General features: G+C 32.5%; 1 protein-coding gene, 2 long non-coding RNA genes and 1 pseudogene across 7 annotated transcripts; 3 read left to right on the plus strand and 1 right to left on the minus strand.

The window, feature by feature from the left end:
- Positions 1-8,928: 8,928 nt before the first annotated feature.
- On the plus strand, positions 8,929-13,705 carry LOC134259699 (uncharacterized). 5 transcript variants are annotated; one of them, XR_009990399.1, is made up of 7 exons: positions 8,929-9,387; positions 10,348-10,491; positions 10,660-10,752; positions 10,869-11,042; positions 11,184-11,284; positions 11,850-11,996; positions 12,734-13,705. It is a non-coding gene; the product is annotated as an uncharacterized LOC134259699 (long non-coding RNA). The 5 variants fall into 5 exon arrangements; XR_009990400.1 differs by having other exon boundaries at positions 8,929-9,372; XR_009990402.1 differs by having other exon boundaries at positions 8,929-9,247.
- A 506-nt stretch (positions 13,706-14,211) lies between these two features.
- LOC134259698 (uncharacterized) lies at positions 14,212-22,520 on the minus strand. The gene is made up of 4 exons (XM_062742287.1): positions 22,502-22,520; positions 16,091-16,337; positions 15,637-15,776; positions 14,212-14,523 (listed from the first exon to the last, which is right to left on the minus strand). The coding sequence occupies exons 2-4, from the start codon at positions 16,231-16,233 to the stop codon at positions 14,474-14,476; spliced, it is 333 nt and encodes a 110-aa protein (XP_062598271.1). The 5' UTR covers positions 16,234-16,337; positions 22,502-22,520; the 3' UTR covers positions 14,212-14,473.
- A 22,907-nt stretch (positions 22,521-45,427) lies between these two features.
- Positions 45,428-48,099, plus strand: LOC134259695 (uncharacterized; annotated as a pseudogene).
- A 1,878-nt stretch (positions 48,100-49,977) lies between these two features.
- LOC134259693 (uncharacterized) lies at positions 49,978-52,204 on the plus strand. The gene is made up of 3 exons (XR_009990396.1): positions 49,978-50,376; positions 50,736-50,859; positions 51,646-52,204. It is a non-coding gene; the product is annotated as an uncharacterized LOC134259693 (long non-coding RNA).
- Positions 52,205-72,089: the final 19,885 nt, after the last annotated feature.

Raw genomic sequence — 72,089 nt, forward strand, 5'->3', positions numbered from 1 at the left:
GAATTTTCCTATGTATTTCTATGTAAAACTTTGGTCGGCCGTTTTGGTCCCGCCCAACCCCGGGGGGTCATGATTTGAACAAACTTGAAACTACACTACCTGAGCATGCTTCCAGATATATATGATGAATTATGGCTTTGTCATTCTTGAGAGGATTTTTAAAGAATGTTCCTATATATTTCTATGTAAAACATTGGTCGGCCAGTTTGGCCCCGCTCTACCCCCGGAGGTCATGATTTGAACAAACTTGAATCTATGGCTTTGTCATTCTTGGGAAGAAGATTTTTAAAGAATTTTCCTATATATTTCTATGTAAATCTTTGGTCGGCCATTTTTGCCCCGCCCTACCCCCGGGGGTCATAATTTGAACAAACTTGTATCTTAACTACCTGAACATCTTTCCATATAAATATGATGAATTATGGCTTTGTCAATTTTAATAAAAAGATTTTTAAAGAATTTTCGAATATATTTCTATGTAAATCTTAGGTCGTCCATTTTGGCCCCGCCCTAACCCCGGGGGGTCATGATTTGAACAAACTTGTATCTTAACTACCTGAACGTGCTTCCATATAAATATGATGAATTATGGCTTTGTCATTCTTAAGCAAAAGATTTTTAAAGAATTTTCCTATATATTTCTATGTAAAACTTAGGTCGGCCATTTTGGCCCCGCTCTACCCCCTGGGGTAATGATTTGAACAAGCTTGAATCTACACTACCAGAGGATGTTTTCCCATAAGTTTCATCTTTCCTGGCACAGTGGTTCTTGAGAAGAAGATTTTTAAAATATGCCATCAAATTTTCATTAATTCCCAATTATCTCCCCTTGAATGAAAGTGTGGCCCTTCATTTGAGGAAACTTGAATCCCCTTCACACAAGGATACTTTGTGGCAAGTTTGATTGAAATTGGCCCAGCGGTTCTTGAAAAGAAGTTGAAAATGTGAAAAGTTTACAGACATACAGATGGACAGACAGACAGATGGACGCCGTACAAAATGTTATGAGAAATGCTTACTTGAGCTTTCAGCTCAGGTGAGCTAAAAATGCTAAATTCTGGTGAATACCAAACAACTCCAACCCCACCCTTTACATACAAAAACAAAAACTAAAAAAAAAAATCCAAAACTTACTCTGGAATAAATAAAAATTCTAATATGATAATGGTGTATTTCGTTGCAATGGCAACTAAAATGAAAATCTTATCATCATTTTCAGGAACAACACTTGTCAATACCTTCTTTCGGAACATATATACGTTGGTAAATACAGGGTGTTTCACAATATATGTCACATATCTAAGACAGAGAGATAAATGACGACGAAAGCTATATATATACACATTTTATATATCATTTTAATCAGCATATATTCAATTTTTTTTAGCTTTTTGAGTCCGAAGCATCCGTCATTCTCCACTTCAGTAACCATGGCAACAAATCCAAAAATGTTATTCTCCAAATGTTTTCCCAACATTACCCAAGATAACTTAAGAGACTTATGTGTAGAAATTTCTGACCACTGTTTTGTAAGGTTCACATGATACTTCAGATTTTTCTTGTTCTATAGCTGGCATTTTAGAACCCCGAAAGTGCATACAGTGGACCCTCATTTATCCGGACGCTTTGGTTTCCAGTCAATTTGTCCGGATATGTGAAGCATTCGGATATCTGAATCACCAGTTACACAAGACAGAATTACATTTTAAAATTTCGTTCCGATGAAAAATCGTCCGGATACTGAAGCATCCGGATATCTGAAGGTCCACTGTATTTATTTTTTTTAATTAAAAGTTGCGTTCTTTCAGAACTACCAGTATATATTTATTGGTGTCCACTTCTTTCGCCCTTCCTTTCAGTCACTCTTGCAAACTTTTACTGACTCTGAATCTTAAATGGCTTTAGATGCTGAAATCTTGTTTGCAGACACACCTACTCCTACAAGTAAGAGCCTCGGTTAACGTCCCTACGCTCCTTATATACCTCGGACTCTTACATACGAATGCCATTTTCTAACGAGCTTGTTCCGCCTGAGATTTTGGGCGGAACGTATTATGCGTGAAATAAACTGTTAACAAGTAATTTTCAGGTACCTACGTGTTTGCAGGGGGTATGAAAGTCACAAGAAATAATAAAACCCATTTTAATCAGTGTGCATTATTGTTAATTAATGAAAAGTGTCATTATTCCAATTTGTCACCAGAAGAACTTTCGATTTGACTTCAAATCTTGACTTTCGATTTGCGGATTGCTTGTCAGAAAATGAAATTTTCGTTGCATTACACTAGTTTCGTTTCGTCAGATTTTCTGAATTCCATTGCCGAATTTTAAACAGACGACTTGTTTCAATTTCTGCCTCGATTTATAAATGATGGATTTATTGCTAATATGAGAGGTTAACAGTGTTTTATGCGTAAGTTTTATTGTAAATATTGAGTATTTTATTATTTTGTACCATTCGTTAATATACAAATCCTTATTTCTTAATTAAATAGTTTATTTCCACTTGGGGTTTCAGCGGCGAGAATTTTTACAATGGATGCTAGAGGTTACGCGGCGCCAAGTCAAAAGTATCTCGCCGTGAACCTCTAGCATGCTGGAGTACAGACACACCTAACTCAAATTTCAAAATACACTAACTCACTTCAATATTGTTCTCATCTCTCCTTGATTTTTTTAATTGGGGGGATGGTTTAACTGTTTTTCATCTTTACATTATAATTTTGTTCAAACTCTCTAATAATTCTAAATATATAAAAACTAGATAGCAATTTACAGCAATTTCTGGTCTGGATATTTTTCATAATCACACTCTGTGCAATATTTAGGATATCGTTCTTATTAAAAAAATTACAAGAATTTTTTGCCGCAAGTTTTACTTCATTTTGAGAACAACTGATATTAATCCATCACTGATTATATCATCAGTTACTTCATGGTATAATATAATTTCCCAAATACTTTTCATAATTTTAGATCAATATACTCACCTATGGTTTTTTGATATCATTCTCGATATTAAGATTATGCCCATTTAGATTGATTGATTGTATACTGTTAAACGTCCCTCTAAAGAATATATCACTGATATGGAGACGTCACCACTGCCGGTGAAGGGCTGCAAATTTAGGCCTATCCTCGGCACTTACGGCCTTCGAGCAGGGAGGGATCTTTATCGTGCCATACCTGCTGTGACACGGGGCCTCGGTTTCATCCGAAGGGCCGCCCCATTTAGTCACATTTTACGACAAGCAAGGGGGTACTGAGGACCTATTCTAACCAGGATCCCAACGGGGCTACCTACTAGTATTTAGATGTGTGACAAATATTGTGAAATACCCTGTACAAAATTAGTAAAAAAAATACTCAAAACAAAGCATTAGAATCTTGATATGGAATTGTCTAAGAATACCCAAAGTCTTCGCCATGAAAAAAAATGCATTTTCATCAGACACTTTTCATCTAGACTTAATGCTACACACACACTCATGTACATGAATGTTTATTTTAATATTTTTAATATATATTTCAAATACATACTTTACAAATTCTATTTCTACATACTTTTTAAACATTAAATTGTCGAAGAGGTACCTTTAAAAAAATCTGGAAATGAAAAGAATAAGTATCGGAAATGAAAAAAAAAAATCGGAATTAAAATACCAAAAATCTCATAAATGCTATGAAGATTTCAGTACATGTAAGTAATTGCACGTTCCTGTTAACGTGTTGTTAGGCATAAAATTAGGAAATTGGTATTAAATTGAAGAAAAAAAGGTAATTTTGAAAATGCGTGATTAGTGGGAAATGGTATAGGAGTGCTTTTACGCTTGAAATAGGAAAAGGTATATGCATTGCAGTAACTGCCACGTTATTGTTGATGAAACAATCTTGTAGAATCGTTGGGGTATCCTGCAAGATCATGTGTGAATGAGACTCAATCGATTGCAGTTTTAATCATTCGTGATCGTGCGTTAAGAAACGTTGAAATTTCGTTTTGTAAATTTCTATCGGAATATTATTTGTTTAACAAGCATTACCTTGTTTGTTTTTTTTTAAATCAAAATAAAATTAATGGAACATGATTTACATAATTAATAAAAGAAAATGAATTATCGATTGCAAAAATCAAAATAGTGAGTCGAACAATATTGAGCTCTTGTCAAACAGCGTGATTTTTTTTCTCATTGTTGTTGATTACGTTGATTGATCATTTTAGAGAAATATTCTAAAAACAATACAAAGAAATAGACATTTTTAGAAATAAGTGTTAAATAAACAATTTTCAATGCATAAATAAATATTTATTTGGCTAATGTACATTTACATGGTACGACGGCATGATTGTGGGGGTTGGATTATCAGTGTTTATCTCTTGAGCTTTCTTATTATAATTTTTATAATTTCTGAAAAAAATGATTTCTACAATACTAGGGGTTATTAAAAAGTCCGTGGACTGAAGCTTAAGTTAGTACTACTGGGGAGGGGTATGCAGTCTGTGCTTTAAAATTTTTATGGGACATAAAACAACAACAACAAAAAAATAAAGAAATGTTAAAAAATTTAGCTTGATACATTCAATATTTGCCAAATTACGAAATTATGAAATAATAACGACATTAGATGATCACCCGGCGTTGTCACCATTTAGTTTTATGATGTCCGACAAGGTAAATGTTTTTCAACGTCTGATTCTTTTACCCCATACACTTTTGATGAAATTGTCTGGAGCTGAGTAAGGACTTAATCCCGCCTTGTTTATATGACTTTACAATGTTTTGAACAGTGGTTTGTAATGAATTTAATATTTCAAATGGATTTAAACAATGTGTGAGATCCTCACTTGATTGTGCAAGCATATTTTGCGTTTGGGAATTTAATATCTACAACACATGATTAAGGTCTTTTTTTGACGTGATTGATTTTTCACACCTTTACTACATGTACAAATCAACATTACCTATGCATTCCTTTTCTCTCTGAATCTATTTTGACATTAGAAGATAAGTCCTCTGGATGCATGTTATTTCTCTGTAGACAGTTTAGACATTTCTTAGGTCTATACCGGTATTTTCAGGAGCTAAACTTTATAAAATGTTGGAAAGTGAACAACTCCCCCTTTTGACGTCATTTTCAGGACCTTTTTTTTGGACACCCCATACGAAATTTACGATAAAATTTCATAGAACATCCACAATGAAGTAAAAAATTTATATTTTATGGAACAATTGTGTCCCAACACATACCTGAATTAACGGGATATTTGGGTGTCAAATGTTCATAACAAAAGAGTTTTTCTTAGTTACACTTAGGCCGCTAAAACGTTGTGTTGGAGATTGCGCAGCCTGGCCATACCATAGCTAACAAAAACATTACTAATTTATCTTTTTAAAAAATGAAAACTCTAATTTATTATTTATTCAGATGATGCTAACTAGATATTTTTAATTCATTGATGTACCTAAAGTGGTTTAAATTTTATGGCAGTAGTCCAAGAATTTTTTGATAAACCCCTCGGAAATGTTGATTTTTGAGATTTACAAATGGAAACTTGGATTTGACTTATAGTTCATTTTCAAATCTGGCTCATTTAAAAAAAAATGTCTTATCCCTCCTTTATCGCAGCATTTTATGAAATCCAATTTAACCAAAGTTTATGGTGCATCTTCATTAACATCTTCGTATTAAACAAAAAGAAGGTATTTTTAACTCAAAGACATACGTAAATATTTATTTGTAATTTAGATTAATCAATAACTCTTTCATGTTTTAGTTCAAGAAATATCAATATCACCGAGTATTTATTTTTGTCGGTCATATTATATCAATCATTATTTGAAGTCTAAAATAAGCACAATAAATCATTATTCGAAATCAAAAATAATCATTAAGACTAAGTTGGTTTTTAAAACATACATTCCTAAATATTTTGTACTATTATGCGTGAAGAATCGTGCTTTTGCGTTAGCAATCGTGTGAGATCGTGTAACGTGTAGAATCGTGTGCGCAAAGAATCGTTCGTGTATTAGGTTTTATCGTGCGTTAATCGTTCGGAATCGTTCGTGTAACGTGATCGTTCTTGTAGGTTGTCAACAATAACTTTGCAGTCTTTAATTGCATGACTGTGGGGAAGTGGGTTTCAAAAAGCTCATAATTTTAGGTCCTCGTATTTTTTTGCACTAAGGGCAAAATTTTGTTGAATGACTCTCATATTCATGGAAATTGTGCTTGATAAATATAATTAATGTTGGTTTTTTTGTGCGATTGGTTTACATACACCACGCATTCTCAAATTATAGTCTCAAATCGCTTTAAATAATGTACCGTGTTATAAGTAATTAATAATATTTATAATAAATTTTATTTTCTGCCAGTCATATGGACCATCGTTGGTTGTTGATTAAAATACAACAATTGTTTGTTGTAACTTAAATGACTGTCTTAGGCGAAAATCGCATTTAATAGCAGAAATCGATATTTACGTTACTGTCGCCAATCATAGCTTATTTTTTATTTTAAACCAAAAAGAAGTTTTAAAAGAAGTATTAAAAGAAGTTTTAAATCACTTACATATCTTTATCTTTGTAAGATTGTCTTACATTTGAGTTATATTTTCTGAATATCACACCCTTCACACATATGTGTGTAACAAATTTTAAAAATTTTAATATATTTATCAAATCTTGATGTCACCGCAAAATTAATACTTTTCTATTTGGAAACTCAAATGGACTTGAAGGATTGCTGAACTGACTCAATAAGATTAAGTTGTACCTTTTTAACATCATGAACGCCTGTTTCATTGCATGGAATGGTATTTATAAAAAAAAACCCCTTTTCTCACGAGTCCAATGATTAAAAAATTCATCGATATTTACGTGTTAGTATTTATTCACAAATTAAGTAAGATAACTACACTGTTTCCTATGGGTCATATTGCCTTACACTTAAAAGCACTAGAATATGTCTTTAATTAACATTGGAATAATTAAACAGCATTAAAAGTTACGATAAATCTCAGAAAGATATTTACGTTACCGATGTTTACGTTACCAATATTTACGTTACCATGTTTTAAAGTCATTTAGAATTAAATTATAAAGCTGTTTGAACAGATTTGCGAGTGAATCTTAATGAATTAAAACTAAAAACATGAAGAAATAACACTTTTTCTTAAAATGACTTTTTTTCTGTAACAAGTGTGCAGAAATGCAAATGGAAGTGCACATGCAAATGTGAACATATTTTACACAATATCTTGTGCATCCGTGTGATTTGAAAATTGAATTGACATAATATTATTCACAAGTAGAATTGTGGTTTAATGATCGAATGCTTTCATTTTGAGCAATTGGTTAATATTGCATAGTTTTAAGTGTAATGCACGTTATCATTCGGAACGTAAATCTAGCTGAAACAAAACTATCTTAAAGTTTGTATTTTGTTGTTTGTTTGAACTGATAGTGTTTCGTCAACTGAAAAAATCGTTATATACACCTAAATTGTATACCAAGCTAAACATTTTGGAGAAGAAAATATCATTTTTCGTAGGAATAATAATTCTAAAAATAGACACTGCGCTGCATGTATGGGGGGATTGTCTTCCACATCGCGTTAAAGAAAAAAGAGGGCTGTGGGTGTTGGGTGCCAAGACACTGGTCGAAATTGAATCCATTTCCATTTTTGTTGCTTTGCAAGAAATACATGACTGTATGAAATTGTGCACCTAATTTTTCCCATTTAAATTGTTGCTTAGACATAGAACTTAGAACGTATGCGTCTATGCTTTAATGGTACTGAAAATTCAATTTACGTTATATTAAGGTAGAATGTGCGTATATTGCTCTATAGAACACATACAATATGCAACTGTAATTATTAACAAACTTTTTTAAGGCTGGTGGGGGTAAATTTGTTTTATTTTTGGGATTTGACGATAAAGTTTTCACAAGCAATTAAGCATTTGAAATAATCAACAGATTAAATGGTGGAAGGGGTGGTGTGTCATAAATTAAATGAATCATCTATAGATAAGCCATAACTTGAATTTTCAATGCAACCCTTTGTCAAGAACACAGATAAGAAAATTCATAAAATTCATTAATTTGAAATATTATATTCATTTTTTCCCGAATATACTTTTATTTTTGTATGGTATTTATGTGCGATATTTACGTGATATTTAACAAACACTTCGTAATCAAGTAATAACGAAATATTTTGATATTTAAATAATGTGCGTTTCTCTGAACAGATTAATAAAAAATCAAATAATGAAGCATTTTAGGGAATATTGTCATTATTTAGCTTGTCGTAAGATTTGATAAAAACTTTTTAAAATAAACAGAAAATAATTCCATTTAAATAAAAATTATGCCTGTTTTGTTTTTACATTTAATTGAATCAAAGATTTTACACCCTTTTACAAATGTGCTTAAACGGTTTCATAAATGTTTATAGTTAACAAAATTGATGTGTATTATCTTAATTTTGTATGGCATGTCAAACGTTGCAATATTCGATAATCTTGTGATGTATATTCAAAATCTTGTGATGTATGTTCGAAATCTTGTGATGTATATTCAAAATCTTGTGATGTATGTTCGAAATCTTGTGATGTATATTCAAAATCTTGTGATGTATATTCAAAATCTTGTGATGTATGTTCAAAATCTTGTGATGTATATTCAATATCTTGTGATGTATATTCTTAAACTTGTGATGTATATTCTATAATCTTGTGATGTATGTTCGAAATCTTGTGATGTATATTCGAAATCTTGTGATGTATGTTTGATAATCTTGTGATGTATATTCGAAATCTTGTGATGTATGTTCGATATCTTGTGATGTATATTCGAAATCTTGTGATGTATATTCTATAATCTTGTGATGTATATTCAATATCTTGTGATGTATGTTCAAAATCTTGTGATGTATATTCAATATCTTGTGATGTATATTCGAAATCTTGTGTTGTATATTCTATAATCTTGTGATGTATGTTCGAAATCTTGTGATGTATATTCGAAATCTTGTGATGTATGTTTGATAATCTTATGATGTATATTCGAAATCTTGTGATGTATGTTCGATAATCTTGTGATGTATATTCGAAATCTTGTGATGTGTGTTCTACAATTCAGTGATGCGTGCAATAAAATTGCATGACGCAACAGAAAAGTAAGGACAATTTTCATTGGTTAGAAATAACGAAAGTAGCTGAAGCGTCGGGAAAACCATGCAGGTGAGAAAAAACACATCAGTTTGTTTATTGCAACACTAATTACGAGATGCACGAGTGTTGTTCCTGGTGACATGATGGAGATATTTCGGCCTGCTAGGGAAAAAACTCAGTATTAAAACGTAGATGTATTGACAAAATTTGTAGGTACTTGTAACGATATGTCACGATGCTGCATTGTCACTGTCAGATACAGTATTTATACACATGCATGCTAAAAAGTAAAATCTCGTAGTAATCAATATAGCAGAAGAATAATGAAGAGTACATACTACAAAAACTGTGCAATTTGTAGCAAGATTAATTTTTGTTTAACAGCTGTTTTTATGACATTTTATTTCGTATTATTACTACCAAATACTGCTACCGTTTGTTAATGTTTAATCCGAGATTCCTCTGACTCTAACCCCCGCTTTTATATTGTGACTTGTGCGCACAAGTCACAATATAAAAGCGGGGGTTAGAGTCAGAGGAATCTCGGATTAGTTAATGTTATGCACATGGTTATCTTGTACTTGCAAGTAAATGTAACATTAAAAAAAAAATAATGAAAAAATAAGTCATTTAGGCTATTTGATAATAACATGCTAAATGAACATGTTTTGCTTTTTAATTCTCCTTCACTCAGTCTTTGTATAATATACATTTATTGACTGAGTTCGAGGGCAACGACTGAGTTAGAACCTATTATGCGTTTTGTCAGACCCAAGAACCAAACAGTCTGCCTGAGGCCGTTAGGCCGAAGGCAGACAGTTTGGTTCGAGGGTCCGACAAAACGCATTTTGCCCGAGAACTCTGTCAATAAATGTTTTGTTATACCTTTCATTTTATTATATATTTTTTGACATACATGTATTTTGTACTATATTAATGTAACATTAGATCTGTCACTTTTTAAAACCAAAGAATGAAAATGAGATTAAGCTCCGCCCATTCTGTGACGTAAGTGGTCCAACATTTCTCCGAGCGGTCCAACATCTCACTCAGCGGTCCAACATCGATTTTTTATGCCCGCTCAGCAAAACATTAAAAATGTTAGACTTTTTTCTGTATAGATTTGTATAGGCACAATTTTTTAAAGGTATAACAATGTATATTTTTAGATGAGCTGATCGCCAACCAGGAGATCAGAATGATCGCATCTGCTCCTGCCACTTTAAGGATGGTAAGAAGGAGGGGGACCCTGCATATTTTGCATGGAATGAAGGAAAGGCCATGGATTTCTCCGATCCTGAATGTACAAAAAGGTGAAATTATTTTTCAAAATATGACCGACATCATATTTTGGATGGTGGGTGGGTGGAGTTTAATTGAGAATATTTTACTAAAAATCTTTAAAAGGGTACATGTAATTGTATAAACAGAGTAGCTTACAACTGAATAAAAAATAATTCAAGTTTAATTATTTTACAAAGGAGGAAAAAACTCAAAAGTGAGGAGTCCCTGTCATCTTCACAGATGGACCAGTTGCAGATTCCACAAGCACCAAATGTCAATATCAAGAAAAAGTAAAGCTCATTTAAAACATCAATGATGACAAATGACCAACACTGAAACATTTTCAATAATTTTTAATAATATATAAAGTTCTTTTAACTGTACATGATTTACAATATATTTTCAGTTGATATCAGAGCACAACTACTCAGCATCCTGCACATTTAACTGTACTCAAGAAATGCAGCGCCTCTCAACAGAAATACAACTGGAAAAGGAATTGCTTGCCCTAAAAATAGAGTCTAGTAAAAGGAAGCCAATATCAATCCACGATATTAAATACATGTACAACGAAGAGAAGGTACATTTAAAGGAATTCCAATTGTGATTTCCTATTTCCTAAAAATTTCAGTTACTGCAATAAAAACTTGTTGCCATTGAGGGATGAACATCTTAGATTGACTGTTATGTTAACATATTTTGTTATTATTTGGGAGTTTAGGTCTCTGATCAGCAGGGGCATTTTCTCTATATATTAAGAAGAAAATGGAGACTCCCTACCCACCCGATGTATTTTGTCGGACAGTTTTCTGTACATTGCAGGTAAAAATTTTATTTATTAACTTTCCAGCCTCTTATTGTAAAGTACATTTTGGGTTCAGTTTTAGCTTTTCTTTAATTTTTAAAAAAAAATATTTAAATTCTCCTTTTCTTAGAATGAAATTCAAAAAGTAGCTTCTGATTGTAATAAGACTACAGACATTGAACTTTGATTTGTTATCAAAAGGATTGATTTAAACTTGTCTAAATTAATTGTAAACAAAAATAAAAGGGGGCACCTGCTATTTCTTTAAGTGTTTTTCACTGGGGGGTGGGGAAACTTTTTTGTACATACTTAAGCAATAGGAGGGATTAGATAAGAATCAATTAGTATATCAGAGTCTTAAAAAATATACTTTGCATAAGCATAAAAAAATTCTATATCAGTCTTTTTAAAACCTTTGAATATTGCTTAATTAACTATGATTTATCCAATTTTGGAGCTTTTTACCTAATTCTGGGTAGAATCCACCCTTATGAAATTATTGACTCAATTTTGACTTAATATCACTTTATTAACATCAAAGCACAAAAACAATTCATTGTACAAATATTTTATTTATTACAGTCACCAATATATCCAAATATCATCACGGGCCCAGACGTCATTCACTCCTTTGAATTGTGCTGGTAGCAGTAAGGTGTCATCATTTGAGATGGTCACAGTATCCAATACACTGAAGTCACAGGACTCTAATTTCATACATGTTCACAGGTAGGTGTATAGTCTTTGAAATTACCACAATTGACTAATTCTGGGACAGGTAAGTATGTACATGTAAGTATAGGAATGAGAGCACCAAATCCCCGGATGCACACATGGCTTTGTTTGTTATGGAACATTAAACCGAATACTGAATGGGTAGGCGTTACGCCATTGGCTGAAATCAGGTATTTAATTGTTTTCATTTTAAAGTAAAATTAATGACCTTTGAAATAAATGATGGGATGAAGGAATATTACAGAAACTATAGAAATGCCAGGGAAGATTTTAGGAGTGGGGGTTAATTTTTTATGCCGCGTGTTATTTACTGCGAATCTCTATAAGTTGAAAATAACTGCAATTTTGACTTATAAACGCCATGGGACCATATATTTTTTTCAGTATTTTTTGTTAGGGCTTAGAACAAAGTTTGAAATGATGCTAAAGATTTATCTGAAATTGTCATAGTAAAGTACTGAGAGGGCCTAAGGTTTGTATGGAGTTCTGTGGGAAAATAATTAGTGGTCTTTTCCGTATACAAGATGCTGTCTGATGGCGTAGTGTAGAATGTAGCGTAGAATGTTTTCCAAGTCGGCTTAAATGCAAAGGTTTGTTTTAAAATTTATCATAATGACTTGCAAAAATTTAATGCAGTTAAATTTATTGTATTCTTGAAAGATTGACTGTAACACAATTTTTTTTACACAATTACAAATAATCAAATTAATTTTTTTCCAACTTTTTTTCAGGGTCTCTGCCAAAATCTTTTGAGGATTTTTCCTCTGCTAGAGCATCCATGGATGCAAATGAAACAACCCAGGACATCCCAACACATATGGATAATCAGGCCATGGCCTACAGTATGTACAAAAGTTGCCATACTTTTAAAGCAGTAACTTGCGTGCCTCCAAATGGTGCACTTACATTTTGCTCCATGCTGTACCCAGGTTCTACTTCTGATGTAGCTATTGTACGTCACAGCCAAGTTTTACGAAAGTTCAAAGCTGGAGACCTTATTTTGGTGGTCAAAGGTTTCACCATTCATGACCAGTTGCCCCAGGGTGTCTGCTTAATTATAAAAGCTCTTTTATCGACACGAGGCCAGTTTACCATACAAGAAGCAGCACTGTGTTACAAGATTGCTAAAGCACTTATTCATGTGGAAAGAGCCAACGAGAGGATAAAGAATTACGAGATTCTCCGTCACATACCATCTACTTACAGACCAATCTCAACAAAAATATTTCAACTCTGTTCTTGTCTTGTAAACTTGCAAGCTCCACTTTTGAAAGAAATTACTTAAAGATACATGTACTTATTATAAATTTGCATTGGCGTGTGACAGTATACACTAAACAGTGAAGATATTCATACCAAAGTGCAAGGGATAAGCAAATTTTGATTTGTTATTAATGTCAATGGTTATATTTGTTAACTTTGTAGTATGTTGTAATACATGTACTTCAGAAAATGAAAATCCCTTTTGTTTAGCATGGATTTATTACAAGAATGGTTGGCAATTCGATTCTTCATTTGACAATATAATTTGGAAGAGGGTTTACTTATAATTTTAAATTTCTAGTTTAAAGTATATTTACCTTTAAAGCACAACTCAACAAATTCATGTTTTCAACAATTTATCTATTAAGAAAGACAAAAATGTTACATTTTCACTTTGAGAATAACATCTTCAATTCATTAATAAAATGATTCTAAATTTTGATATTCTTTTTTTATGTGGTACATAGATTTTATTAATCATCATTGCTATTTAAAATAGTCTTATAAGCCAGAAGTTTTATGATGGATTGTGACATATCATATCATACATTTATGAGACTTAGGAACATTCAACACATTTAACATGATAACCCATTTTCCATTGTTAGAAAATTCTAGAGGTACAAAACTAAGTGTCAAGAAGTTCAAACCAGAACTCAGTTTTCCATCAGTGCTGGAATGAAAATGTTAATGTAGAAATCTATCAGCTTTGGAACATTTGCTGTCCATTCAATGTCTTTTACTATTCTAATCACAATGCAGTCTACTCTTGTCCACACAATTAAGTCGCAGAATGTTTTGTTACATATGTGTAGCTGGCCTTGAATTTGATGATAGTATGGGTGACTGGTTTTCAGGCACAGGGATATTGTTTAAGATCTAAAAAAAAAATCAAAAAACACTTAAGTTGTGTTATACCAGTACATATCCCCTCCTTTTTCAATATCTTCATACCATATTGAACAGCTGCACTTGTAAATTAATACATGTTTTGAAATCATTTACTCACCAAGATTTTTAATTTCAAAGTACTGGACAATACAGATTTTTAATGTTATTTACCTATGAAAAATCCTTCAAATTTTGTGCCCCATCTGCTACTGTTGAAGACGATGCTGTATATGGACACTTCACCTCTACAATATTAGGAATGGCGTCTTTGGCTTCTGGAGTTTGATAAAATACACTGCATGTTGGTGGTCGAACAACTAAGCCATCAGGTGAAGCTCCCAACACTCCGGATTCATGCAACCATATCCTTTTCAGAAAAAATTATAATACTACTAAATGCAAACAAACCATAATACAATTGATTTTGTAATGCAAACAAAGTCTAAGTAGAGCTTTTATAATCCTTCCACTTCAAAAAGCAAATTTTCTGGAATATGTTGGTAACTGAATATTTATGCCCCGCCATGAATATGGCCGGGGCATATAGTGTTTGTCATGTCCGTCTTCCGTCCTTCTGTCCTTCCGTCCCACTTTGTGTTTAGCTCTGTTCAAAGCTAAGTTTCAAAGAAACTATCCAAGATATTTTCATCAAACTTCATATGCTGATAGATATTGATGAGAGCTATGCAACTGCATTAACATTTTTTGACCTTGACCTGACTTTTCTTAAATAGTGTTTAGCTCAGTTTTAAACATACCATTCAAGATGGTGTTATCAAACTTTACATGTTGATACAAACTTGCATAGATGATGCATCTAGAGATGAACACTACTGGACATGCTTCGGATGCTGGATCTGACCTACATTTTCCAGATGAGTGACCAAATTAAAGTTTTTGGAGCAGGTCCATTCTTAAGGAACTATAAGCCCTACTTAGACCAAACTTGCTTGGATGATGCATCTAAGGATGGACACTACCGGACTTGCTTCGATGCTGGATCTGACTTACATTTTCATTCCCAAGTAACTATAAGCCCTACCTAAACCAAACTTGCATGGATGATGCAGCTAGGGATGGACACTACCAGACTTGCTTCGGATGCTGGATCTGACCTATATTTTCATTCCCAAGTAACTATAAACCCTACCTGAACCAAACTTGCGTGGATGATGCATCTAGGGATGGACACTACCAGACTTGCTTTGGATGCTGGACCTACATTTTTATTCCCAACTAACTATAAGCCCTGCCTGAACCAAACTGATCAAATTTTATACATGTACAAATTTCATGTTGCTTTACTAATATATCCTCGGCGGGGCATTCATGTCCTATGGACATATTTCTAGTTTTTTTTTTACAATTAGACTTCAGTAATTGATTTCTGTTTGTCACCAGGATAAGTCCTGTTATTTGTTTTGACACAATGAATGTTAACATGTCAGAGATTGAAGGAATATTATTTTGTGCTGTATACCTGACTGCTCTACAGCTGCATCTAAGTCCTTTTCATACTTTCTCAAAGCATCATCTTCATGAGTGATACCCCATGCAACAGCCTTGATGGACTCCAGATTGTAAGCCGACATCAGCTGTTTCTTCAGTGACAATGTCAATCTGGAGAAAAAAATATGATTTTTGGTTATTAATCTTATATTTCCTGCATCTTTATGTACAAATATCTAGTCATTACAGTCGAACCTCATTATCTCAAACTCAATGAGACCAAGAAAAATGTTGGAAATATCCATGGATTCAAGAATAACACATAAATAGTTATCAAGAATAAAATGTCCCAGTCTTTTATAAATGGTTTGGACTTCAAAATTACTGTGACATATCCATGAAATATGAGATAATGGGTTTGAGATAACAAAGTTTGACTGTAATTTTAAAAGTCTTTTTCGCAAAAATTTAATCAGACGTCTTACCGCCTTTGCTTAGAACTGAGAACTGCACCAAAGTTGGAAGCTGATATGCTATATTTCCTTACAATCGACCACATTGGGTTGTTTCGTTGCCAATGCAGCTCTTTTAATGGATTCAGGGATAATGCATGCTGTAACCATACCATAGGGGTATCAGAATGAACATACTCTGGTGATGTTAACAGGTCTTCAATGAGAGGTACAGGTGGACCAGGTTCACATGGCTCTGGTTCAAGAATCCAATTCAATGCTGAAAAATTTCATTACTTGTGTCATTCTCAAAAATATCATCCATAATATCCATATCACATATACCAAGTATTTATATAAGAGTCCATACATTTCATTTTAGTGAACACTGTCATGGGTTTTTGTAATGTATGCATTACATATCAAATTTACAACTCACTTGCATATATTTGTTCAGAATTGTTCCTGTATATAATTTTGCACAAACATGTAAAAATTGGTGCAAATGTACAATTAATATTTACTTAATTATTAACAAGGTTTCATAATGACAGAGTATTTAAATAATAGAAGAATGATCTGATAATTCGCAAGAATATGAAACAAAATTTTTTTTTAATGCAATTGAATAATTTATTTTTCCTTTCAAAAATGTATGCTCATGTACAAAAATGCTATCATATTTATAATATTGTCTTTCCAATTATTCAAAGGTTGTTATTAATATTTATGTCTCCCCTTTCGAAGGGGAGACATATTGTTTTTGTCGATTTTCTTATTCTTCTTCTTATTATTCTTCTTCTTCATCCAAATTTTGTCCAGGCCGTAACTTGAATACCCTTTGACCTGAAGACTTCATACTTGGAACTTAGATAGATGACCTTAAGGCGGAGTGTCCGCCACCAAAATTTTTGACCTTGATCTATATATAAGGTCAAGGTCAAACTTTTACATTAAAATAGAGTTTTGGCAATAGCTTGAGTACCCTTTAATATTAGGACTTCAAACTTAAAATATAGAAAGAAGACATTAAATACAAGATGTAGTGCACCTAAACTTTGACCTTGACCCCTTTCTATGTTCAAGGTCAAATAGAGAAAAAACATGATTTTAACATAACTTTAAATACCTTTGACATTTAGACTTCAAACTTGGAATATGCAGAAGATACATAGGAGAAAGGTGTATGTGATCAAAATTTTTGACCTTGATCCAATGTTTATAGGGTCAAGGTCAAACTTTCACAACAAAATAGAGTTTAGGCCATAGCTTGAATGCCATTTGATATTAAGACTTCAAACTTAAAACATAGAAGGGAGACATTAAATACATGATGCAGTGCACAAGAACTTTGACCTTGACCCTTTTTTTGTTCAAGGTCAAATATAGAAAAACATGATTTGACCACTACTTGAGATATCTTTGAGATTTAGAATTCAAACTGGGAACATGCAGAGGACACATTGGAGAAAGTTTATGTGATCATATTATATGACCTTGATCCAATATTATTAGGTCAAGGTCAAATTTTCACATCTAAATAGATTTTAGGTCATAGCTTGAGTACCCTATGATATTAGGACTTCAAACATGTAACATAGAAAGAAGACATTAAAAACAAGATCTAGTGCACAAGGACTTTGACCTTGACCCAAGGTCAAATAGAGAAAAAAAAAACATGTTTTGAACATAACTTGAGAATCTTTTGACATTTAGACTTCAAACTTGTAACATGCAGAGGACACTAAGATGGAGAGATTATGTGATGAAAATTTTTGACCTTGATCCAATTATTATTAGGTCAAGGTCAAACATTCATATGAAATATATTTGAATTGATAACTTGATACCTTTCTTGACATTAGGATTGTTATTTGGAACAAGTAAAGACAACTTTAAGCTTAAATACACTACATCAATTTTTTTTACCTTGACCATTTTCTTCATTTAAGAAGCAAAAGAAAAAAGCAAGACCAGACAATAACTTTAGATCCTATAAAAGACTTGAAAGATGCACTGCATTATTCTTTTTCACCTTCATAGTAAAACTGCATTTGTTAATGTTGTTAAAGAAGGGGAGACATGTGTTTTTTGTTAAAAAAACAATACCCACTAGTTATTACATAATATGTTCAAAAATTGGGCAATATACATAGCCAACTATATTATACTCCTCATCTTTGTACATTTGTTCACAATTAAAATTAACCATCGTTCAGTAACAAAATAACAGTTTCATAATACTCGTAATATAAAAATCAAATCAAACTTAAATAACAACAATAGTGACACCAAAATCATAACTTCCTTCTTATATTTTACCAATAAACCTTCCAAGGTGCAAAAAACACTGGTCACTTTCATCAAAGGGTCGGTTTAAAGCACTTCAAATATGAAGCAAATTTTTTAACAACTGATTTATTTATATTTAATGATTGATCATTTTTAAAAAAAAAAAAAAAAAAAAAACCAAGAGGCCCATGGGCCACATCGCTCACCTGAGCACTGTGGCTAGGAAAAAGTAAAAATTGGTTTTTTATTGAAAAGTTTAAATCCAAAAGTAGTCCCTTGACCAATCATGGCTTTGCTTTTCTTGAGAAGGTTATTTTTAAAGAATTTTCCTATATATTTCTATATAAAATTTGATCATCCTTTGTGGCCCCGTCCTACCCCCGGGGAACATGACTTGAACAAACTTGAATCTACACTACCTAAGGATGCTTCCATATAAATATGATCAATCAGGGTTTTGCTGTTCTTGAGAAGAAGATTTTTAAAGATTTTTCCTTTATATTTCTATGTAAAACTTTGATCTTCCATTGTGGCCCCGCCCTACCCCGGGGGTTATGATTTGAACAAACTTGAATTGACACTACCTGAGGATGCTTCCATATAAATAGGATCAATTATGGCTTTGTCATTCTTGAGAAGAAGATTTTTAAAGAATTTTCCTATATATTTTTATGTTAAACTTTGGTCAGCCATTGTGGCTCCGCCCTACCCCCGGGGGTCATGATTTGCACAAATTTAAATCTACACTACCTGAGAATGTTTCTCCATAAGTTTCATTTTTCCTAGCACAGTGGTTCTTGAAAACAAGATTTTTAAAACATACCATCAAATTTTCATTAATTCCCAATTATCTCCCCTTGAATGAGGGTGTGGCCCTTTATTTGAACAAACTTGAATCCCCTTCACCCAAGGATGCTTTGTGGCAAGTTTGGTTGAAATTGGTCAATGGGTTCTAGAGAAGAAGTCGAAAATATGAAAAGTTTACAGACAGACAGATGGACAGACAGACAGACAGACAGACAAACAGCTAGATAGACAAAATGTGATCAGAAAAGAGCTAGAAATGAAACATTCCTCACCACAAAAGCCAGAAGAATATAGGGACCACCACCAGTAACATGTTTCTGGGAAGAACCAAACCATGCAGAGATAAATATCAATAGTCCTGAATCTTCGATGCAGGACCAAGTACGAGAATTGCTACAAACACTACTCCGGAGACTTACCTATTATTCTATGATGTAACGTACTTTGTCCACTGCAGCTGGTTCCCTCATAAGCTGGTAGCGAGGACAGTTCAGGATGTCCTGTCAACTTTATTCCTCAACTTCCTGTCTTGGACTGAAAAGCAATAAGTGGAAATCTTTAGTGTTGCCTAGTGACTTTGAATTAAAAAGAAAGTTTTTAGATTGTGAAGGGGGGGGGGGGGGGGTACTGATGTTGTGCATTTTAATTAAATGTACGAAATCTGTATTTCACAGTTTAATGCATTCATGTATTTTGTGAATTGTCTTAGGATTCATGTAATAATTGTTGCTATGTATTATTAAGCACTAAATCTATTCAACTGCATGTGTAAATGGGGAAAATGTGGATAATGTAAATGATGTATAATTGCAATGTGTAAAATGTGACATTTTCTTATATGAGGGAGTCTGTTCATGTAATTTTTTTTTCATTAATTATTTTATTTATCTTGATAAAATTATTTCAATTAACAATATTGTTTTTCTTACCAGTCTGATGAACTCAACAAAGGTTACAGAGGTGAATGGTAGAAATATGGGTATTACAGGTGTCAAAACTCTTCGTTGATGACAGACTGCATGCCGCACTGTAAAATCACCATTTTGGATCTTTAAAAGGGGAGGCTACTCCTGAAATCAAAGAAATTGTCATAAAAATGAGTAACCTGATTTTCTTTAGGTCTCACACAAGGAAATAATTTCACTATATGTTACTATATAGCTTTAATTAAATAAATTAATTAACTAGACTCTCAGCAGATAATTCATGAATGAGAAAAAAGATTAATGCTTAGACAAAATTTGAGATCAGAAAAAATATACCCCTTATGCAGCTTTTAAGAAAGAAAATTGAGACTAAACATACCTATACCCCGAAATACACATGGGCAAACAGCCAACACACCATCAAGGAAGTTACATCGATCATGCGTACCTAAAAAAAAAAGAGTTCCCTTTGATTCAGTGGCACAATTCTGCTGATATGATATTCCTAGTGCATGAGTCCAACATTAAAACTGTAGACCTACGTAAAGTTCATGAAAAAAGAAAAGAAATATTATTGTCTCTATATACATCATACATAGAACTACATTTGTTCATTTTGATTGGCTATCTCCTTGCATAAGACCTTTAAGGGGTAATTTTATGATATTTACCATGTGCACTGATTGCCATAAAACTAAAGAAAAAATACCAGCCTTACAAAGTCACTTAACCATGACCTTTGACATACCTTTAAGAATACCCTGGACAATTTGGTTTAACTTAAGACTTCTGAATTTTTAAATGCAGGTTTTGATAAATTAACCATTTAATATACTTATGAGCTCATAAAACTGTCCTTTAAAACTGTATGATAAAGAGTGTAAAAACTTTGAAACATGTTTGGAAAGTATTATCACACATGTGATATGGGATAAATTATCACCACAGAAAGATCAAAGAAAATCACTGCAGATATGCGACAATAATTCTTATCATTGTTTATTGTATGTCAAGTCTAGAATATGATATATCATTACAAATATTATGATTTTTAGCCGGGCACATTGCTCGTAGAGCAATGCTCAGCTATAGCGACGGTGAGCAACAGAAAATGCTGCTTCTTCACCGCCAAATTGAGTTTACGAGTAAAAGTATGGTACGTGACCAGCCGCTGTTGAGAAAACAAAATCACCTTAAGAAATAGTAAATTGAATATTTTTATCATAATATTAAATTGTTTAATATTTTTTCCTGGCTCCTTTGACTAATATTTTACAAAGTAATTCAACGGGTGCGAAAGGTTTTCACCAGGTATCCCTGTCTGCATCATATTCTATAAACAATATAATTAAAATTAGATTGTAGATCGGCTCGCATATTCAACACATTAACATCTAACAAGTCATCCCAAATGACCCATTGAGGGTCACGTAAGAGGTTAAATTCGGAACGCCTCAAGATTTATTTGCTTCAACAATATATGATGATTTTGCCAGCTGCGATTTGATTAATTGATAGAATTTGACCTCTGACGTGACCCTCAACGGGATGTTGTTAGATGTTAGTGTAGCGAGTATGCAAGCGGATCTAACATCTAATTTGAATTAGATTGATTCTATAAATAAAGGTTGTACTATCAGGCTAAAACAAATGCAGGGAACATCATTAATGACTTGATGCAAATCTCACCGCTGAGGACACATCAGTGCAGAGACGTTTGACCTTAATCTTGCTGCATCAGTGTTTATTTACTTCTGTTTGTATATAAAACCGGATTACCCCAAAACGATACGTGATAAATATTTTTCGCTATTAATTTCTAGCTATATTTTATTTTATTTTTAAAACTATTTAATATTATACATGCCATTGAGATATTTTTGTGTGTATTACATATTCTCTAAACGTCTGAACGTGATTTTAAACTGTCACCACAGTCCTTGTTCATTATCCTGTAAATGAGCCCGGCTCAATACATTTACTATGAAAATAATTGGACAAATTTGTGAATGCAATGATGCATAGCAATTAATCTTTTCCTGACATTCACCTTCTCCTAAAAATTTGTCGTGTTATTTATTTATTTATTGCAAAGTCGTCCCTGGACTAGTGCTACGGTCAATGCAGCTGCATTGGGCCATGCAATTTCGAACCCTGCGTGGTGAGAGTTTGTCCCGAGACACAGTTAGATTATTCTAACTAGCACCAATATAGAATAAATCATACCGATTAATCAACATCACTACAATATGAGGACGTAAAAATAGGATAAAACATCCTTTAGTCCAGCAATAACTGAATAAGCCACTAAATTGTTTTTGATGTACCTTCAAACAAATCAAATTAATGTTCTTGATTCCCACTTTTCACGTTATGACTGACTTAGTGCTTCTTGATACCAAAACAATTTTTCTATTACCTATAATTTTGACTTTAGGTTGAATTCGCCAATTTCATGCTTGCGAAGTTGTGTCAATGTGTGCATTACGACGCTCCGGCTACTTTCGTTATTTCTAACCAATGAAAATTGTCCTTACTTTTCTGTTGCGTCATGCAATTTTATTGCACGTGTAATGGTTAGGGGCGTGGATATCGGCCTGGATAGCTCAGTAGGTAGAGCACCTGACTAGTGATATAGGGGTCCCGGGTTCGATTCCCGGTCCTGCCACGCATCACTGAATTGTAGAACACACATCACAAGATTTCGAATATACATCACAAGATTATCGAACATACATCACAAGATTTCGAATATACATCACAAGATTTCGAACATACATCACAAGATTATAGAATATACATCACAAGATTTCGAATATACATCACAAGATATTGAATATACATCACAAGATTTCGAATATACATCACAAGATTATTGAACATACATCACAAGATTTCGAATATACATCACAAGATTTCGAACATACATCACAAGATTATAGAATATACATCACAAGATTTCGAATATACATCACAAGATATTGAATATACATCACAAGATTTTGAACATACATCACAAGATTTTGAATATACATCACAAGATTTCGAATATACATCACAAGATTTCGAACATACATCACAAGATTATAGAATATACATCACAAGATTTCGAATATACATCACAAGATTATAGAATATACATCACAAGATTTTGAACATACATCACAAGATTTCGAATATACATCACAAGATTTCGAACATACATCACAAGATTATAGAATATACATCACAAGATTTCGAATATACATCACAAGATATTGAATATACATCACAAGATTTTGAACATACATCACAAGATATTGAATATACATCACAAGATTTCGAATATACATCACAAGATTTCGAACATACATCACAAGATTATAGAATATACATCACAAGATTTCGAATATACATCACAAGATATTGAATATACATCACAAGATTTCGAACATACATCACAAGATTATAGAATATACATCACAAGTTTTAGAATATACATCACAAGATATTGAATATACATCACAAGATTTTGAACATACATCACAAGATTTTGAATATACATCACAAGATTTCGAACATACATCACAAGATTTTGAATATACATCACAAGATTTCGAACATACATCACAAGATTTTGAATATACATCACAAGATTTCGAACATACATCACAAGATTTTGAATATACATCACAAGATTTTGAATATACATCACAAGATTTCGAACATACATCACAAGATTTTGAATATACATCACAAGATTTCGAACATACATCACAAGATATTGAATATACATCACAAGATTATAGAATATACATCACAAGATTTCGAACATACATCACAAGATTATAGAATATACATCACAAGTTTTAGAATATACATCACAAGATATTGAATATACATCACAAGATTTTGAACATACATCACAAGATTTTGAATATACATCACAAGATTTCGAACATACATCACAAGATTTTGAATATACATCACAAGATTTCGAACATACATCACAAGATTTTGAATATACATCACAAGATTTCGAACATACATCACAAGATTTTGAATATACATCACAAGATTTTGAATATACATCACAAGATTTCGAACATACATCACAAGATTTTGAATATACATCACAAGATTTCGAACATACATCACAAGATTTTGAATATACATCACAAGATTATCAAATATTGCAACGTTTGACATGCCATATATAATTTTTTGTCCTTTCTGTCGGTCTGTTTTTCCTGTTTGTCTGCAAACTTAAACCTTCGCCAAAACTTTTGAACCATGAATGAAAGAGACTTTATATTTGGTATGTATACTTCACTTATTAAGCTCTTTCCAATGACACCAAGTTCAATGACCGTGTGACCTTGACTGTGAGCTATATGCTAAATCTAGCTTTTTTGTCGGCAAACTTTAACCTTCGCCATAACTTTTGAACGAAGAAAGACAGAGACTTAATATTTGACATGCATATTCCACAAATCAAGCCCTTTCACATGACACCAAGGTCAATGACCTTGTAAACTTGTGTCCTATATGCTAAAAATATCGTTTTTGAACCTTCACCATAACTTTTGGACCATGAGAGATAGAGACCTCATATTTGGTATGCATACTTTACTAAAAATACAGTTCTTTCAAATGACACCAATATCAATGACCTATTATGATATACATGTATCACTGTTTAATTATAAAGAAACTGGTATTACCATTTATTTGACATTCTCATTTCATATTTATGACAATATGACAACAATTACATTACACATAATTATGTGATATTTATTCATGAAGGTGTTCTTAATAGTTGAATGGTCAATTTATAGCAACTCTAAATGTAAATTATACATTGTATTATCGATAAGGAGCTATTATTTCATAACGAATTGCAAATAAAACGGTATAACATGTATTAATATCTCATACGATAACCTTAAAACCTAAGTAACAGAATTGACCGGGAAATACCAGGAAATACTAAAAAAAGACTCTAACCTAAGATAAACTGGGAAATACAAAATAATTTTTTTTAATTCACTTAATCTTATAAAAAGCTTACAAGTAAAATAAAAATATATAAATGCAAAAGATAAATAAAACTGAGTTTGTCTAAAACTTCATTTTCTAATATTCATAATATATCACTACTCCAGGCCCCTTTCTCGTAAACATTACGCAGCAGAACATGTTACCCCTATTGTATTTCAAGAACAATGCCCCTTCCCCGTAAACATTACGCAGCAGAACATGTTACCTTTATTGTATTTCAAGAACAAAAATAAAGTTTTTGATTAACGTTTCATTTCAATGATATAAAATTATTATATCTATTAAGGACAGTTGATACAAACAATAAATGGATGCCTGGATTGGTATATATTTAATGACTTTTTTTCATTGCAATGAGGCAAATAATAAATTTCTAGAATATAAAGAAATTGTAAACCTTCTGTGATGTTCAAAATTCTACCCTTATGAAACCATCCTTATTATTCTATACAAATATTTTTCACTTCAAATTACATTTTTGTGAAACTTTGAATAACAAAATTAAAAACTACGCGGTGAAAGTTATTTATTTTGTTCATTTAAACATGACCCAAGTTGTTATTTTCAAAATTTTTGACAAAAGTTTGTATCATCTGTCCTTAATTATAAATCCAAACATAATGAATTGTTTTAATCCATCTATATTATTATGTTATAACAAGAAGTCATTTTAAAAAAATGGACGGTTTTGAGTTCTTTTTTGAACTATAATTACCTTGATAGGTCTGAAAAGCTTCTCCTTTGGTTTTGATATTTATACTATATTCTACACTTAATCCCTAGATCCTTCTCAAGGTACGTTAAAATAGTCTAAATGGGATCTTTAAGTTTATTTTTTGTTCTTTATATAGAATATCTGACCCGGGCATAAAGAAATAATAGTGGAATCTCAGTAAACTGTGCTGGGTTTATTATTATTTTTAATTCTAGGATTAACCAGATTTTTTAATCAAAAACAATTATACCAGGTGTTAATCTTATCCTTTAATGTTTTACAGGTCTATACCCAACCAAATATGATAAAATTTATAGTTATGTCTTGCTCTCTCCTATTTCCCAGAAAATATCGGTATATTCGAAAAAATCACTGTTATTTAAAGGGTTTAAATAGTTTGTCAACTGTTTCAAGTCATTTTTTGCGTTTTCTTTCGAATTATTTTGAAATCAATATCTGTCTATAATCTGAATTCCTTTTTTCCTGTATTCTAAAAGTCAATCATGGTTTTAACAAGCAAACATAAAGACAGTATACTATAACCTATAACCAGAAAGTTCCCTCCTTTCAAAAGTGAAGAATTGGTTTCATAAGTTGTTTTCATGAACTCCGTTGTGGTTTCTATTGTGTCGCTCTCTGTCCCGGAGATCTTTGTGAGTATAGTGGTCAAATCGGGACAGGTCAAGTTTGCAGCGGATAGACTGACCAATGACGTTCCCTTCAAGTTCTCAGGAGTGAAGCAACGTGGAACTCCAGATACGGTGACACGTCCAGATTTTTGGAAATCGATCAGGCCTATTAACTCGCAATCGCAGTGAAAAGGATTATCATATATTTTCCTGGATAAAATAAAAAAAAAAAACAACATGCATTTGAATTCCTGAATATTATTCAACTTTTAAAAGAAAAATGGTGAACAATACTTTACATATATACTCAACAAAAAAAGGAACGCAGAATTTTAACTCATCAAAGAAAGAACGAGTGCACTAATGGGCCCCGGTAAAATGTGAAAAAATAAACAATCGAATTAAGCAAAATTTTTCATCCCAAATCATTAATTGATATCTAAACCGTACGATGAAACAAATTTTACTGCTGAAATCCACGAATATACAAAAAACATACCATAGAATGTGACATGGGTCAGCCGACATTTGTGATTTTCTATATTAACGGTCAATCATTTCAAATCTTTTGTTTACTATGAGCCTAGCCTTGTACAAACTTGTGCGAATGACAAAAGACACATAATACATTTATAAAACTTGTGTGAAAGTAGGAAATTTGCACACGATTAGGATGGTACTTGAAATATTAAAAATGTACAAAAAGTACAATGTTTTTCCTAGAGCAAGTGAGATCTATTTACCTGTATGACCCATGCTGAACCCACGTGTGGAATAAATTATTCAAAATACTTATAGTCACGTGAGTTCTACCCAGGTAAACATTCCTCACTGCAAAACATCGGCAGGTTTTGTATCATTTAGTCAAAGTCACGCCGCTTAGAAATATTTGTAACTATGTATTTGTTTTCACGAACACGGGAGGGTAAGGAGAGTGTAGTGCCATTCATAAAAGTGTCAAACATTTTTAACATTCATGCTAGACAATGAAACAGGTATTGAAAGCCACGTAATACTCCTTATTAGTTTCAAATTCAATGAAACTATTATTGTATTTCTTTTTTATGCAAGGGTACCAATTTCTTAGTTTGTTCATTATAGCTACAGGATCTCACAACTTCATTCAGTTTTTTTAAAACAGATTTGGCACAAAAAGTAAAATTCCGCAAACGCGCCCGACTATGATCCACCATCAGATTGTTCAAGAGTCGATTTAGATATTTATTCCCCTTGATTTACATAAACGAAAGTCGAAGAAAGTTCGGTACGACTTTTCCAGATTTAGAGTATCCATAAGCATTTAGAAATATTCAATTGTTTCAAATCCATGCTGATTTAGGTGATGCTTAACGTGCGTTTAATTAGAAATATCCAATATTTTCTAACTTTTACTAAAAAAGAACGATTTGGTAATATATTCTAAAGTAAAATGGCACATAAAAAGGGCCCATTAAGCATTGCTTTAGTGCACTTGTCCTTGTGAAAAAGTATAAAGAACAACAATCTTTTTCATTATTATACCCGTGACCTATTTAAAGTACACCATGGACTTTTAAACCCCAATTGTTTAATTATTTCCCTTGATTGATAATGTTTATGACCCCCGATTTACAAGAAATCATGCAAAACACTACATCAATCAGCTTTGCAGCAGTTAAAAGCACGTTTCCATCAGCTAGGAACACATATCACAGACCTAGAACTGGCCGTTTGCGGGTTACCACACCCAGAGAGGACCGTCAGATCCTCCCTCAGCACCTGCGCAATAGACTTAGAACTGCTGTACAAACTGCTTAATCAGCATAAAATGCACAAAATGCACAAATTGTTCGTAAAAAACTAAGTGAGAGAAGCTGGTATTTGTGCATGACGTCCCTACATTAGAAATACACTAGCGCTGAGAGGTGGCAAAGGACATATGGATTGGTAAAGACGTATGTCTCTAGAACTTGGAGGCAACGTCAATGACATCAACTTCACTTATCAATTTAGAAACATAGGACATATTTAATTTTTATCACAACACTTTAAAATCACTTTTGAAAATTAATGTTTAAACTGATTATCATGTTTAATCTGAATATGCGTTTCTGTTTTCGTTGAGTATAGAAAGGATATCTTGATTGTGTGATTTGATATTTGTTTCACATAGTTAAAATGGAATATATAGGAGAATCTTGCAGAGGAAATATACATGCACACTATTTCAACACGTGTGAGAAAGCAAATATTGAATGCCACAATTAATCACACAATTTATATTACTTGTAGTTCCATGGTGAGTTATAAGGTATTCAGTCTATTGTAAACAAGCATTGTTGAAAGTGGCTATAAGACTTCTCTGCTTGCCACAAAAAACTGTAAAGAGTTTCTTATAAAACGGGGGAAGGTGGAAGGTGATTCTTCTTCGCACTACACTGACCTAAACGAATCTGTTTTCTTGCTTATAACATTTTTGGTTAATTTTCATTATTTTTTTAAACAACAGTCTTGTTCATCATCAGTATTTTTAGACAAGAATTTTCACAAATCATGTTGTTGATAAATTAAAATCTTGTGAGGGATTGTTTAAAAACCGTGAGTGCTTTTGATTAACCACCTACCGTTGATACATCATAGGCTTTTCTCATTGGTGGTATCAGTCACACGTTTGAGATAAATCATATATAAATGAGGGTTATCAAGAAATACTCGAGTAACTCAACTATAGTTCGATTATAACGATGATTATATCATTCGTAGTTCTTATGAGTGATAAATTAAAAAAAAATATTTAAATTAAATATGTGATTAATATAATTTTCGTTCAATCTTCAACACTCCCTATATCCTCTTAAATATTTTTATAACCAGGTTGTTCAAATTCGAGTTACTTTATTCTATTCTTAGATACTTACAGGTCTCGTAGATTTGTCAACCCGCTTATTGTGGTGTTTTTAATGGAGGATATCCTGTTGTTTTCAAGACGACTAAAAGAAAGTTTGAACGATTGAATATTTAGTTCCTTACGTATACATTTAATGTCAGGATTTAAGAAAGAAATTAAGTGTCATTTCAGTTCTAATTCCATTATGAAATCGTTATTATTTTCTTTTCCGTTCTTCACAACTGTGAATTTATTACAAATGATATTGCAAAAAAAAAAATTGAATGAGAAACTTACAGTGTCTTTAATTTTATCAAATCACTGAATTCCTTGTCCTCTATTGTGGTTATACTGTTATCGTGTAGATACCTGAAAGAAAGAAATTTGAAGATTGAAAGTCAAATACAAGTATTTTCTCCCTGAAAATTAATTACAACTTTACCTCAATCTTGAAAAAATATGATCATGAAAAGCAGTGAGCCGGTGAATACAACCGGTCGACAGGGGATGCTGTCTCCTCCATGGCATCTGATCTCATCTCTGATGTTATATATAGGTCCATATTTACTTTCCTCTTGAAGTGTATTGTTTTATTGGACTTTTGAGCCCGAGTATTGTATGTTATCTCCTTATATCTTATTGTATTGTACTTACACTTCACATATTTCAAATAAATCGAGTGAGTTTTATGTATCACACTGTTCGTTATTATGTTCCCCAAACGAAGTTGGGGAACATATTGTTTTTACTCTGTTTCTTATTATTATTATTATTATTTTTCTTCTTCCTGGGAAAATTTTGTCCACGAGTGATCTTGTAAACTACACATCCGACTTAGGTGAAACCTTTTTAGGGTTAGTAGGCATGTTATGTAGAGTTGCCAAACAAAGGTCATTTTGCGCGCACGTGCTTGCAAGAGCGCGCACGTGCATTAGGTGAAATTACCTATATAATGGATATTCCCGTAACTTTTCTATTTTTTGATGAAATTTTTTGAAACTCATAATGTAAGGATACATTAGCAGTATAGACAAGATAGCATGGTCAAAATAGCAAGATTTCACGCGCATGCACGTGAGCTTTGCTCTGATTGGCTGAAACTAAAGTATCAATAACTTTCTTGTTTCTTGTCATAATCCTTTGAAATTTTGAACATAGTCCTACATTATAATGATCAACCGCATGATATATAAGAATTTTCATGAAAGCATGCGCATGTGCGTGTGCTGCAAGCTGATTGGCTGAAACTTTAAATGGCTATATCTCCTTTGTTTTTTGACGAAATTCTTTGAAATTTAAAATATAGTCATGCATTGGGATATCCTACAAAATGATATAGAAAAAAAAATCATGAAATCACGCGCATGCACGTGTGCTGCAATTTGATTGGCTGAAACTTTAAATTGCTATTTCTCCTTTGTTTTTTGACAAAATTCTTTGAAATATGAAATATAGTCATGCATTAGGATATCCTACAAAATGATATAAAAAAAATCATGAAATTACGCGCATGCACGTGTGCTGCAATCTGATTGGCTGAAACTTTAAATGGCTATAACTCCCTTGTTTTTCAACCAAACAGGATGGGATTTAGAACATAGATAGATGTAAGGGACTCCTACAAGAAGGTATGATCATCATGCACGTGCACGCACGTGCGTGCATTTGAAACGAGTATATTTAAAAATACTCTTGAAAGACAAGATGATATGGTCATAACGCACATGCATTCACATGCGCTTGGGTGCAATGCTAAAAATTGAATATAACTGGTATCCTTCTGGAAAAACGTTGTTAAAGTCAAAAATGCACAGAGTTTGTCTTATTTAATGAAGCTTACAGGGAATATGGCACCCAAAGGGAGTTGGGGAGCGTTTGGGGAACATCTGTAACGGTTCCCGTTACAATTAGCACTAGTTCACATTGTGATTCGAATTCAAAACGCACAGTGTAATAGATGTACTATGGTGGATCGAGACTCCAAAAAATATGTATGGTTAAGTATTCTTAGATAAAAATTAACAAAGTCTCTACGTTCATCAAACCATTAAATAGGCTGTACTTTATTGTATTTATTCTGTTGTTCTGCAGAAAACTGGAAGAAAATTATCGGAATGAAAAATAAAAGTGAAGAATACCCTATTCCATTTATATAAATATTTATACTTTAAATACCACAAATCTTCAATAAAGAATGAAGGCAAAGGATATTATAGTATGAAGGACTGATATTCCAAAAATATATATTTTGAATAATGAGCTTAAAGTGCACTTATCTTGTCAAATCATTAAATAGATGAATGCCTGAAATGTTTATGGTTGGGGAACTGATATCCACCAACCCCTAACCCCCCCCCCCCCCCCCAAAACAAAACAATTTACAGTCTCTCTAATTTTGTCAAATAATTGAATGAATCACAACACGGGATATTATAGTTTGAAGGATTTATATTCTTATATCTTAAAATAACAAACTTGCATTTCCCGTATTTTTTCAAACCACTGAATGCATGGTCTTTTATTGTGGTTATACTGTTGGAGAAAAAAAGACCTGAAAGATGTTATGAAGAATGAACGTCAAATGCAAGTATTTTTAATTTTACCTCGTTCTTAAAAGACATTTTAATAATGAAAAAGCATTAATAACATTAAATACTTTTTCTAGACTCACAATGCAATGGCAGATAGATTACAAAGTATTCTGTACACATTCGTCAATCTGAATTACGCATCCCAGACTTTCCATTGAATCCGTATATTGTTCATTGTATATACATGTACATGTACTCTCCAGATATTTTCAATACATTAATTAAGTTGGTTGCACGTATCATAAAGGTCAATGTTACGGGTCGTCGGCGCAGCCACGAATTCAGGTATTAAAAATATGTAACACCAACGTTCTTACCTTCGATGAACCCGTAATAAGAGCGAAAATAATTTAATTTATGTATACAATTTTTTAATTTTACTTTAACTTCACGTTGTGCAAATTTGTTAGAATTCTGATCAGAAATACAGAGATCAGTAAAATAATGAGGCGTGGTAAAGAAATTTAATAACGACGACAAAAGGGATTTGGACATCAAGGCGTAAGCAGTAAGACACCTAAAATTTTGTGTAGCACCCTGTAGAATTCTTTATTAGACTTACCAACATCCTAAAACAATAAAAACGAGTACAAAAAACATGTCTAAGGGATTGTTATTTCATTTGTTTAATTTTTTTCTGACCAATAATTCAACCAGTGTAAAATTAAACCCTCAAGACCACCACCAATTTTTATCTTAACGAAATTAATAACATTTGCCCAAGCTGCATATACTGTAAATCACTTTTTATTTGATAGAACTTTATTTTCGCGTAATTACGCCAGATTTTCAATTTAATTTTAATTTAATTCTCGCATATAATAGTATTCTTAAGATTATATAGGAGCAATAACCATAAATCGCGAAAATTTTGTTTTGCTTATCAAGAGTCAATGACTATCTCGCGAAAATAAGGTGTCGCGAAAATTTAGTGATCTACAGTATTGGCACTGCATGATGCTAAGTCATTAGGTATATAGGGCACTAGAAAATTTTATACTGGTAGAGCAACAGTACACATTTCTAAAAGAATCGTTTAAGGTAAGAGACAGGTTGATTTTTGTAATGTTATATTGGGTAACAAAGAAAGAAAAGTAAACGCTTCCTGATCATATCGTTTCACATGTGAAAACATATCCGACTGAAGTGACGTTAAAATGACGTAGGGACGCTGCCCCAGGTCAATAGATATATACATGATTAAAATTCCAACACAACTTATCTAATCCTATAGATTAGAAAATTTGCATAATTGTTTTATTCTTTATAAAGTGTTGACAAATTTTCCTTTATTTATTTTTGCCCTTTATGGAGTTAAAGTAAAAGTCTCCATAATTTTCAAACAACCCTCGTAAGATTACAAATTGTTTTTCGTAAATGGAAATTTATTAAAATGCCAAATAACATTGAAGAAAAAATTACAGATACCTTTGTTTAAATGTATCCTTTATAAGGTTAACCATATACATTACGAAAAATACAAATGATGACTTTAAGATTTGGCGAGAATGATAGAACAAGCACATCACAAACTTGTTGATAACATTACAAGTTATGGACAAATGCCCCTCCCAGTGGAGATGAATGGGAAACATCAAAACCTCACAAGTAGCCACTAACAGAGTAACATTGGTACAAACTATTAGGAATTAACTACATATTTCCTGTAAATTGTAAAATACAGCTGTATTTATGCACCGATAGTTCTTGCGATCAAGTCTACGAACAGTCTTTCGGAATTTTCAAGTGTTCTTACCATACCCTGTTATATGCAGAGATATTTTTGTATTTATATTACCACGTTAATCCTATATACCAAATTAACTCGAAACAAGAACAACACAAAAGAGTCAAAAACATCTCCAATTGAATCCCCCCCCCCCAAAAAAAAATCGTTACTGGTAAGTCATAAACAAAACTTCACAACAAAGTGAAGACATCAACTCATCCATCGTCAACCTCTCCTATCTATTTCGCAATGTACCATTATCACCCACATATAAAGCCCATGTCCCAAGCCGACTAGATCGATATGCATGCACATGCTTCACGTGCGAACCATTTCCAAAACGAGACAAGCTATACAATAAAAATTTATAAAAAAAAAAAAAAAAAAGACCACCGAAAGTCTTGTCCAAGGTCAACATCTCGCATACTCCACAGCTAGTATAATGCCCTTGCCAACAAAAACAATTTTTCAAGAAGTCATGCGTTGTTTTGATTGATTTGTTTTTTGAGATTGGTTTCTGTTCTTTATATTCATATTTCACTGATAAATTACAGTGGGCTAAGTACAGATATATTTCTATCTAGTCCTAAAAACATAACACAGTACCAATTCTTCAACGATGTTGCCTCAGACGGTCAAAGGGGCTTACCATGGAAAATCAGCGGGATATAGACGTGAAAAAATGGGAACTATTTAAAACTGAATTTATCTTGATATAGCTGTTTTATTATAATAAAACATAAACTTATTGAAATAACATTGTACAGTCCACTTTGTACTGAATGTAAGGTTGGTCCCCATCGATGGACAGTGAAGTGACAAATGCATAGTACGTATACTGAATCGAGGTCATGAACAAGTTGCAATATCGCAAGGGCATGCCCTAGTTATAATTAAAGAAATGTTATTAATCGTTTCTGCATTTTTAGTACTTTCTGGAAATGCTACTGATTTCAATAGAATTCGCTTTTTATCAGTTAAAATTTCCTGAAATTTGGCTTATGTCGAAATATGCTTGATCAAGCATTTTATGTCCTAATTGAATAACCCTCTGGATTTAAAAGAAAGCAGCAGCACTTTTCAAGTTAAGGAAAATATTCCTTATTGACATTCAAAAAATGGCTAAGATCTTTTAAGTGATGTGCTTGCGAATGTGCGATTTAATGAGACGCCCGAATGTTAAAAATGTCAAACCTGTACATTAAAACACGGTAAAATTAATTAAATACATTCTCTCGATAATTATTGAGTAATTGCACTGAACAAATGTTTATATTGGTATGAATAGCCCATCTAAAATCTGTAACTAATATTCTGTTTGATAATGAAATATTTTATCTGCCTTTCATAGATCATTTGTCATTTTTATAATCAAAATGATGTCATGTCGACAAGTGATATTGCGATCAATGAATTGTTTATGACCTGCTATGTGGGATTTAACTAACATTTTTTTATGCATTGATAAGTTTTAACTGTGTTAATTATGCTAATGCAGAGTTAAGTTGATTATTATTTCATTTTCTGGTTTAATGAGAAATAACTATTTGTGTGATGTCATTATAAACATTTCGCGTATAAATTGGGCCCCGTCACCGTTTTGTAGTCTTTACAACGATGCAGAACTCTTAGAGGAAGGATATGGAGATAACGAGCAGTATTTAATATAAAAGTAAAAAAAAATACAAAATAGGAGCAGAGCAAACACGGACCTCCGAAACATTAGAGGTGGGATCAGATGCCATGGAGGACTTATCCCCTGCTGACCGGTCAAACTCGACGTGTGTTCCTTGTCATGTTCAAGAAATAACAGAAAAATCAATTGAATGTATAAAAAATGGACTAACAATTAGTATGAAAAGCAGCAGTCAGCATTTTGCACAATGATAAATTGTATTTGATGACAAGGTCATTGTATCGGGGATAAAACTTACGAAATGATGGCTTTAAACGAGTTTGTTGATATTCTTGTGATAACTCGAGCTCAGTGCTTCTACTAGAGAGTTCCAAATGTAAACACGGCGTGTAATTTTGGGTGAGAAAAAACCAAACCTTGAGTAAATTAGTTATATTTTTGTCATTATTTGGATTATATTTAAGTTAAAAGGCATACATGACCTCAAAAAGGTTTGTTATAATTAATTTAGAAGTTATTTTCAGTGCAAATCCTTTTGTTTTTTATCTTCAAAATTGTTTAGCAGAGATTTCGCAATTTCTTGCCACGTAATGAGTATATTGGTGGTATTCTAACTGTGCATACTTATTTGAAACATTAACTTATATGAAAATCTTAAGTAATTTTTATTTTTAGCGCCAGTGACAACTTGCAAAATTTTGAAGCGTAAAAATTAATCAATAGCTTTTTGACCCGCATTCGCAAGAATAAATCGACGTAAAAATTTCCGAATTTACGGTATAGCTTGGTTGTTAGATTACCATTAACGTCTTTTCCAAGTAAAATATCCAAGTATGAAACAGATGTGTCGGACTCTGTGGCATCTTTTATCTCGAACTCATTAGGATATACAGTATCGACGTAGGAATTGAAATTACCATTGTTAAATGACAATACGTCTTCGATAAATCTAAAAGTCAATTTGAAGGCCACAGCATATGTTTTCTTCTTTTCACGCATAAGATTTTGCACAAATTCTGCTTCATATGAATATAAAAATAGGTCTGCTAATAACGGAGCGCAATTGGTACCCATGGAAATTCCAATAGATTGTTGGAATACCTGGTCTCCAAAAACCACATACACATTGTCAATCAGAAACTCAAACATCTCTTTGATGTCAACTTCAGAGTACTTTTGTGTGCAATCAGATGTGTTTTAACAAAATAATTTTGCAAATGACCAATGACCTGGTAAGAAAATTTACGAGTTATTTTTTATTTAAAAAAACAGCTGTATATGATATCAAAAGCCTGGACTTTAATTTATCGTGGGGAATGGTTATGTATAAAGTTTAAAAGTCATAATTTTTAAGCTGTTGATTTTTATAAAATCTTGTGATTTCAAATTGTCCAAAAGTTCTTTAGAATATTTGAGTATCCACATCTGATTCACAAAATTTCTTGAATATCTTGTTGCACAATACTCCTGAAGTTTTTCTTTCACTACTATCAATATTTTAGTCAGGAGTAACGAAAGATGCTTGGTTGAACATTTACTGGAACCCGCAATGTATCTTTGTTTGTAAGGAATTTTTATGAAGTTTCGGAATCCAAAATATATAGGGTTGTTCAAATTCATTTTGGATCTATGGAATATCAAAAATATTTATACTGACATATGATTTTGAAGAATTTCTTCCGTAGAAAGGGAAATATAAGTATAAGTAGGATTACCACCTGTAGAATTAAGTCAAAGTTCTTCCAAAGTACAATTTACATAATGAGACTTACAAACGAAGACAATGTTGTTACCTGCTTTGTCGGCAGCGACCAGTACGTACTGATCAAGTAATCCATCTTTTTTTCACTGCTGAATTATTGAACACAAAAGGATAAATGGTTTTCATATTGCCCCTCAGTCTTTTAATACGCGACTTTATCATGGATCTGATTCATTTAATCTATTCTGACAAGGTGTCAACGTCTTCTTTTTCATATCTCGCCTATCGTCTGGCGTAATTTTCAACAGAATCCATAATATTTATGAAATTCCGACGCCAGTTGAAGTATCGCGGTTCCTTATATTTAGGACCTTTTAAAATAAGTGATCTAAGGTCATCATTATTAACTTTTTTAACGTCACCTGTAATGACGTGTCCAGTAGGACTATAGTTATAGGGCGAAGAAAAAGAACATGAACTCGAAGGAAAAATATGTTTCAGATACAAGGTATCCAGGCCATGTAAAGTTTTCTTGTCATTGAAAAGTTTGGAAGCAATGGCAGAAGTATATTAGTAGGAAATACGTGTAGTCTGTAGCTTGACACATGGTGGAATACATGACTGGACCTTTTTGTGATTAAGAATATTACTTGTATTAACAGTGTCAATTCCTTAATTGGCATATTGAAGTTTATTGAAAAGACAGATTGTTTAGCTGCATTTATATCTATAAAACGTGTGGGTTTAAAAGCCTATTTTCCGGTGTCAAGGAATCAAAAATTGGACTTTCCTTGGCAGATTCAAAGGGACAGAATATGATATGGTTCGAATATGATGTAGACCTAACTGTTGATTTACATAAGGTAGTAATGAATCATCATCGCGTATTGCGGGTTTATTGTACGATCGATGCCCATGACTACTCTTACGTGTCTGTGTATGGTTAAAAAATCCCATCAAATTTACATTATTATACTGTGGACTGGAAAGATTTCCAACACTATCGACATTGTCATTATATCCATAGGGAAAGGCTGCTCCTTTTTCTAATCCGAAATTCTTCTCGTTGTCTACGGTAAAGTGTACTCTGCAGCGACGGACTATTTGTGTGGTGATAAATCTTTTCGAAAATTCTAACTTTCATTGACAAAACTGAATGATCAGGTACATTAAAGTGTTTAGATATAAGCCGCTGACTACCATGATTTATTTGAAATCGATGACCTGATATTCGTTTGTTAAGCGACCCCCTGGTTTCACCAACATAAACAAGTCCACTTAGATTACATTCAATTCCATATACAAAATTGGAAGATTTGCAGTTCAGATTTCCCCACGTTTTGGTATCAAAGCTCTATCCTGTAAGATTATTGGTAAAAGATTCTTTGGTTTCCACACAGATTACATTCTATTTCATAGACAACATTAGAAATAAAACTTACAGTGTCTCTAAGTTAGTCAAACCAGTAAGTGTATTGTGTGTTGTAGTAATTTCATTATTGTTTAGATATCTGAAAGAAAAAAAAATTGAAGAGTGAATGTCAGGAGCAACTTATTTTTCAAGCAAATAATCATACTACCCTTTCCTTCGGTCATTCGTGCTTGGAAGATTTCTTTTTCTGTTAAGTTTATATATCCATAAGTAAAAGTGGCTCGCATGATTTTCATGCGTTTCCCTTTTTGCATGATATTCATGCATTTTTTTTTAAGTTCATGCGAGCCAGTTTTGCCTGTGTACATAATAGAATTAATAGATTATTTGGAATAAACGGAAATATGCTCGATTTAAATTCAAATCTTTAAACATTTTTAACTAGATTGATGTTTAAAGATATGGCTACATAATATTTTCAGATGCTAGTAGTCTCGGGAATTATAATATAACAAGTTATTTTTAAAATACGTACTTTTTGACATATCATAAACTTAACATCATCAGTATTTATGCAAAACATATATTGCTGGTATTTTCATAGCAGATTCTCGACCAAAGTCAATAATCGTATTAATCAAGTTCTTCAACAAATTACACTCAAATGAGAATTTTAAGTTGGCATATCCTTTCTGTTGCATCACTAAAAAACTGTACAAAACTAAAAGGAAACATCACATGTAATTCAAATGCAGCTGAAAATAAATACGCATAACATTTTTTATGTCAGTTGTGCTAGTCTTATAAGATAATTAATAAATTAATTTATCAATACATCACTTAAGACTGAATATAATATCGTCATAGTATCGACATAATGTAATAGGATGTAAGTATTGTTCCTCAATCTTCTTATTGAAAACATAAACGATTTAACAATCACATTATTGAATAATATCTTACCATTTTTAAAGCTATCATGGATATCTAATCGGGAGTTTAAAGTAATCATTTTGTAAGCTTTATGGTCAATACAATGACCTTCTAAGAAAGTACAATATAACATTAGATCAAATGCTGACTGAGGTTTTTAATACTATTTGTAAGATCATTATATACACACTGAATTCTTGACGGATTTTTATGTTACATGTATTTCACGATCGTAACAATGAGCACACATAGGCTGGTCGTCAGGGGATGCTCACTTTTCCGTGCCACCTGATCCCACCTCTAATGTTTTAGAGATCCGTGCTTGATCTGATTCAAATGTGTATTGTTTAATGATCTCCTGAGCTTGAATACAGTTCATTATCTCCATACATTTCATGCCGTTTATGGAAGAAATACCCTCTTCCAGTACAACTACAACCTTGAATATTGAAGTATCAGCCATGAAAATTATGTAAATAAAATGACAGTTGGAATTTGAGGTAGGACGAAGACACGGTATAAGTAACTATTTTTTTCATGAAAATCGAGAGAAATGAAATGCTGCTTAAAAGTATTCTAAAAAGAGCAAAAATACGCCCCCCCCCCCCCCTAAAATTTTCAAAGTATGAAGTGACTATATTTATAATGCCACATTTTGGTACAAAACTAACCAAATAACTGTTATTCTGCCTGGTTTTATTCTTAGAATACACAAAAATCCAGATATTTTATTCCGGGGGCTGACGTTAATGGGCCCCCACCATTCAAAGTATGACATGACTAGAATTAAACACGTCGTACTTTGGTACATAACCAATACCACTATTAGCAGGTAATAAGTAATTAAATCGTTTATTATATAGTGGCATGTGTTACAATACAATGGGAATTGAGAAACATTCAATACATTTATTATTCAAACATCCGGACCTATATGCTATATACTTTTAACAAAAATAATTGAAAAATATACACTATAATATGTGCCTGGTTTTACTCTAAAATACACGAAAACCCAGGAGCTTTCGGGGGCTTCGCCCCTTGGGCCCCCACCTATATGCTATATACTTTTAACAAAAATAATTGAAAAAATATGCACTAGTAAATATGTGCCTGGTTTTACTCTAAAATACACGAAAATCCAGGAGCTTCCGGGGGCTTCGCCCCCTGGGCCCCCACCTATATGCTTTATTCTTTTAACAAAAATAATTGAAAAAATATGCACTATTATTGTGCCTGGTTTTACGTCTTTAAAATACACGAAAACCCAGGACCCGGGGGCTTTTCACGTTCTGGGCCCCCACCAGGGCTTCGCCCTGGACCCACTGGGGGCCTTAAGGCGGCCCCCAGACCCCTTCCCTGAACAAAGTTATCCACGCCCCCCCCCCTAACCACAAATCCTGCATTCGCCCCTGGAAATGTTGCTTAAAGTATTCTAAAAAGAGCAGCAGTGAAAAAGTTTATTTTTCCAGAGTTAACGCTATTTGGACTTTTGTTTATTTCCTAGATAAAAGATACCCGAATTCTGACACTTCCGATTCATACTTAGATATTTTATTAGAAAAAAAAACGTTAATAGTAATCTAACAACCAAGCCCAATGATAAACGTGATGACTTTAACTTTTCTATCGTCAACTTTCCTTACTTATGCAGCAATATACCTTCATCACCTGCATACGGAGTGTATATATCTCAGTTGATTCGATACCCAAAGCATGCTCTACGTATGAACAATTTCTAAAACGAGGTAAATTATTGACAAGCAAGTTGATGAAACAAGAATATCAACAATCTCGTTTAAAGTCATGATTTCGCAAGTTTTATGGTCGATACAGTGGTATTGTCAGCATATTCATTTTATCATTGAGTCAAATGCTGACTGATGTTTTTCATGCTAATTGTCGGTCCATATACACTGAATTGACAACAGATTTTTCTGTTATTTCCCGATCATGACAAGAAGCACACGGCGGGTGTGACCAGTTAGCAGGGGATGTTCACTTCTCCATGGCACCTGATCCCATCTCTGATGTTTTGGAAGTCTGTGTTTGCTCTGCTTCTATTTTGCATTTTTTTATGGCTTTTGATATTGAATACTGTTCGTTATCTCCATATCCTTCCTTGAATTAGTTTTTTTTTTTTAATTTTACTTGTAAAAATATTAAGAAAAAGGATTCTGACATTTACGAATATATTAGTTTTGATATGATGCAGTCTCAATTTAGCAGGACTTTAAAAGGAAATTTTCTTAATCACCAGATTTGTTATTATTAATTTTTTATTTCCTTAGTTATAACATATGTTATATTTGTTATAAATATTTTTTCATATTGTTATGAAAAGAAATGAATTTTGTTATTTTAACATTTTTAGTTTTTCAGGCTATTATATGTACATGGATTTGCATTGATTAACTAACATTTCCTGCAATATTGAATTAAAAAGTTATATATAGTGCAGAACTTCACTTTTAATAGTTTTACCTGCGTCATTTTGCTAAAAAAAACATTTACCGCAGTTACCTGATTTCAAATTTTAAGAAGGAAAATAAAGTACAGTAATCACCCGCAATAGGCCATTGATACAATACAAAACGGTTAATAGCAAACACTGCCCATTTAAGCATCAGGGTTTGATCAGGTTCAACGGAGGTGTGAGTATTTCATGACGACCGCCCAGTCACGTCGTGTGATCCTGTCTTTGTCAAAGAAACGGAGAAATCCAATTCGATGTGTAAATAATTGGCCAACAATTGGAAAGCAAAACGAAAAATGATATCCGTCAGCATGTAACTAAACGACAGTTGCATTTGATTACAAATTAATTGTATAAACGAAAGAACTTGAGAAATTGTAACTTTAAAAAGATTGTTAATATTCTTATTTCATCAACGTTCCACAGTGCAATTCGAATTTGAGACTTACGGATAAACTCCTTTCACATCAAAAATATTTTTAAAAGGAGATTCTTTTTCATGATTTAATGATAAAATATATTTATAACAATGTTTCATTAATAATGATTTTTTGTAATGCAGAATAAACTTTTAATATACAGATAAAGTATATTTTCTTTTTCTTGCTACTTTTCCTAAGTATTAAGAATAAAAGTAAAATTTGTGAGTTAGCAAGGAGTGTCAATCAAATCCATCTAAAAATTTGAAGTTTCAATAACTTTAAAATGAAATTAAATTTTTGATATATTTTTGTGTGAAATGCCATTAAAATATATAAGTCGTGATATTATACAGAAAATACTAACTTGAAATTTGTGTCCATGAACGTTTCAGCAATCGTTCAAAGGTTTGACCACAAATTTTATTTTTAGGAAGTCTAGAAAAAATATCAATTGAAGGAGTTAGATTTGACATCGACGTTTTCTGCATTGTTGAAATGATGTAAATTGACAAAACAGCTGCAGGAAGTAATAATTTTGGCTACTCAAAACTTTTTCTTCATTGGTTAGATTTTGAATTGAATACCAATCGTGAAATCATCCATACGAAGCAAAGTAATCTTGCATATTTTAGTGGACACTCATTTAATTAAGGGGACAGTAGGACTTTTTTTCTGTTTTTATGCTCAATTTCCCATGTTTTAATGTGCACCTGATCAATACAAGAAAAATGTCTATCACCACTTGTCAAAAAATGACGAAAATATGCTTATGCGATGAAATATTTAGAGGTAACAGTATTCAAGATCAAAGTCCATTAAAGATACACAATAAGAGCAGAGCAAACACAGATATCCAAAACATCAGAGGTTGGATCAGGTGCCATTGAGAAATGAGCATCTCCTGCTGACCGGTTACCTCTGCCGTGTGCTCCTTGTCATGATTGGGAAATAAAAGAAGAATACATCGACGATTCAATGTGTAAATAATGGCCTAACAATAGGTATGAAAAGTTAAAGAATGTTTCAATAATATGCTTAAGTTTGTGATACGAAATTTGCCTGAATTTGTATATGTATCTCTCTACATTTTTAAGTCTGATTTTTCCCCAAATGATGCAGCTAATAAATTTCTTAAACCTTCTCAAAATTCTACCTAACTGCAACCTTCGTTATTCATTTACATACATATATTGACTGAGTTCAAGGGCAACATACGTTTTGTCAGACCCAAGAACCAATCTGTAAATTCTGTAAAAATCACATTTTTGTGGTTTTAGTGACAAATATGAACTTGCTCTAAAAAGGGATCTCAAAGTACTCATAAATGCCACGATGTTCTTCAAAAAAAGAAAAGGAACACCCTCAAACAGATAAAATGCCAATTGTGATGTTGTAAATAACCTCTTTTCCTAGTTTTTAGTTGATAATGAGTCTTAAAGATTTTTATTATCATAGGTACTTATAAAGGAAATATAAGAGATAGAGCTCTTGGAGGTGTGTGTGATCGGAGAAATGTTTATTCTAAAACATAATGTAGCGATAGTGTTTATTCAATGAAAGACAGACAACTCGAGAAAGCAGACTGAACGTTGAGGAACCGTGTTAATATTTTGGATTTTGAACAAAGATGTAATTTAACAATTAATAAAATTTTGAAGAAAAAAAACGAATCCTTAAATATAAAGGAAAACGATCTTAGTTATTGAATCAATTTTCGCCAAGTCAAAGGTCAGGAGCTATGAATATCTTATGTGCATATAAGTCTCGTGCGTCTGTTTTTGTTTCACAATGAAGTGGAAATATAATGAATCATTGTCAAGATGTTGGAAATGCCAGGAACAGCAACGATAGTTGGAAAATAATCCCAAGTTTCCAACTATCGTTAATGTCCTGGCATACCCAAAAACTTGACGGGGGGTCACTCTATCAAACAAATACATATACGGATGAGTTTGATGTGGAATTTGGATCTTATGGTTGACGATGCCATAATGTTATGATGTAATAATAATAAAATTAAACTAGATTTCTGATAAATATTCCCTGTCAATGGTGAGTGAAGTGATTTAAATTTAGATGAGGTGAGGGTCCTTCAGAGGAGACCTAAAAAAAAATCGAGTCCCCTTGTTAGGGTAGGCGTTGGCCATCACTGTTCAATAGCCCTGAGTTCCTAGTAAAGCTCACAATCTGAAGCCCCATCGAAGGTATATCTTGACGTATCCATATGAGTGAAAAATTATCGAATTGGAATTTTAAAAATATATTTGTTTCCTAAAATTAGGTTTGTAATCATATAAATTCCACAAAATAAATGTGAGTCATTCAAGAAGTAACAACTAAGGTATCAAGTAAATGCAAAATATATAACATCACTTTAGTATTACCCCCCCCCCCCCCATCCCCCTACTGATTAATTTTAAAACATGATAGATTCAAGAAACAGTTATAAAGAATCATGCATTAAAATTACACTGTACTCACTCAATATAAAACGAGTAAATGGAACAAATCCAAAAGCATCCATTTTGAGTAGAGGGAACAAAAAATAAAATAAATGATAATAAATTCGACATCAATAATATAATGATACGTGGATTGATCCAAAAGTAATGTCACAGTGTCCATATCTTTTGTATTTGGTGTCATATTATCAAATACATTATACAAAAATATGCATACATATGAATCTAATCAACATCGAAATTTTTGTTTATCAATGTAATATTAAATTAATATGATAAATGTTTACAACATCAAGCATATGGGGTGTTGCCGCGTCACATTCAAACGTCATGTTTCAAAGAATATTTTTCAGGATGAGAAAGACAGACACATTAAAAACATGTAAAGCGTGTCTTATCGCCCAAAAATTTTAAAAGACAAAAGTGATTTACATGTTTTTCTTATGACCAGTCAAGATCAAATGATGCTCTTGTTATTTTTTTTTAAGTTGTGTTCAACTCTAAATCAAAATGGGGGAAAATGCCGTACGGAGCTGTAATGCATTTTGAATATTTATTTCAAAATGGGGAAATTACCAGACAATTAACACTGATTGATAAGACTCACAATGATAAAAAAAAGTAAAGAATATTCTTGTTTATAAATAATTTCAGCGATTTTAGGGAGTGTGGTAGGTCATTGTATATTATTAGCAGAAAACAGGAAGACCGAAAGAAGAGACGTCGGAAGGAAACGTTCAACGTTCAATGGCGTCTGATTTTGTCAAAAGACATCGTGTATCTGTAAATGTATACGGACAATGTCTTATTATCCTGTTCAAGGTTTGACAAAAGACTTTATCATGAAAAGAGTGAATCTACAATGGTTACCAAGAATTCATTTTGTTTCAGATTCCTAGAAAGGTTTCAGTATGACAAGTTTTATGGCTGTTTTCTATATTTCATCGGATGTAATGTTTCAACGAAACTTTCCAATTATTTAGTCTGAAGAAAAGCACATCTAAAAACAACTCAGAAAGATCGATGGGCGAAATTTAACTATCATGGGTGAACCACATGATATGAATGCGACAAAGGACATTCTGGAAGAAGCAGGACCTGACGGACCACCTTTAATATCTCAAGAAAAGGTATTTAACGAGTTTATCAGGGTTGCCATTCCGGTCACCTTTTCCCGAGGATTTCCACTAAAATGGATAACATTTCATATACAGTTATTTGACCAGTTCCGAATAAGAAACCGATTCGGCGGTGTCATAAATATACTAGGCATTATTTCAAAATCCAAGTGTTTTGTCAAGGTAGTTCGATGACTTGTGGAATAAAGTATTTTTTCATAAAAGTTCAGCCTTCCCTCAAAAAAAATTATTTCGCAAGTTACCATAGGTGTCCATTTTACTACTTACGAATAAGACGACGAGTTCCGGATACCCTAGAGATTCTTATTCAATTCAACCCTAAATTTAAAAATATACGTCCCAGACGTTATCCATTGACATGCCTAAGAGAAGTTAAATAAGTTGCTTACCAAAAAGTTATTTGTATTTTTAAAGGTTGAAGAGAAACTAGAGGTACTGTGGGCACTGAGCTCATTTTAACAAAGTCCATGTTTTGCTCTGGGAGACCCAAAATATATGTCAGATCAAAAAGTTGAATAAAAAGGTCACAATGTCACAATGTAATAAAGAATCTGTAAAAGCATCATTTAATCTTATTCAGTGGTATAGGAGGAATTGTAGATAACAGATGGATATAACTTTCAATATTACAAAGAATGTAAGTAGCTATGTTTTCCTCAAGGAACCCAAATTATGTGCCAGATCCAAAAATAAAATAGCTGCACTTTGACACCCTTGAACAAAGATTATGTGAAAGACTCATTTAATCTGTGAAGCCTCATTAAACTTCATTCAGTGGTACAAGAGAGGTTCCGGATAAGAAACGGATACCCCAGGATGTATCAGACGGACGGACGTACAGACGAATGGATGGATGGCCAAACATCACATTACTATATACCCCTTCCTCCTGTTTTTCAAGCGGGGGAATAATAAATCACGTTTACAATGAAAAAAAAAACCGAAGAGTTAATTTATAATAGTGTTTAAAATGAGTATTCGGAACTGGTAAAATAAGAGCACGAAAATCTTTCGATATCTTCCAGTGTTCTAAATATTTATTTTTGACATTTTTTTAGTATATTGACCCGTTAAAAGATCGGAATATTGCACGGAGTTCAGGGAAGATGTGTCGCTATTTCGATGGCCATCTTCTCTCTTATGTTTTATAGTTATCATATTTGGACCTTGGAACCAATTTGTTTTCCGACCTTAGACCCAAATTTGTTGAAAACTTTGAGTACTCTAAATAAAGTGGATTATGTACTAGTCGTCATTATTCCATATTTTACCATTATTACACTTCTGTGTCTTATACTATTTAAAGTGATAACATACAATTTGCATAACAGACAGTATAATAGATCAGTTCTAGAAAGGCCTTCTAATGTTTAATTTCAATTGAACATGAATTCGAAACGATGCCTCTGGTCATTGTGGTTGCTGTAGCAACAATTGTCCTAGGACTTCTTAATAATATTTGTCGAATTTTCGAATTTAAATCGTTAGTGGTCATAGTGGCAACATTTTTATTTCATACATCTTTTATCTGTACGTTCTTCCTCTATGTGATGACGTCAGAGAAATTTCGAGACGAACTTGTTGACCTTGGTCGTCTGATTATATTCCATGTCTGCCGACCATGTCGATGTAATAGGCATGATACAGTGCCTAACTCCAATACAGGCAACCAACATACAGACGATATCCATGAGTTCCACTTCATTATTGAAAGTTCTGCGTGACAGACTTTATACTATACAAAGAACTGTTTTGCTATCTAATCAAATTTTAAATCTTCAATATTTAGTATGGTGGCTCTTTAGACAGTTGATTATTTGACTTAAATAAAGTAATGTGAACTGTATACCGCACTTTATTTTCGTAAGTGATACTGTTAGCCTACTCTTATTCGCGTGTGAGAAATATCGGCGAGTGGAATCTCTTTAAAATTTTCTGTAGGATTCTTATTTCCCTGTCTAAAGATGATGGTATTCTGAGGTTTGAAACCTGACCCGGAACTGTCACTACGATGTCCTCCTCGTGTTAAGTCCTCTCAGCTTCACAGTTCTTAATGCAGAGATTTTTATTCCTCTCACTTTCGGATGAACAGTCACTTTCTTGAAAATTGTTTGCATGATAGGCAATGAGACTTTCAACCTCGCACTCATATTCCTTTCATGTGCATTGTGCAACGCATTTCTTAGAATTTTCATTGACTTTTGGTTGATATTTGTCGACATTCATGCTGGTACTTATTGGTGTATTGGTCGTTGGAGGGTTTACGCTGGTGCTGGTGGTATATTGGTTGGTCGTTGGTGGATGAGAATTGACTACTGTAAACCAACTTTTATTCGCGACGACTTTATTTCGCGATTTACCGGGCGTAAAGTAGTTCGCGACGATTAATTTTCGCGACCAAGCCTTTTGGAACTCTTTTTAATAGAAAAAGAGACGGTAAGGTTCCATTCGCGGCGAGAAATATTCGCGATGACGAGACTCTCGCGAACCTCGCGAAAATTTCTCGCACGCGAATAAAAGTTGGTTTACAGTATTTTCTCAGATGACAATTTGGTAAAATTTACAACAAATACATTAGGAGACAGTGGTTTCGCATTTTGTCACTTTTCACTGGTTACATCACTTTTTACGGAGGTTACATTTCTCACAGGAATATTATGCTTAAGATCTACCATGTTATTGGAAAAAACACTAGAATTGCCTAGGTAGGCGAAATTTTGGATACACAAAGTTGTGCAGAGAAGACAAGCTGACAGAAGACCTGATTTGTTATTAACAGAAAATCTTTGCGGTGGAATATGAAAGTGAAATATAAGTGACAAAAATGATGTGTGACTTATTATAATATGTAAAACTTTGAAGGACTTATAAAGGAAGACTTGAGATAAGGGGTGATATTTTGCTAGAGGATTTCATTCAATGCGGATCTAAACCAGTTGAAAAGAGGTCATAATTCAAAGGAAAATTGCTGCGACAGTGTATATTTTTTGGATGGAGTTTTGTCTTTCATAATTATTTTGAATATTTTTCAGAGATTGAATAACCCCCTCCCATTCTGGGATGGAGACACCCATACCAACACATAAGACCATAATGGATTCCTCAGGGCCATTATTTGTATTGTGAGCTGCACTGTACGCCCGATCGTGGAAGTTGCGTGCAAAAGTGACATTCTTAGGCAGTGACCACCTTAGACGTCTATTGAAGATTTCCACTTTCTGCGTATTGGTATTAAGAATATATTTGTCTAACACCCACGGGGCATGCCGCCTATTGACACAGGTCCTGAGAATCCTTGCATTGGCCCTGGAGTATGGAATTTTGAAGTTTCCATCAAGGTAAGCACTTTTAGCGAGCCAGTTTTTTCCACCCTTGCATACTAGAGTGTATTTTTTGCATAAGGCATGTTCACCAATGTAGCAGCAAATTGTATAATCACTCACATAGGAGATTTGCTTCAAAATTTTGCTTGCATGATCTGTGCATTTTATTTGCGACTGATTTATATCACCAATGCATATGTCTGTAAAATCTATAGCAAAGTTATGCAGCAGTTTGGTTCTTTTAGCTTTAGTATTCTTAGACATAATTTTTTGTAAAAATTAATCTTGTTTGATGGTCTTTCTGACATTTTCAGCAATACGTCGAGTGTCGACAAAATGTTGTGGTTCGTTTCATAGTTTACTCTTGGCAAACAAAGACTCTGTAGCCTTGAATATTGTACTGTCATTGTCTGACGTAATGTCCTTGACATTTAAATCATTTTCGAGGATGTCTTCTTCGCCCTCTTTGGCACAGGTGAATTCGTCAACAGTGTTTTCGGTCAAGGGTTTATTTATCCCACATGTCTGCTCCTTGCACAAATGGCTTGGATTCTTGTTGAGGTGCTGTCGCTTGTGACATATCTTGTTTTGGTAACTAGAGATATCATCTCGTGACTACTGGTCACATGTTTTGCAAGTGAGAAGACTGTCTGAATGGCAGATCTAGACTGGAAGGGGGTTCCCCCCACCCAGGGTAAGGGAGGTATTGTACATCCCATCGCAATGAATTACTATAGGTTGTTTGGATCCCCCCCACAATTTATTGATATTAACTAATTTCTTACACCTTTTTCCATATCACTTTTTTCAATAAACCTACTTTTTGCATGACGGCGTTACTTGTTTTTTGTAGTGAAGTCTCGGCTGGGGATGGAGTGTTTGTGGCATAAGAATTTTCCGTAGTGATGAACTGCCAATGGGAGTTTGACTTAGACCTACTTGTAGGCCATAGTTTGTAGTTGCTGCTTTCCCTCCTCTAGCATTGGATTACACTTCAACATAGAGGTTGTACATTTCTGACACGTAAGGGCACCTGCTGCATTTTAGCCGCAGCCGAATACCCAGGCTATGCCTCTCATAAGACTTCATGTCCTAGGTCAGTTTGCCGTCAAAGCCTGGACTGGTCCGCCCATGTTCTTTAAAGCTGTATTAAACATCTCACTTGTCTTTCCGAGATGGAGAAGTCTCTGGGAGTCTGAATCACACCTGCCAAAACCAGTTTTTTATCTCTAATTATCTCCTCACTTGCTATCCAGGTAAGTTAATTTTCAGAAATAAGAGTTACCGGTACTTCCCTCAGACTATACTGGTTTTCAGAGTTGACACAAAGGGCTTATCTTTTTCTCAATATAAATTATCAATTTTAAAGAATACCACAATAATTAAGAGAATTAATTAATTATGAGTAAATTAAGCTGATTAATTTGACAGGATCTTAGGTATGCACCTTATTTCAGCCAAATTGGCCTTAGATAGGGCCGTATTTTAATAATTAGAAAAATTATGTACTAATTAAAGAGGTTTAATTTCATTATTTAATAAATGTTAAAGAAGTCTAGTTTACTCCAGGGAATCGGCCTGCATCAAAGCCTCATAATCCTCTTCCTTTCTCAAGGGTCTTGCAAAAATTGGCCACAGCAACCGTTGACACTAACGCCGCAACTTCATTTCCTGCTGCTCACTTAGAAAGAGTGGAAGTCTGACCAGTTACAGGGTTTCCCGGTTTTCTCTTGTAGCAGGTGAGTTTTCTCCTCTTCAAAGTAATTTTCCCTTGTTGTGGGGCACAAATTTTAGGTTAAAACAATAATTATTCCCTTTTTTAAATTTTCCCATCTTTGAAAAATGACCGAAACTTTTACTATTGATACTCACTTGTGATGTGCTTTTTCCATTGCTGTATCAGCATCATGTCAAGTTTATGTGTTATCGTGCAATAATTTATAATCATGATAGGAATTAGCCAGCAACCCTCACTGCAAAATGTTGGTGAATTGAAGGGGTAATGATTGTTTTACTGCTACAGAGAAATAACACTACTAGATAAAATTACTTCTCATCTCTTTTGAATACCGTCTCTTAATTGGCTGTCATCTGCTTTGTGATTTCATTTTGAATTGTAAAATTAAATACAAGTTGGAAAGATTTTTTTCGAAATAATTTGTTATTTTTATGTTGTTTTTTTAATGGGGTACACTATACCCTGGATGTGAAAATTACATGTAATCCCTCAAATTCTCTTTAAAACATAAGAAATAACACTGTTAGTCAGTTTATTACATATTTCATTTCAATAAGCATTAAAAACAGTCAATATAAAGTTCATTTTCAATACATCTTCATATCAAATTTGCATTCATTTTGAATAGAGGGTTACATTAGATAGACAATTTAGACGTGATTTACATGTTTTAACATGTAATTTCTTCATGTTACATATTTTACATGTACATGTACAATATACATGTACTTGTTATCTAAAAATGTCAAAATGACCACTTTTCACTTTGTTATCCATTTGATTATAGAAAAATACGCCAGAATTGCCTAGGCTCAGCTGCAGGGGGCCAACATTTTGGATACCCAAATTTGTGCAAAAAAGAAAAGCTGACAGGAGTCCTGATTGGTCATTTATAGAAAATCTTTGTGGTTGAATTTGACAGTGAAGTATAAGTGACAAAAATGAGATGTGACTTATAATCATATGTAAAATGATATAGGGCTTATAACCTGTATAAAGGAAGACTTGAGATGAGTAGTGATATTTTGCTGGAGAATTTCATTCAATGCGAATCTAAACCAGTTGAAAACAGGCCAAAATTCAGAGGAAAAACGCCACGGCAGTGTATATTCTTCGTGGTGGAATTTTGGAGAAGGCCTAGGGGTGTTGCATTTTGCTTTATAGTGACTAATTTTTTGAAAAGTGATTATATAATTATAAATAAATGACAGTGGTTTGAATTTGTATGGAAGTCTATGGGAAAACCTTTGATGGAGTTTGTCCTACATGTACTGCAGCAATCTAGACAATAGAACATATGCTCAATGGGTTTTACACGGGTCCATCGAATGCCTTTGTCTTGGCATATCGCAGTTACTAACTTGTTATAACGAGATAAGTAATTCATTTTAGCGAGATAACTAACTCGTGATAACGAGATTATTTACTCGTTAAAAAAGAGATACTATAACTCATTATAACGAGATAAAACTAAGTCGTTATAACGATTAAGGATTAGATCGGAAACATATCATTTCATAAATAAGAATGTTCTATTAAGTATATTTAGAATAATATTTTTTACAATTTCAAATACATATTGTGTTTATTCAACTCATGTTTTCGTTAAACTATCAATAAAGCACCAGTTAGACATTTTCTTATTGAAAATTGATCAATTAATACATTCTAGGAGGAAAAACTATACAGTTGGTAGGTATCCTGACGTTTGGATTGATTAATTGTGTGTTGTTTAACGTCCTTCTCGAGAATTATTCACTCATATAGAGACGCCACCACTTGCAGATGGAGAGCTGCAAATTTTGACCTAAACTCGGCACTCAGGGCCATTGAGCAGGGAGGGATCACTTTCGTGCCAGCACCTACAGCGAAACGGGACCTCGGTTTATACATGTACGGTCTCATCCGAAGGGCCGGTTTCCGGGTCCCACAGTGGGATTCGAACCCGCGACGTAACGATTGACTCCTTACATCGCGAATCTAGAGCAGACGCTCTAACCACTGCATCACGACATTTGAAAAAACTGTATTTAATACACTGTACTTATTTGTACTTCGCTTGCTATTTAAATTATATACATGTATATGCAAATACATGTATACAGAAATAATACATGGTAAAAAAAAAGAGCTTGTGATAGCAATGCAAAACTTCTCGTATAATAAAATTGTGAGATAAAAAACAGCATTCATGTACAAAAATTCATTGACGAATTGCCACAGAAGAGAAAATATCAGCATTTGAAAAAACTTTCTTAGATTTAAAAGATTATCGCATCATATGAAACAAAATCTTAATTGCACAAAAAGATTTTAATTTTAAGCTTCATTTTGAGAATTGTTTCAAATGAAATATATGAATACGAATGACGAATGGAATCAAGGCTCAAAAATCCATTAAACAACACAAATTTGGAACAGAGCAAACTTAGACTTTGTAAACATCAGAGGTGTGATCAGGCACCATGGAGTAGTAAGAATCCTTTGCCGACCGGTCACTCCAGTCGTACGCATGAAATGGAAATAACGAAAAAATCCGTCGATTATTCAGTATGAAAATTATGGATTAACACTTGAATGTAAAACGTCGGTCATCAATTGACTCAATGATAGATTGTATATATATACTGAAAAATTCATTGTATCGGCCATATAACTTACGAAATGATGCATTTAAACGAGGCTGCTGATATTGTATTAGGAACTTACCTGTCAATAATCTACCTTATTTTAGAAATTGATCATAAGTGAAATATGCTCTTGAATATTGAATCAACTGAGAAATATAAACCCCTTATGTAGGTGATGAAACTATATTGCTGCGTAAGTAAGGGAAGTTGACGATTGAAAAGTTAAAGTCATCACGTTTATCATTAAGCTTGGTTGTTAGATTACCTTAAATGTCTTTTTCAAGTAAAAATTCCAAATGATAAATAGATGTATCAGATTCTGTGGTATCTTATTTTAATTTCCGGGATATCTCTTATCAACATAAGACTGGAAATAACCATTGTTTATTGACAATACGTCATAGATATATTTAAATGTCGAGTTGATTGATAGACTGATTGATTGTTTGTTGTTAAACGTCCTTCTCGAAAATTTTCACTTTTATGGAGACGCCACCACTTCCCGTCGGAGAGCTGCAAATTTTGTCCTATACTCGGCACACAGGGCCATTGACTAGTGAAGTTTCTTTTTTGAATTGAAAGCAACAGCTAAATTTTTTTTTTCATATATAAGATTTTGGACAGAAGTACAAAAATAGGTCTGCTTATAGCAGGAGGCAACTGGTACCGATGAGATATCCCAATAGATTGTTGGAAGACCTGGTCTAAAAAAAAAAATTTCTGTTGTCAATCAGAAACTCAAGCATCTTTTTATATTAAATTCGGAGTACTTGTGTGTACATTGCACAATTAGAGTGTTTTAATAAAATAATTTTGCAAAGGACCATAACAAGGTATGATAAATTTACGAGTTCCATATTGATTGAAAAAGCAGTTGTCAACAAATATCAGAAAGCCTGGACTTTAATTTATCGTGGGGAATGGTTGTATATAAAGTTGAAAAGTCATGTTTTTATGTAGTTGATTTTGATAAACTTTTGTGATTTCAACTTTTTAAAAAGTTTCTTGAAATTTTTAAATATCTTAATGTAATTACATCACATCTCAAATATATTGTTGCACGGTACATCTGACGTTTCTCTTTCACTAATGTAAATATTTTAGTGAGGAGTAAAGAACGAGGCTTTTATTGATTCTTTTTGGGTGAAATCTGTAAAATCTTCATTATGATTTCAGAAATGAAAAATGACAGAATTAATATTTGGATGAAGATCAATTTTTTTCAGACATTGCATTTCACATTGCTTATCTTCTATCTCATATATGTCCTAATTAATTTCTTAGAACACATATATCAAATACTTTTATGCAAAAAACCCAACAAAGATGCACTCTCTTTTTAGTATTTAATTTTAAAAATGCATAATAATATTTGGACTTCAGAAACCACTATGAACAATATCGACTGATAAGATTTTATTTGCCGGTTTAAAATCTAGATTAAGCAAACAATCATACATGTAATTAATTGGTTCTGTGAGATTTCAAATACTTCTTCAGATATTTAAAACAGAAACCATAAAATATACAATGCTTTGTAATAACAATTTCTTATTATATCCTGTACTTTACACTTTATAAATATGAACAGTGATAGGTGTATCCACTTAGCCAGTGGATTTTTCTCTTTCAATTCGTCAATCATCATACGTTGCTGGAAACAAAACGTGCCCCGAATAAAAAAAAAGTTAAAGGACATCCTCCAATAAAATAAATTTGCCACTTGGAAATTTGTCTTTGCTAAAGATGCCGGATTAAATGAAAATGAATAATACATGATGAGAAATAAATTACGGTACTGAACTATATATGATGATATTTGAAGAAAAGAATTCAGGCTCAACTTCTACGGAGAAACAATGAAAGCAGCTTATTAATATGTGCACAATGCACAAAATAAATCAGAACAGTTTTTTTCTAGTGTGTAGAATTATCTTATTTACATTACCTGCAATTAATACAAAATGCGGTAAATAAAATTAGTGTCACATCATGCTTTTGCTTTTAAAATAGTATTTTTAAAAGGTTTTATGGTTAACTGTCATGGGACTGTCATTTTGTTGACCTCTACTACACAAGGTGATAGGATATCCTGCAACTAGAACTTCACGCATGTGCAACAAATGCTGTGATACATCATCAAAAGGACGTGACGATAATCTATTATGAACGAAGTAAAACTTGGAATCTCATTAACATAAAGCTGGGGAGTAAATACATTATTTATTTTTAACTTAGTAAATAATTTAAATTTTATTTTTTTCCATTTTATCTTTAAATTTATTACAAAAGGCTTGACCTGCCTATATACTATACTAATTTGTTGCTGGCAATGTCTTTCAAAATACTAAAGTAGATACTATTTTTAAACTTCATGATTTAGTAACAAACAATTTCTTCTCATTTGCATACTATAGATTCAAATAAATACGAATGTTGTGAGCCAAGGTCTTCGATTTAAGAACACATATTATAAATTCAGCACCTTACAAACTTGATATGAATGGAAAAAAATATAAATGTTGGTTAGATGCTGATTTTGACATTTAAATTACTTCTGTGTATTGTTAATTGTCTAAATCTGTGTTGCAGGATTAAATGAAATTTCAAAAAATGAAAAATGTTATTTCATTCGGCCTTTTACTTGACAATATTGTAAATCACATTAAAAGAAACTGTAGAAAACCAAGGTAAAATAAATAAATGCAGTAACGAGCTCTACGCACTTATTTCAATTTTACATTTTTAAAAGAAAACAATTTTATTCATGCAGAAATTTCACAACTGCATTTTTATCCAGTACAGAAGCTTCTTTATTTTAACACGTATATTGGTGAGGTAAATAAGACCTTGTACTGTTTTCCCTTTATTTCTTTGGGTTTGTTTCATTGGAATTTTAAGGTTGAAAACTACTTGCTATCACCACTTTTTATTTATGCTAAAACAAACTGCAAAAAGTCTTTGTGTTGGATAAATCTGATTTTATTAAGAACAGAACCAAGTTTTATCAAAGAGAATATGGCTAAATAAAGCTAGTAATGGTATACTTAATTATATTGCATAAGAATAGTAATATACATTATATTTTATCATATTGTATCATCCTATATTATATAAGTACTTTGACACGAATTTGTAATTATTACGTCAAAATAAATGTGTCCTATCAAAGCATGGGATATGAATCTACTCATAATAAGAAGCACATATTCTAACTTTTTTTTCTTCATATTTTAATCTAAACAAATGTAGCCGACTGATTCAGTACAATAGATGAATTATACTTTACATAGATAGGAAACATTCCAAAATAAAAACAGTTTATTAAATTAGATGTGATCTGGAATCTAATTATTTCTAAGACAAGAAAACAAGCAGTTTATTTTACCGTTACTTACAGAGCTTGTCAATCATCTTTTAAATTAATTCAATTATTACTTTTTCCTTCAGTCATTGCTTGGTAAATTAATTTTGTCAAGTTTATATATCTATGGGTAAACCTATATAACACATACTTTATAATTCGGAATAAATGATATATGCTCAAAATAAATTCAAATCTTTAAAAGATCTAGGAATAATCCTACTATGTATACTTGTTACGAATTATTAAAACGCGTATCATTTTTCTTATGCCTGACTCTATGGGTACCATACATGCACAACACTTCAAACTAGATTATTGTTATCTTCCTTTGATTCAAGATAAAGATACATAATAATTTCAGATACTTATTATGATTATAATATAGTATGTTATTTTAAAACGAACTTTTTGACATATCATAAACTAAACATCATCAGTATTTATGCAAAACATTGGCCTTGTAAAGAGAAAAACATATTAATGGTATTCACACAGGAGTTTGTCGTCCAAGGTCAATCATCGTAATAATCAATGTCTTCAACAAATTAAACGCAAATGAGAATTTTAATTTGGTATATTCTTTCTGTTGCATCACTAAAGAAACTGTTCAAAAACTAAAAGGAAACATCAAACAGTTTAACTACATGTTATTCAGATGCAGCTAAAAATACATACTCATAACAGAAATCTTTTTTAAAAGTCTGTTGCATCAGTCTTATAAGATAATTAATATTTTTTTATCAATGAATACCTTAAGTCCGAATAAAATATCGTCACACTTTCGATATAAACTTAATAGGATAAAAATATTGTTCCACAAAATTCTTATATAGAACAAATACAATATTGAATAATTTTGAACGTTTTTTAAGCTTTCATGAATATATAAGCGGGATTTGTGACAAAAAATTGATGAAAAAGTATCTCAACAATCTCGTTTAAAGTCATCATTTCGTAAGTTCTTTGGTCGATTAACAATGGTTATTTACATTCTTGTGCCAATACGGTATATTCTGGTGTGCTTGAAACAAAAGATACCACAGACTCTGACACATCTGTCTCATATTTAGATATTTTACTTGAATGGGTCGTTAACGGTAATCTAACAACCAAGCTTTATTTTTTCAATTCTCAACTTCATTACTTATGCAGCAATCTACCTTCATCACTTGCTTTCGAGGTTTACGAGGACTGTTGAATAAATAATGTCCTGGGTGCTCGGAAAGAAGCAAAAGACGCTTTTCAATGATTTAGTTTTCATGATTTAACTTATTAATCTCTTTTTATTAGAACACATGTTCGTAACATTTTTTATCCAATTTCTGATTGTTTTTAGAACTCATTTTTGGGTATGACCGTTAGTATACTGGAAAATGGCAGATCTTATGATTTTCTGGACTCGTTTCTTCCTTCTGAAAGGTTTTTTTTTTCAAGTTTAAAAAATCAAACAAGTCAAAAGGCAAAAGATCTGACAAATATTGTTAATGTGAAAAAAGTTAACTTTCTGTTATCCTAAAAACTCTTCAGGGCGTGCGGGTTTGGACGCTGTCATGAAGAAATTTAATGTAGTGAAATCCTGATTCTGGTTCCTTCCTCTAATAAACCTTTCGATTTTTTGCAAAACATTTGCTTTCTAGCCTACTCCAAAAATTAAACTATCTATATAAATCTGTCCTTGTGCTCTTGCAATTCTTTGCTCATCTCAGACCTTCGCTGATTTTATCAAGTACATCTTATGGTAAATTTTGTTTTGAGTGTTTTAAGCAATAGATTCAAGTTTCATTATCTGTTTGAATTTCAATCAAACGTGGATAACTACAATTACTGATATTTTAGAATAAATGTTAAGGCATTCGTACACGCTGTCATTTTCACTCATTTTTCAAAATATAGGGTGACTTTTGAGTACTAAGCTTTTTTACCGTCAAACGTTTCTTACAAACAGTGTAAACTACTCCCGAAATAATGTCTATCAAATTTGCTATGTATCTGAAAGTCAATCATACATCATCAAAAATTATTTGTTGAAGTTTGGCAAACAGTACATAAGTTGTTATAATTTTTATGTTGGCAAGGACGGTACCCATTTTTGATGCCCATTAAATAATTTTTTATCATTGAAATCCACCTGCTTATTTGTCTATAAAACAGGTATTGGTTGCTGTAAATGTCACATATTTCAGTGAATATTTCTTTGAGATTTTTAACAAGTTTTACAACAGCTTTAATGAAGCTTTTATTTTCACTCTAGTTTACTTATTCTTTACCATTCAATTTATAATGCAGTGTCTCGAATAGCCCTTGTTTTCCAGCTTCTCACAATGAAACTATGTGATGAAAAGTGGTCACATAAACTGTTATAAATTCATTAAAGATTAAATAATGAGAGAAAGTGAAGCTTAATGTCATATGATATCTGTATTGTATGTCATACAGTTCAGGACATTATTTATTGAACAGCCTTTGTATATCTCTCAGTTGATTCGATGCAGAAGAGCATGCTCTATGTACAAACATTTTTCAAAACGAGGTAAGTTTTTTTAACAAACAAGCTGCTGAAACAAAAATATCAGCAGTTTTATGCCATCATTTTATAAGTTCTATGGTCAATACAATTACCCTGAAATCAAAAACAATGTAACATTAAATCAAATGCTGACTAAAGTTTTAATGCTATTTGTTGGGTTATTATTTACACAATGAATTCTTGAAGAATTTTTATGTAACATATATTTCACGATCAGGACAATGAGCACACAGTGTGTGGTCGTCAGGGAATGCTCTCTCCTACATGGCACCTGATCCAAACTTTGATGTTATAGAGGTCCGTGCTTGTTCTGCTTCAAAAGTGTGTTTCGTAAGCTTGAATACCATTCATTATCTCCATATATTTCATGCCCTTATAAATTATGGAAGAAATCTCCTCTTCCAGTACAACTACAACCTCTTATTTGAATATTGAAATATCATCCATGTTATGATAAAATGACTGATTGATATTTGGAATTAGACGGAAACACAGTATAAGTTTTTTTTTCATGAAAATTGAGAAAGAGAAATATTTTTTAAAATATTCTGAAACAGAACAGCAGTGACAAAGTTTCTCTTTTCAGAGTTGACACTTATTGGCCTTTTGTTTATTTTCTGGTTTTTTATTCTTAATTCAATATTTTAATTAGTTTTAAACAGTATTTCACTTGTAAATAGATATTTTGAAATAGGATTCTGACATTTAAGAATATATTTGTTTTTGATATGATACAGTCCCAAATTTGCAGGATGTTTAAAAGAATCTTAATCGCCAGCTTTGTTAGTATTTTAATGTCACTATTTTTAAAAATATTTAATTATTAAATATGTAATATTTGTTATAAACTTTTTTATCATTTTTATATGAAAAGGAATCTCACTTTTTAATAATTTAGTTATTTTAACATTTTTTGTTATTTCAGGCTATTATATGTACATGAATTTGCATTAATTAACTAACATTTCCTACAATGTTTAAAAGTTTTTTTTAGTGTAGAATTTCACTCTTTATAGTTTTATCTGTGTCATTTTGCTAAAAAAAAAAAATGAATATTGCTGCAATTACCTTTATCTTCAAATTTCAGAATGAAAATAACGAACAGTAATCAACCTCGGTAGTCCACTGATACAATACAAAACTGGGAGCATAGAAAACATTGCCCATTTCAAATATCAGGGGTGCAGTCAGGTGTCATGGAGGAGCTAACACATGTCCTGTCGTTATCAAGCAAACGGTGAAATTTAATTCAATGTGTAAATAATGGCCTAACAATTAAAACGAAAAACGAAACAATGCCCATCAGCATGCAACTAAACAAAAGTGTGTTTGGTGACAAATTCATTTTATCAACAAAAGGACTTGAGAAATAATAACTTTAAACAAGATTGTTAATATTCTTGTTTTATCAACGTTCAACAATGGGATTCGAACCTGAGACGTAAAAATAAACTCCTTTCACATCAAAAATATTTTTAAAGGAAGATTCCTTTTTATGTCAAAATGATAAAAAAAAAATCTATAACAATATTTCATAAGTAATGAATATTTTTTTAAAATTAATAACCTCTTAATATCTAGTAAAACCATATTTTCTTTTAAACATTTTTCAAAGGTTGGACCACAAATTTTGTATTTAGGAAGTCTGGAAAAGAACATGAATCGAAGAAGTTAAATTTGTCATCGATATTTTTTGCATTGTTGAAATAATGTAAATTGACAAAACAGCTGCAGGAAGTAATAATTTTGGCTCCTTGAAACTCTTTCTTCATTGATTGGATGTAAGATTGAACACCAATCACAAAATCCTCCAAACATAACAGAGTATTTTTGCATATTTCAATGGACAATCATTTGATTTTGGAGGCATTCGGACTTTTCTGTTTTTATGTTTAATTTCCCATGTTTAAATATGCACCTGATCAATACAAGAAAAATGCCTGTAACCACTTGTCAAAAAATGTCAAAAATATGCTTATTGAATGAAATCTTCAGAGAAAAAGAACAGTATTGAAGCTCAAAAATCCATAAAACAATAGAAAAAAAGAGCAGATCATACACAGACCTCCAAAACATCAGAGATGTATTAAATGCCATGGAGGAGTGAGCATCCCCTGCTGACCGGTCACACCCGCCGTGTGCTCCTTGTCATGATCGGGAAATAACGGGAAAATCCGTCGTCAATTCAATGTATTAATAATGGACTAACGATTAGTATGAAAAACGTAAACCAGCATTTGAATCAATGATAAATAGTACATTGTATTTGCTGACAAAGTCATTGTATCGACCATAGAAGTTACGAAATGATGACTTCAAACGAGACTGCTGATATTCTTATTTCATCAACTTGTTTGTCAATGATTTACATCGTTTTAGAAATTGTTCATATGGAGAGCATGCTCTTGCGTATCGAATCAACTGAGATATGTAAACTCCGTATACAGGTGATGAAGGTATATCGCTGCATAAGAAAGGGAAGTTGACGATAGAAAAGTTAAGTCATCACGTTTATCATAAAGCTTGGTTGTTAGATTACCATTAATGTCTTTTTCAAGTAAAATATCCAAGTATGAAACAGATGTATCAGACTCTGTGGTATCTTTGATCTCAAACTCACCAGGATATATCGTTTCGACATAGGAATGGAAACTACCGTTGTTAATTGACAGGACGTCGTCGATATATCTAAATGTCGAGTTAAAGGCCACAGCAAGTGTTTCTTCTTTTCACAATAAGATTTTGCACAAATTCTGCTTCATATGAATACAAAAAAATAGGTCCGCTTGATAAGCTTAGGAATGTGATATGGCATGTACCTGATTTGTATATATTTTTTAGTCTAATTTTTCCCAAATGGTGCCACTTTTAAATTTCTAAAATATTTTATGTAAACCCTCTTTGATGCTTGAAACTATGCCTTTCTGCAACCATTCTTATTAATCAATACAAAATATTTTCACTATAAAACCCATTATTGTGAAACTTGAAAAAATCAAAAACCTTGCGGTAAACGTGTTCGTTTTACTCATATAAATTAATTTTTTTTTCAACTAAATTTTGTTGTTTTTTTTTTTATTATTATTTTGTATCCACTGTCCTTTAGACAAAAATTTAATTCTTTGTATTTTTCTGATAAAAATATGTTTATAATAATTTCAATTACAGTGTATTTTAAATGATATGTAGTATTATATCTTTAAACTAACAATTCTAAAAAGAATAGTTGATATTTGCATAAAAAAAAAATAAAATGAGGTTTTGAGTCTTAGTCTTAAGGTCTTTAGCAGAACGGGCTCCTGATCTCCAAACAAACTGCTGGATAATAACCAATGGACATTAGTTTTGTGTAATAGCTGTGTTAACTTCAACATGAGAAAAAGACAACACTTTTTTGTGCTTTTGAAACATGTTGATGATGTGTTTTCAATGAAACATATGGAGATAACAAACAGTATTCAAATTCAACATGTCTATAAAACAATACAATATAGGAGCATAGCAAACCCGGACCTCTAAAACATCAGAAGTGGGATCAGGTACCATGGTGGAGTGAGCATCCTCTGCCGACCGGTCACACCCGCCGTGTGCTCCTTGTCATTAACGGGAAATAACGGAAAAAATTGTCGTCAATTCAGTGTATAAATAATGGACGAACAATTAGTATGAAAAACGTCAGTCAACATTTGACTCAATTATAAATTGTATTTGCTGAAAAGGACATTGCATCGACCTTAGAACTTACAAAATGATGACTTTTATCGAGACTGCTGAAATTCTTGTTTCTTTAACTTGTTTGTCAATAATTTACCTCGTTTTAGAAATTGTTCATACATAGAGTATGCTCTTGCGTATCGAATCAACTGAGATATGTAAACTCCGTATGCAGGTGATAAAAGAAATATTGCTGCACATACCTATGAGATATGTATCTATTGATTTAATAAATTTAAATTAAAAAATCTGACTATTAAGAATCTTCGTTCAAGATTTAATGAAAATTTAAATTTAAAAATAAACAACATTACGAAAAAGCTATTTTTTAAGAATCTTCGCGTCGCTCAAGAACATAAATTATTTCATATTCTCTTTACATATACAAAAACAACTCAAACACAAATATGACAATGTTAGCCAGATTTAATAAAACTGATTGGTACAAATATTTTCCTTATGTAAATACAACACGATAAATTTACAAACACGTGTCTTCGATGGTACCAACTCTTTACCTTCCTTCTACAATGTATCGAAAAAATAGATGATCAAATATCACAGAACAAGAAGGTAACTATTTTAACACGATGTTATACATGTATGTGTCACTTGTTTTGACCTCCATAACTGAATGTATGAACACAATTTTTTCTAAGAAAAAAACAACATTGATGTTGAAAAAACTTTTCCGCAGCAAATGCGAGGTAAACGAAATGAAGCTTCACAAACTTAACGAAAAAATGTCACTAAATAATGTACAATAAATTGACTTGTTTAAAGAGCTGTGCAAAATACATATTAGAAATTTTAAACACTAAATGAAAACACATTTCCACTAAATGTTATGTAGCTATGAACCACTACAAAACAGTTTTTCAGCGAGAGATTTTAGCAATTGTATTCTATATCAAAATGCTATGCAACTCCAGACTAGGAATCGGATCTACTTCAAAGAAACTAAGCATCAATCTACAAAAGAATTCTGCATTAAATAAAAGTAAAAGAAAATTGGAAAACTTGTGGCTAACTTTTTTGACAAAAGAACATGTTTAAATACAAATATATAACTAAAATTCTGAAACACTTACCAACAATATGAACCAACTGGATTTCCCCGCACACCAAAGTCGACCCCCAGGAACACCAATTTCCCCCAAACATTATTAATGTAACCGAAAAGAAATTTATACGCTCAGACGAACATAAATTATTTCATATTCTCTACATATACAAAAACAACTCAAACACAAATATAGAGGAGGCGACAATGTTAGCCAGATTCGAATAAAAAACGTCTGAGGGAAATATGTAAAGAAAAAAAATTTGATTTCAATACCGTTTTATGTACAAATAGAACCTTTTCTGTCCTGTCCTTAACACAGCCGTCCTCTGCTATTTCACTCTTCCACCGTCCATGAGCCTTCAAGGATCTATCAGCCATTGGCTGTAGCTGAAGCACCTCCTTGTCCCTTCTGTATATGTCAGTCTTGAAGCTTCTAATTTGAATTACCACATGAGTATCGTAAAAGGTAATATTGATAATGTTGCACAGCTCTCTCCTGAAAAAGATATATATAATATGCAAATCAAATAAATTGTACGTTACTTTTAAGCTAAAGACTAGGAAATAATATTAAATGTGATAAGTTTTTTATTGTTCATTGAAGTTTTTGTAGAGTCACAAAGCTCCCCCAAAAGTCATTTTCACAAGTTAGTCAGAACACGGGTTTGGAAACAAATTTTTCTCATGATACCACTGCATGAAAATTAGGGTGTGTGATTTACAAACAAGACACTATTTAATGTTGAACACCAAGGATGGAATAGAAAAACGTGTCTTGTAAAAAGTTTACTTTAATTTTAATGCGATAAATATATCTTAACATGAATTCCCAATTGTACCCAAGAATGGCTGAAGAACTGAAATCATAACAAAACGTTAACATATAAAATTTTAATTTTATAAAGAAGCAGTTGAATTCGAATAGTGAACAATTGAAAAAAAAATGTAGTATTTATCCTGGCTGTAAGCCTTAACTAACATGCATAACAGTTTTTTTTTTATATATTGAGCCTACAAAACATTTTGATTTAAATTAATTTTTATTCAAAACAAAGGCCAATCAATACACAATATTCAGCCAATCAATACAAATATTAATCAAATTAGGCACTCACCTTACGATGCAGAATATCCAGTCTGACTTCCAATACTTCAGAACAGAAACACAATCGCCAGAATAAGTCAAATATCAAAATTAACATGAAACGTTGGACAAAAATGTCACTCCAGGGAAAACACTTTCTTATAAGATTATGCAGTGAAAAAAAAATTCTTGGTTTGTCATATTCATTATAGCAAAATGAAATCACAAAATCTTTAAATTTTCCATCTGCAATAACCAGCCTAGGTAAATAAGCGAAGATACCCATTTTGGAACAAGTGTACCATCATGATGCATTTTACACAGAACTATAAATGATAAATAACGTATGGTATACATTGTAAGCAAAATTAAGAAATGTTATTTACTAGATTTCCTTTAACCGTTTGTACATTTACATGCTCTTTTTCACAAAACAATATATCTTTTACCATTTTAGGTGAATATCTGTGGAGGGTCCTTATACTCACTGGCCACATCCCGGCCCTACTTATCTGCAATTCTTATAACTTTTTTTTTTAGGTATTTAATATGAAGAACAGCTTTTTGATTATTTTGTTACCATTCAAAACGTCACTTAATCAATATATTTATCAATACTTCAAAAGTCACTTTGTAAATATGTTAAAAACTTGTACATGTACCTTTCTTTGTGATGTTTTGACTTGAATCAACAGAACTTTCTCTGAAAACGTTACATGTAGTTGAAATTTTGGCTTCTAACTTCTTTAAAAACACCTTTTTGTTCTGCATATAACTTGCAAGAGCGTAGACAGGTCCTCATTCAATATTTGCGAACAGTTGCGGCTAAACTCGTTGTTGGACGCGCCTCTATTTTGGCCGTGAGTAACACTTATCCTCGGACTACCACGTGGAGATTGCTCGCTACCGTCTGAATCGAACATCTTTAAATCTAACTGATAAGTCGTGGCTAACTTTTGTCGAATGACAAAAGAACATAAAACACGAGTTTAAATACCCGTAGACCGAATCACCGCTTGCCGCAAAATAGACCCTAAAATAGATCTAAATTAGTGAAACACATAAGTGAGATAAATAAATAGTACCAACGCAATATGAACCAACTGGATAACCAAATCAACGCACACGCCTCCCTGCACACCAAAACAACCAGGTTCGACCCCCAGGAACACCAATTTTCCCCCAAACATTATTAATGTAACCGAAAAGAAATTTATTTACTTTTACTGAAAGCTTAATGTGAAAATTGAAAAAAATATTTTTAACAAATGTTATACTATCTAAACAGCAGAGAGGTATATCAAACTGGCCCGAGAAACTGTAAAAATCGCATTCTTGTGGTTTAAGTGACAAATATAAACTTCTCTTAAAATTGATTTCAAAGTATACTCCTATACGCCACAATTAACTTTTCAAAAATAGAAACACCCTTCTATCAGATAAAGTGCAAATGCCATGTTGTAAAGTGCCTTTTTTCAATAGTTCCTAGTTGATAATGCATCCTAAAGATTATCTTAGTGGTACAAATAAAAGAAGTCAAAATATGTGAGAAATTAAAGGCCCTGGCTGGTGTGTGACCAAAGTAATGTTTATAATAAAACAAAAAGTAGCAATAATCTTCATGCAATGAAAGAAAGACAACTCGAGAAAGCACACTGAATGTAGAAAGGATCATTTTTTTTTATTTTGAACAATTGATTTAAATCAGTTTTGATTTAAAACAAAGGATTATAATCAAATATTAATCACATCAATAAGAAAAACACAATCTTAGCTACTGAATGTAAATTTCGCCAAGTGAAAGATTAAGGGCTGAAAAGGCCTAATATGCATATGAATCTTGTGTGTCTGTCTTTGTTTCACAATGAAATGGAAATATGTAAAGAGTCACTGTCAAGTTTGTTGGGTATGCCAATTATGCAAATTATGCCACGTTTCCAACTATCGTTAATACCTTGGCATACCCAGCAAACTAGACAGTGTTCCCTGAATTATTTTGAAGGTCACTTTATTTATAGTTTTACGTTGAATTTGAATCTTACGTTTAATGATTCCACAATGTTGCGATCTAATTCTTATAATCGTCCCCTGTCAATGATGAATGGAGTGATCAGATGAGGTGAGGGTCCTCCGGATGAGATCTTAAAAACCAAGGTCCCGTGTCACGATAGACGTTGGCTCGATATAGAACCCTCCTTACCCAATGACCTTGAGTGTCAAAAGTTGACGCCCCCACCTGTATATGTTGACATCTCTATATTCTCACAACTTACAAGCCTTCGTAAAATTATGTTTGTCATCATTTATAGTCCACAAAAATAAATTTGAAACATTCAAGTGGTAACAACTAAGTAACCAAGTAAATGCAAAAGTTAATACATTTTTACCTTTGTTTTAACCTTTTCATACTGATTTTTAAAGTTTAAAGCACGATTGACTCAAAAACAGTGAAAAAAATCATGTATTAATAGTACACTGTACTCACTCAAGATAAAATTAAAAAAAAATGGAACGATTCCAAACGCATCCATAGTGATTAAAGGGAACAAAAAATATGAAAAGTTATATAACAAGCAATACAAACCCAGAAAACAGCATTGAGTTTCTTCCATTCTCTACATATTTAGAAATTGTTTGCTTAGTAGCATTCAAATATATGATGATACATGTATATATCGAAATCATTTTGCCAAAGCATATCAAAATAAAGTTTAAATGTATTTTTTGATGATAAAACAGCTTTTTTTCAGTATTCAGTATTATATTCATATGAAGCAGAATTTATACAAAATCTTATGCGTGAAAAGAAGAAAAGAAGAAGAAGTGGCCTTCAACTCGACATTTAGATATATCGACGACGTATTGTCAATTAATAATGATAATTTCCATTCCTACGTCGATACGATATATCCTGGTGAACTTGAGATAAAAGATACCACAATACTTCTGCTTCATACTTGGATATTTTACTTGAAAAAGACACTAATGGTAATCTAACAACCAAGCTATATGATAAACGTGATGACTTTAAGTTTTCTATCGTCAACTTCCCTTACTTATGCAGCAATATACCTTCATCACCTGCATACGGAGTATATATATCTCAGTTGATTCGATACGCAAGAGCGTGCTCTACGTATGAACAATTTCTTAAACGAGGTAAATTATTGACAAGCAAGTTGATCAAACAAGAATATCAACAGTCTCGTTTAAAGTCATCATTTCGTAAATTCTATGGTCGATACAATGACCTTGTCAGCAAATACAATTTATCATTGAGTCATATGCTGACTGACGTTTTTCATACCAATTGTTAGTCCATTATTTATACACTGAATTGACGACGGATTTTTTCCGTTATTTCCTGATCATGACAACGAGCACACGGCGGGTGTGACCGGTCGGCAGGGGATGCTCACTCCTCCATGGCACCTGATCCCACCTCTGATGTTTCAGAGGTCCGTGTTTGCTCTGCTCTTATTTTGTATATTGTTTAATGGACGTTGAGATTGAATACTGTTCGTTATCTCCATATCCTTCTCAGTATTTTTAATTTATTAGTAAGGCCATTATTTACACGCTGAATTTTCGAAGGATTTTTCTGTTATATACCGATCATGACAATGAGATCATTGCGGAGCATGTCGCCAGTCGGCGTGGGGTGATCACTCCTCCATGGGACCTTATCTTATCTCTGGCGTTTTAGAAGTCCTCTTTTGCTCTACTTCTAATTTTTGATATTAAATGGACTTTTGATCTTGTTATCTCCACACAATTATTTGGATAACAAATTCAAATTGATATCCCAAAATAGCTTCCTTTCCGAGAATCGGATCAGATGTACTTGTATTTTCCTGAATTTGCTTATTTTTTGTCATCATTGAAAGATTGATTTAAAGTACATTTTCGTATTCAACAAGTTTTGAGCTCTGATTGATATTGAATGTCATTATCTGTTCTAATGATATAAACTGTTATCAAATTTTAGAATGAAATAACAGAGAACCCGTTATAATCAATGATGACGCTGGTCATCCGGGTTGTTTCCGTTATAATCTCAGATATGGATCTGATAAATCTAGGAAATTCCGTAAAAAGTGACATCTGTTTCCCTAATTTCATAGTAAGGCTCTCGGCGGCATTCCCTTCTTACCAATTATAGTTTTAATTACAATGAGTGCTATAACAGAAACAGTTCCATAATATACAGGAAAAAAGCAATACTCGACTGAGAATATAAATGAATAAGTCTTGTTTTATGACTTGTGTTCTACACTGGCTGAGTAATGATGCATCTGGTAGTGCATTGAATTCGAAGTTCGGCCGTGGGTATATAAAACGTCCCAAATCAATAGGCGGTCACTCTGTATTAAGTTGAAGTGAAGCTTTTGGTGTTTGATAATTTTTATTTCAAATATTAAAATGGCATAGACATAGTTGCTTTTTATCCGGATGCTTTGGTGCATTGCCAGGTAAGAATTGTTTTATATTTTACAATCAAAATAATTCAATATATGTCTTGCAATTAAAAATTACCCATTCCCACAAAGTGTGTTTGAAAATTGATTAAATCCAGATAAAATTAAAAACATTATTGGATTGTCTTTCAAGATAGTAGATGTATATTACTCACGTCTTTGATTGGCTTAAGATCAATGAAAGAAATATCTTTATTCTCAAAGGGTAAAAAGATAAATTAATTGTGCAACAGGTTTTAAAAAAACAAACATTTTAAATGTTTTACTGTTTTTTTGAAAAGTCGAAAAACATTTAAGATAAATTATTTTCATATTCGTTAAAGTCTGCTATTTACATTGGCTTTACGAACATAATTTGCGCTATTTCTTCCCTGAAAATAACTTTCATCATTGAGTCGTTTCTACTGGCATAGTACAGGGCAACAAAGAAAACAGAATTAACTCGTTAGATATTGCATTATCAAGCTCGAAATACAGTACCCTTTCACAAGATTCACTTCTGTTAATATGAAAGTTGTTTATTCATATTTTTCAAATATAATGAAATTTGATTGCTAACAATTCTAGGGGATAAACTCTCATTTCAGACATGTAGATTTTGCAAAACAGCAGCAATGATCATTAACAGTTCGAGTGAATAAAAGATGGGTCTAGTCAAACTTGTAATGCACAAAATTAGGATTAGATTCCAGTTATTTGATTACTCTGCATAGTATAAGAGATAATTGTTGATTGCTAACTATATCTAGGGATATTTGAAACAATAGAGAGGAAAACATCTTAAGCAATACATCAGGTATTATTGCTTTGTCGTATACAGTGTCAAATTCGATTTGGCTTTAGATAAAGGCTATGCTTTCGGGAAATCCAGTTTTTTAAGCAGAGAGATTTTTTGACCAGAAGAAAATTAAATATTATTGATTTGCTGTTTAAGAGTACAACAAGGCCATAAAACGTCCGGAAGATAATATCTAATAACATAAGCAGGAATAGGTAATGAACTTTGTATAAAAAGAGAAAGTTAAACCATCCGTCGCAGAAAAAATGGGAATAATCATGTTATATAATATGATAAATAAAATGGTAGATAGTTGATTTGATGTAAATAATTTGTTTTCATTTTCATAGAACTAATCACCTATAACTATAAATAGGGATAGTTCAGTGTGTAATCTCTCATCTTTTGCATATATTTTATTGTGTTTTACAAAAGACCTTTAAAATGATTGATTAAAATACTTAAAACGTTAACTCATATATTCAACTAGTATTATAAGTGAGCTTTGTTTAGAGTGCATGGCCTCTCACAAATATTCAGGATGAAATAAATTCTTCCTTTCTTCTTAAATCAAATCCGTTTGGCTGCTATGCTGCGTGTAAATAATGAAGAAAAAGCACCTGAAACGTTTTCGTAATTAAGTTGATATCGCTATGCGATCTTGAGCTTAGCTTCTGTAACTAGTAACATTCTGAAAAACTATCATTTGATAAACATCTTGCTGGGGTTGTTAACCCAAGGACTGAATTATTCGAGCTATTGTCGTATATTCGATGCTGTATATGATTAACTGGTTCCAATTACGTATTTATATGTTGAAACAAAGGTTGTATAGAATGCAACTGGGATCTCGGAATTGATTCTTGAAAAATATAAAGCAAACGAAATAGATAACAGATGTCAGCCACTGACCAGTAGGCAAAATATAGCAAAGTGCTGACTAATAGCGGATAGACAATAGACAAATTGCCATTAAGCGACATCACAGAAAGGAAGGCTTTCTTAGTTCAGAATTTTTTGAATGTTCGTTCTGAATTTAAAAAGAGTAGGTGTTTATCATGAGGTTTAAAATCTTTCACATCCCTTTCTCACTTCTCCAAAAAATATTTAGAAAACCTCGCTTTATCTCTCGAACATTTCCATTGAGATGAATCGCTCGACGTTTTGCACACTGTATTTTTCGGCTGATTTACTGTTTATCAACAGCGACGATTCTGAAAGGTTTTAATACTGGAGACGCCTTGATATCAAAGTCTGAATTTCAATCCCTTCCTTTCAGTCCTTGGAGACTTTTAAGACTTGATAAGGTAAGCAAGGATATTTTGAAATCATGATAGTCTAAAGACATTACATGTATATGAAATCGTTTCAAATTGCTTTTCGTACGCAATAAGTATGACAAAAATTGAACGTAGGAATTTTAATGAACTTATGAAAATTAAAGTAAAAGGCATTGTTGTTTCGAAATTCTTCAGGGAAAAAGGTTGTAAGAGTGATTACAAATTTAATTTGTATCATTTCTTATTATCTTTTTTTCTTTTTGTAAATTTTTCATAATTTTAGCTTAAGACTTTATTATGTTCCCTT

The sequence above is a fragment of the Saccostrea cucullata genome, unplaced genomic scaffold (genome assembly GCF_032062105.1).
Source record: "Saccostrea cucullata isolate Sc308-1 unplaced genomic scaffold, CSIRO_AGI_Scuc_v1 ctg818, whole genome shotgun sequence".
NCBI lineage: Eukaryota > Metazoa > Mollusca > Bivalvia > Ostreida > Ostreidae > Saccostrea > Saccostrea cuccullata.

Excerpts from the sequence above, each read along its gene's own strand:
- LOC134259698 (XM_062742287.1), bottom strand. The coding sequence starts at position 16,233 with ATGGTATGGTTACAGCATGCATTATCCCTGAATCCATTAAAAGAGCTG. Across the intron at positions 15,777-16,090 it reads CTCAGTTCTAAGCAAAGGCG|ATTGACATTGTCACTGAAGA; the intron begins GTAAGACGTCTG and ends TTTTTTCTCCAG. Across the intron at positions 14,524-15,636 it reads TGCAGCTGTAGAGCAGTCAG|GATATGGTTGCATGAATCCG; the intron begins GTATACAGCACA and ends TTTTCTGAAAAG.